The sequence below is a fragment of the Aulonocara sp. 'chitande type north' Nkhata Bay genome, linkage group LG20, assembly GCF_057382095.1.
Source record: "Aulonocara sp. 'chitande type north' Nkhata Bay isolate Kocher_YH1m ecotype deep benthic linkage group LG20, A_spYH_male_GT1.1, whole genome shotgun sequence".
Taxonomy (NCBI): Eukaryota; Metazoa; Chordata; class Actinopteri; order Cichliformes; family Cichlidae; genus Aulonocara; species Aulonocara sp. 'chitande type north' Nkhata Bay.
Window position 1 is genome coordinate 25464739 of NC_141363.1, and position 71910 is coordinate 25536648.

At 39.5% G+C, this 71910-nt stretch overlaps 3 protein-coding genes across 13 annotated transcripts; 2 read left to right on the forward strand and 1 right to left on the reverse strand.

Moving 5' to 3' along the window:
• Positions 1 to 14440: 14440 nt before the first annotated feature.
• pfdn4 (prefoldin subunit 4) lies at positions 14441 to 18904 on the reverse strand. The gene is made up of 4 exons (XM_086277071.1): positions 18816 to 18904; positions 17328 to 17435; positions 15925 to 16065; positions 14441 to 14650 (listed from the first exon to the last, which is right to left on the reverse strand). The coding sequence occupies exons 1-4, from the start codon at positions 18840 to 18842 to the stop codon at positions 14519 to 14521; spliced, it is 408 nt and encodes a 135-aa protein (XP_086133197.1). The 5' UTR covers positions 18843 to 18904; the 3' UTR covers positions 14441 to 14518.
• Positions 18905 to 20325: 1421 nt separating this feature from the next.
• Positions 20326 to 35639, forward strand: bcas1 (brain enriched myelin associated protein 1). Of its 7 annotated transcripts, XM_086277852.1 has the most exons (16): positions 20326 to 20536; positions 20691 to 20750; positions 20956 to 21040; positions 22675 to 23153; positions 28109 to 28288; positions 29231 to 29290; positions 29569 to 29604; positions 29876 to 30091; positions 30213 to 30299; positions 32119 to 32160; positions 32299 to 32364; positions 32651 to 32689; positions 33328 to 33452; positions 33540 to 33618; positions 33979 to 34197; positions 34598 to 35639. In XM_086277852.1, exons 2-16 carry the CDS (start codon positions 20709 to 20711, stop codon positions 34676 to 34678), a joined length of 1836 nt encoding a protein of 611 aa, XP_086133978.1. In that variant the 5' UTR covers positions 20326 to 20536; positions 20691 to 20708; the 3' UTR covers positions 34679 to 35639. The 7 variants fall into 7 exon arrangements, with proteins under 7 accessions (XP_086133978.1, XP_086133974.1, XP_086133972.1 ...); XM_086277846.1 differs by lacking the exon at positions 33540 to 33618 and having other exon boundaries at positions 20329 to 20536; positions 33328 to 33450; XM_086277848.1 differs by lacking the exons at positions 30213 to 30299; positions 33540 to 33618 and having other exon boundaries at positions 20328 to 20536; positions 33328 to 33450.
• A 5270-nt stretch (positions 35640 to 40909) lies between these two features.
• znf217 (zinc finger protein 217) lies at positions 40910 to 47680 on the forward strand. Of its 5 annotated transcripts, none has more exons than XM_086277644.1 (5): positions 40910 to 41047; positions 42899 to 44248; positions 44420 to 44527; positions 44622 to 45968; positions 46094 to 47680. In XM_086277644.1, the coding sequence occupies exons 2-5, from the start codon at positions 42940 to 42942 to the stop codon at positions 46204 to 46206; spliced, it is 2877 nt and encodes a 958-aa protein (XP_086133770.1). In that variant the 5' UTR covers positions 40910 to 41047; positions 42899 to 42939; the 3' UTR covers positions 46207 to 47680. The 5 variants fall into 5 exon arrangements, with proteins under 5 accessions (XP_086133770.1, XP_086133769.1, XP_086133766.1 ...); XM_086277643.1 differs by having other exon boundaries at positions 40978 to 41187; XM_086277640.1 differs by having other exon boundaries at positions 40978 to 41173.
• Positions 47681 to 71910: the final 24230 nt, after the last annotated feature.

The following is a 71910-nucleotide window of genomic DNA, read 5'->3' on the forward strand; positions in this document are numbered from 1 at the left end:
AGCTCGTGATACTGGGCGCTCTCTCAGGCCTTCAAACTCTCCAAGGTGCAAGATCAAATCTGTAATGAGCCAGATTTTAGTTTTTATGTTCTCGGATGAGAGAACAGCTTGAAGATGATTTGTTTCATTGTTTCATGTTAGAAAATAAGGGCGGCATGGTGATGAAGTGTTTAGCTATGTCACCCCACAAAAAGAAGGATCTGGGTTTGAATCTCTGTGTAGCATCTGCATGTTCTCACTGTGCTCTATGAATTCCTCCAACAGCCCAGAGACACAAGTGTTAAGTTAGCTGATGGCTGTAATTGGTTGTAGGTGTGAACACGAACCTGTCCAGGTGTATCTTTCCCTTTTCCCAGAATGGGACAAGCAGTTAAGACATGTTGCTGTCTGTTTTATTTGTTGTTGTAATTTCTTGTAAAAAAAAAAAAATTATAAAACATCTTTTTCTTTTACTTAGTTATTTTTCAGTGTTTTAATTCTCATGTTAAATAGTTTTATTCATTTCATTTAAACTTTCCTGTTGTCAGCTGTAAGTCACGTATAAGGGACGAAGGATAACAATGATAAGATTTCCTCATTTCTGTTTAAGTATTGATAAAACAGACTGTCACACACTGTTCACCCTGTAATGACTATAACCTGCTCAGATTAAATGTGCGGAATGATATGGATGGATATAAGCTTCTTTAATTTTAAATTTTTTTTTATTTAGTCATATATTTTTGTTAAAAAATATATTTTTACAATACAATACAATTTAATTTATATAGCACATTTAAAAACCCAAAGGAACACCAAAGAGCTTCACAGTAATATGGAGAGTCAACATAAGTCAATAACAGAGTACAAATGAGGCACTAGCACAGACAGGATAGAGGCACTAACAGACCAGGAGAGTTCGATAAACACAAAATATGCTAAGAAGACAAAAACAGCAGTAAAATTAATAAAAAAAATAATAAATTTTATAAAATCTAATAAAAGATTTAAAAGTTTTAAAATTTAAAAGATTTAAAAGGGTATTAATTGGTCAGGAAAGCCAAGTCAAATAGATATGATTTTAATCTTGATTTAAAGGATTGGATAGAGTCCAATGCTCGAATAGAAGCAGGGAGGCTATTCCAAAGGTTGGGTGCAGCTGAAACAAAGGCACGATCGCCTCTGGTCTTCAGTCTAAACTTAGGTTGGGCCAGGAGTAATTGACCTGATGATCTTAACGCACGACAAGGAGTGTACAAATTGAGGAGGTCAGTGAGGTAGCTGGGCGCAATGTTATTCAGGATTTTAAAAGTGAGTAGCAAGATTTCAAACTCAATTTAAACTCAGTGTAGATCAACAAGAGCCGGAGTAATAGGGTCAAATTTTCTAGTTCCAGTAAGAAGGCGAGCCGCCGCATTCTGAACGAGTTGCAGCCATCGAAGAGAGAAGGCTTGGAGACCACAGTAGAGAGAATTACAATAATCTAACCTGGAGGTCACAAAAGCGTGGATAAGTTTTTCCAGGTCCCTGTGTGGTATATAATGCTTAGCTTTAGAAATCTGGCGCAGTTGAAAAAAAACAGATTTAACTACAGATGATACTTGCTTATCGAGCTTAAAGGAGCTATCCAAATAGACACCCAGGTTACGCAGAGAGAGAGTTAGCTAGGGGCCCCAGCAGGGCAACAAGCTGGTCTCGAGGAATATGGCTATCGAACACCATAACTTCAGTTTTTTTCTCATTTAAAACGAGAGAATTTTCTAACAGCCAATCTTTAACCTCTCTCAGGCAATCGTACAGGGAGTTCAGTGATGCTGACAAATCATCAGTCAGTTGACGATAGATTTGAATGTCATCAGCGTAAATGTGATAAGAAATATTGTATTTTTCAAATATGGAGCCCAAGGGTAGCACATACAAAGAGAATAATAAAGGGCCCAATACAGACCCCTGGGGCACACCACAGCAGAGAGGGGCAACAGAGGAAGAGTATCCTCCCATCACAACAGAGAAGGATCTATCTGTGAGGTACGAATTAAACCAGTTAAGGGCAGAACCCTTGATGCCTACAACATGCTCTAGCCTCCTCAAGAGTATATTATGATCAACCATGTCAAAGGCTGAAGACAGATCCAATAAAACTAAAACGGCAGGGCGACCAGAGTCAGCAAATACAAGAAGATCATCATAGACTCTTAGCAGTGCCGTTTCAGTTTTACGGTGCTTGTATAGAAGGTTCTCAATCAATTAACCTAACAGGGTCAGTCCATATCCTTCTTATAAAACCTACTGTGCAGAAGAAAACAAAAAGAACAATAATATTACCAAATTATTCACACTGTTAATCTTTCAAAATATCTTTGTACTTTTATTTTGAAAAACCAAATCAAATTTCACATTTTTATAGTTATGCATTATTCCATAGTTTAACAATAAAGATTCATTGTGTTTAATTCTCTTTATTGGCTAAATTATGAAACCACTCAAATCATATTTACTTCTGTCCACTGAAAAAATGTGCACAGTTTGAAGTGATTAATAACCCATAATAGTCTGTAAACGTGCTTCCTATATTTTGTGTTGTTAATGACTGAACAAGTACACCAACTCTGTCTGTGAAGGTTCTCAGTCATCCAGGTCATCGTAGTCTAAGGAGCTTGGAAAGAAAAGGGTCTGGACTTCTTTAAGTTGCTTTAAGATGTTTCACCTCTCATCCGAGAAGCTTCTTCAGTTCTAAGGTCAAATGGTGGAGAGTCCCAGATTTAAACCCAGTGGGAGTATCCCCCCAAAGAGGGACAAAAGGACCCCCTGATGATCTGCACTTTACTTGAGATGTATTTTTCTGAGTACTTTTTACTTTTACTCCCTACATTTTTAAGAAAATTTCTGTACTTTTCACTCCTTACATTTTCAAAACAGGCTCGTTAATTTTGGTTTAGTGCATTTGGAGGGAGTTATTATTTCAGCACTGTGAGCCTTCAAACATCAAACCGATTTGAGCCTAAAAAGGAACACATCAAAATCAGGGATTAAAAATGGGTTGGTGTTTTGGGTGACTGGATATGTTTATTAGCTGCGGTACTTCAGCATCTAGCTAGCCCTACTGAAGAGGAGCGAGCATAAAGGGAGTCATATTATTAAGTGACGGGTGTTTCAAATGTAGCGTTTCTATCAGCATAACAAACATCAACAAACACACAAACTGTTCGTGTGCAGTTTGTCTCACAGTGTGTTGCTAGCTAAAGGACCAGCTGCTGTATTTTATAGGGAGAAACGAGAGAGAGCTAACTTCACTCAGAGATGGAGAAAGATAAGAAAAAGGACATGAGAGGAAGAAGAGAGGTTAGATGTAAAGTTAAGGACTGCTCAGTGGGATCTGATAAACTGGAAGTGTAAAGCTTACATGTAAGTTCTCGTGTTTTTAAATTAAATACTGGGTATGTACACGTGACATGTTTTTTCTTATTTTGCAAAACAAACTGATGTAGACTAACTGTTTTTTAAAGGTTGCATGAAAATCCTCTGCAGGTTAGTGCAGGATAAACAGGTTAGTTTGCTGTACTGTGGCTGTGGTTCATGGTCAGTTAGGTTACACAGATCCCTTTGAGCTTGAGATCTGTGGTCTATTTTAAAAAACAGCTAAAAACCCATCTATTACTTACTTTACTTACATCAAGGGTAGCAGAGATTCATCTGAATTTTTAGCTGATGATGCTGAGATTCATTGACTAAATTCCACCTTTATACCAATTTTATAATTTCTAGAAAAACGACACCATAAACAGTGTAGTGTCAGTGTAGAGGATGAAATCAGCCAGGCATCTGCTCACATCTGGTTGAATTCAATTGTGTAATTGAACAAAGAGCAGCAGGTCAGCTGATCACAGCCTGTACACTAAGAAAACCTACTGGAGCTCACAATAGAAATTATTATGAGTTATGATTCATTTCCCCACACTGAGCCATTACAACCAATTTTAGGTTTCCCACCTGCTGAATCCACTTTGACCTCTGACATTTAGAGGAAAAGTCGCCCTCTATAATGTAGGCAACAGAAAATAAATTCTCTTTTTTCTTTAGATTCAAGCTGAATATAATTAGAATTTTAAAAAAACAACAACTTACTTTTACTTGAGTAAGAAGGTGAATAAGTTCTTCTATTTAAGTACAGACTGTCTGTACTTTTGCCACCTCTGCTCTTAGTTAACTCTGTTAGTATCCACAAAAATGCTCCAGGCCCACAAGTACCCTACATCCAGGACAATTGTGAGATGAAATGACACAATCCAGATTGTTTTTGTTTTTAACCACTGAGCTTCATCCAATTCAACCACTTACACTAAGGCTAGAGTTAATTGTGCTCCAGTATTATGCATCCCTTTTTGATGGTATTCTCCTCTGAGCTGGTCGAGTGGCCTAATTGAATGTATTCAATAGACAATTTATTGGCGGGATGACATTAGCTTACTGGCACACATCAGCATTACATTTGCCAGTTGGAGCTGACTGATGTGTTGAAACCGAAAGTGAAGTGAAAATACAGCACAGCACCTACCGAGGTGTTAATAGCAGAGATTCAGCAGCAGGATCAAGGTGAACAACACCCACAAACATCACAGTGTCAAGTTTTATAATGGAATTTATAAACCAGATGAATGAGGGTTCAGTCTGTGGGGACTTATAATGGAATTCTATGACACAGATGAACATAATGCTGAAACTTTTATTGCTTGTCTACAATGAACACACTTATTTCTTTTATAATAAAGTGATTCATTCTTCTTTTTCCTTCTTTTATTTTAAATAATTAAGCTATGTTTATATTTCAAAAAAACAAGAAAAGATGAACACCAGAGCGATTCCAGAAATCAGAAATGTCACCCTAAAGCGAGGTTATAAGAATATTTTCTGCTGCTGTTGTACCATAAATTGAAACTAATTAGGTGACAGTGGAGCTGAGTCAGTGCAAAACTAATATGACTGAAGGATCGCTGGTTTAAACGTGTACTTGGGGAAAATGTTCCTGGAGTATATTTGAAGCACTCATCTTTCTTCAGTAAACGTCATTAGAGTAATATTGTGCAAGACACGGAGGCCGCAATCGGTCTGCTGAAGCTGTCCAGTGGTGCATCAGCTCAGCGTAAGGTGGGGTGATCCGCCCACACTTTTATTCTTTGCTTAAGTGGTTCCTATCTAACACTCACACTCAATTTTATTTTTATTTTCATTTTTTTTGTAGAAGGTCTAAACCATGGGTCTCAAACTCAAATGAGCCGCGGGCCAATTCTGGCACTGTCATCTCATTGGAGGGCTACTTTAGTGTTCAAGTAGTGCAAAAAAGAAAGAAAGAAAGAAAATCCCCACTAATATTTCCTAAAATGTAGTGTTTTGTTGTTTTATTTAATTAAAAATATTGTATAACAAGAACGCATTTATTTTCCTCACTCTTATCTGAAGCCGTTCATTGAACTACCAAATAAACAAATTGGTACGCCGTGGCAGCACTTTTGCTATAATTTTGCTTGTATTTAACAAAATAAAAATGCAGACATAAGCATACACATTAGCTTTTGACTGTAAGTGAAAATGGTTTTCGTTCCAAATAAATCAGTCACCGAACTAATACAGCCAATCCCTCAACATGTTTGTCCTCTCTTGTTACCTCGGCCAGGTCCGCGGCTCCGAAACGTGGTAAGGAGACCTCTGGCTAATACTTCGGGTTTCGTGTCGGGCGTCAACTTTGCTAGAGACAGACAGAGAGAGGCTCTGAAAGGCTGCTCCAATGGAACTTATTGTTTAGGAGGAAAATACGAACACAGTGTAAAGTCGAGTCTTAACAGCTTACTTACAACTGGGCTCGTCAGGCACTCTTTTTGGCTGCAGTGGCTTTTATTATATTTACATGCATCCATCTCCCGTTTCTGGTCGGTAGCACCTCATACTTTTCGACTTTTCTCCATCCACACACACACAGCGGGAGGGGCAGTCCCACACCTTCCCTGCAGCACGGACTACACCGCCCATGAGGCTACAGTCTTAAAGGGCCATGCCTGTAACACTCTGCTCATATTGCCTTCATATTAAATCATTTTTCGAATAATATTTTTTTTTTAATATTTATTCACATCAATATGCGGGCCGCAAGTAAAGGTGACGTGGGCCACAAATGGCCCGCGGGCCGCGAGTTTGAGACCCCTGGTCTAAACCCTTCTGATTAGTAGATGACCTGCTCCACCTCCTGGGCTACAGGCACCTCTAATGGTGACAGTTTCAGTAAACACAGTCGCTCTGGTTCTCCAAGTGGACTATTTACATACATGCACCCAAAAGCTTGGCCAAATATTAAGAGTCAATACTAAGGCTAAGTCCACATGTATATGGGTACTTTGAAAAAAAAGAGAATTTCTGCTTTATCTTTGAAAGACACATCTGTCCACATGAAAATGTAAAAGATACCATGCTCTCTCAACTGCATACTAAAAACACCTCGCGGTTTTAAAGAAGGCCCAACCGCGTCTCCATGTTCCTGAGAATCCTCAGAAAAACGGACCTGAGAAAGGAGCTGCTGACCGTCTTCAACCGTTATATGACATATGGCATCTCTGTATAGTTCTCCAGCTGCACCACAGCACACAAAAAGGCACTTCAGAAGGTCATTAATATGGCCCAAAAAAATAATTGGACATCTTCTTCCCTCCCTGAAAGACCTGCACAGCACTCGCTGTCTCAAGAAGGCAGGCAGAATCCTACGGGATTGTAAACACCCAGGACAACCGGGTGTTTAAGCTGCTGCCGTCTGGCAGCAGCTGGTTCAGGCTGCTGCGGTCCTGATAGACTCCAAATAGACTCAAGGATAGCTTTACAACAGGGTAATAGCCCTAATCAATGCAAACAGCTGACCTGGACTTTTTTTGTTGGTAACAAGAATAACAATAATAATACTAATAACAATGTGCAATAATAATGTGCAATAAACATACACTCATTCTGCCTTTTATTACTTAAGTTACTGTGTTGTGTTATACAGTTTACCAATTTTATTGTACTATGTATGACTGTCCAATGACAATAAAGATTTTATCTATCTTAAAGAAAGAGTCTGTGTTATATTTGTAAGTGTATAGAAATGTTGGCTAATCAGAAGCCTAAAAACAAAAACACTGCATCCTATCTGATATTTTAAAAAGGACATAAAGGTGCACACCTTTGACATAGCAACACAAAATCTTCACTTTCCCTGTCTGCATGTCAAATGCAGAATTCGAGTCTCTGAAAGCATTCACCTTGGAGGGACTTTTTTCAAAAGCTCCATTTTCAGTGACCCAAAATGCCTTTTATATGTGGACAAAAGACCTAAAGCATATAGAGAAAGCTAAATTGACAATAACAACTCAAAACCCACAATCTTGTCCTTGGTCCAAAGATTCTGCATTTTCATACGCTGGTATCCAGACATTAGAGTAAATGTAAAAAGGAGTACAAAAGGAAATTTACTTGATCTTCCGGGAACCTCGAATACCTGAATAAACTATATAAACAACAGTACCTCTTGTACTTGGTCAATGTGAACCACAGGGGTAGACAAACGCACTGATCCAGATTGTCTAGCCCTTAACAAACACGACTTCCACTGTGACTAAAATGGTTAAAAGAAATCATCCACCCTTCCACAGAGAACACGCCACATATCACACAATGACGATGCAAAAATAACTGTTACCGCTGTGAAATGGGAAGCCCCTACCAATCAGAGTGAAACATATATTGATTGACATATGAGGGTCTGGTAAATACAAAAGAAAGATGCAACCAGAGCCTCGAACATCCAGTGGCAACCAACTGTCAGCTAAATGTGACAAACAAATCCCAGCTGTTATAGTGCAAGAGGTGGGGTATATTAGACACGTTGCTGCATATAACTCAAAATAGTTCTATAAAATCCCTTTAAGAGACAAAACTATAGTAGGTTTTAAACAGTCTGTTCTTTCTTTACATGCCGTGAAGCGTGCATATGTCCGTTTCTTCAAGGTCTTTGCTGTGTAACTGACAAAAATTTTAGGTAATGATATTCATTGATATATTTGGAGTCATTCTACTGTCTTTCATATGGTAAGTTATTGGTCTATTTTTCCATGGTGGATATGGAAATGTATTTCTGAAGTAATATTCTCTGCATATTAGGGGCTTCTGATTAAAGCAGCTAACTGATGGAAAGTTACAGCCTTAGACTCCCACAGATTTTTAGGCATTCTAGGTGGAGGCTTGGTAATACACGGGGTGAAAGTTTTAATTTCCAATTCAGCAATTCATAAATGAAAGATAAACAAATCTTTAAATAAACCACTGGATGTTGGCTCTGAGACACCAATTTGTTTTCGAAGCACTTATAAGTTCTGATTGCTGCACCGATGCCCCCCCCACACACACACACAAATTCTCACTGAGGGATCAGTCCACACACAGACTTGTCTTCATCATTCAGATGATTCATAAGCCGCCGCAGTGGAATTGCGCCTTTATTGTCTCGGCTGATCATCTTGACAGACAGTAATGAAATGAATGACAGAAGATATCCCAACATAGTGCTCAGCCTCCACACATAATGCGGTCCAGAGTCCCTGTCCACAGGAAGTGAAGGAATTCATTACCATCAAATTAATTAGTCTTAAAAGTCTCACAAAAACTTAGCGTGCCGTCTACAGTTTGAGCTGTGTGCCCTATCGCTGCCTCCTAAATGATCTGTGACATTTGTTGACACAGGTGCATACCTGGATTGTGCTTCTCGCAGCCCCCGACACGAGGTCTCTTCACTGCACTCAATCTCGCTTTGTGCTTTTTAGGCCTTCCCTCTTAATCCCCATGATATAGCTTACTTGACATTCTCTCATAATGCATTTCACTGCAGCTGTCAAGGCTAAGGACTCTTATATCCTGTCCCATCATTCAGAAATTCAGTTGGGCTTTCCAATCTACTTGACTGAAACACAACAAAGGCAGAACGGTGTAAGACTAAGGCTGCAACTTGTTACTGTTTTCACTTTGCTTGGTAATTGTTCTGATTGATCAGTTAACTATTTGGCATATAAATTGACCACCGCTATTTCTTTATGCTTCACTGATGTATTCAAATATCCAAACAGTCCAAAATCAACCATATTTGAGTAATAATATAAGAGCAAAGCATTAAACCTCTAAATTAGCTGTGATTAATCTGCAATCGACTGAGAAATCATCTCAAATCCAACCGAGGAACAAATCACTGCAGGCGTGTGTAATGGTGGTTTGCGTGAGATAAACTCTCCTACTTACAGAAATCTTTATCTCATCTAATGAACCTATAAAGAAATTATAATAATTATTGCTATTCTTTAGGGTTCACAGCAGAACCATTGTACTTCCTTCTAATCCCATCATACGTAAATTGCCTCCGACTTGGCCGGGGGGGCAGCAAGCAGCAAATTTGAATGAATGAATTGAACTAAACAGCAGGAATATTTAATAACAGCAGGTTCTGAAAAATGGCCGTGATAATGCGGCAAAACTGAAGTCTTTTTTTTTTTCTTAAAGAAATGACACCAATGCTAGCATTCTGCTGAGGCGTGCCTATTGGTCAATCAAGGATAACATACTGTAGTGACACCACCTTTCTAAATGAAATTACAACAGAAACTTATCTGTGTACAAACAGAGGTGTGGACTACTGTACTACTAAAGTTATTCTGAATGAGAGACAATTTTGTTGTTGCTTTTATAGCCTCATATCAATCCAAGGCTTGTGATTTCCACACATTCAAAGCGAATGTAACTCTTGCTGTTGTATTCAAACTGTCCTCAATTTCCAGAAACCAGTATCTGTGAAAACAGTTCACCGTGCCATTCATAAATCCAGGTTAAAGCTCTATGGTGGAAAGAAGAAGCAATATGTGAACATAATCCAGAAACACCAGCATCTTCTCTGGGCCAAATCTCATTTAGTGCAAGTGGAAAACTGACAAATCTATATTTGAAATTCTTTTTGGAAAACAAGGACACTGCATCCTCTGGACTACAGAGGAGTGGGACCATCTGGCTTGTTATCAGCACTGAGTTTAAAAGCCTGCATCTCTGATGGTATGGCGATGCATTTGTGTCCACAGAACTGGCAGCTTGCATATCTGAAAAGGCACCATCGGTGTTGAAATATACAGGTTTTAGGCCAACATCTGCTCCCATCCAGACAGCATCTTTCCAAGGCGATGATAAACCACGTACTGCAGCTATTATAACTGTGTGGCTTTGTAGTAGAAGAGTCCGGTGCTGAACTGGCCTGCCTGCAGTCCCGACCTCTAACTAATTGAAAACATTTGGAGCATCATGAAACGAAAAAAATGACAAAGGAGCCTCAGGACTGTTGAGGTGCTAGAAACCTGTATTAGACAAGAATATGACAACGTTCCTCCCCGAAAGTCGTGCAGCTGGTCGCATCAGTTTCTAGACATTTACAGACTGCTGTTAAAAGAAGAGGGGATGCATCTGCTAACTTGGGCCCTATCCCAACTTTTTTAGAAGCTGATATTAAATTCAAAATAACCTTTTTTGGTGTTTTAATGATACACTTTGTCAGTTTAAACATGAACTATTGTGACTAAAATCATTTGAGATATGCAATTCATTGCATTCCGTTTTTAATTGACATTTTAGAGTAGCCCAGTTTTCTTGCAAAAATGATGTCGAATCTATGATATGAAATTTAAGTTCTCATATTTTTGTGAATTTTTGCCATTGTTACCAAGATATACACTGTTTTCATATTGACTATATTGCCTATGTTTCTGTCCTCAGTCAGTGCTTCTTTACAATACGGCCAAACCATCCATCCATCTTCTTCCGCTTTATCCGGGGCCGGGTCGCGGGGGCAGCAGCCTAAGCAGAGAAGCCCAGACCTCCCTCTCCCCAGCCACCTCCTCCAGCTTATCCGGGGGAACACCAAGGTGTTCCCAGGCCAGCCGAGAGATATAATCTCTCCAGCGTGTCCTGGGTCTGCCCCGGAGCCTCCTCCCGGTGGGACATGCCCAGAACACCTCACCCAGGAGGCGCATCCTTGTCAGATGCCCGAACCACCTCAGCTGGCTCCTTTCGATGTGGAGGAGCAGCGACTCTACTCTGAGCCCCTCCCAGATGGCTGAACTTCTCACCCATACGGCGAAACCACGACACCTTTCTAGGCCTCGTCCAAGTCCGCCACCAGCGTCTACACTTCCAGGATCTTCTCCTAATTCGTACCATCATTTTCAAGTAAGGACTCGGTGTTGGGGTTATATTAGTAGTCGTCTATACAGTTTTGCAGTTGAGTTTGCAAGTTTTGGACACTTTGCTTTTTAATTACTTGCATCCTAGCTTCCAATAGAAATGACTGCATTGAGCTGCTTGTTTATTTTTCTATCTTACCTTTTGGCCATTTAATCTATCATTAACATAATAACACTGTTCTATCCCAGTTAGAAATGTTCATTATACAGGTGCTGCTGTCCCACTCTTTTCTAACCAAAAAAAAAATCCAAACCTAAACTTTTACACAGGTGCTCACATTGCTAGGTCATCATAAAATCCTCAGTTTTACACGTATAGCCTTTCACCTACTTAAAAAAAAAAAACATATACAATCAATTTATTCTGCATGTCTTTTATCCTGTCTTCCTTCTCTCACCCCAACCGGTCGCAGCAGATGGCCCCGCCCCTCCCTGAGCCTGGTTCTGCCAGAGGTTTCTTCCTGTTAAAAGGGAGTTTTTCCTTCCCACTGTTGCCAAAGTGCTTGATCATAGGGGGTCATATGATTGTTGGGTTTTTCTCTGCATGTATTATTGTAGGGTCTACCTTACAATATAAAGCGCCTTGAGGCGACTGTTGTTGTGATTTGGCCCTATATAAATAAAATTGAATTTAACTATTCCTTTAGCACTCCTCCAACAAACTTACTGTGAACGTCTCAAAACCCGAGCCCGTTTAGAGACCCTATGACCACCCAAAATGATCAAAACGCCCTCTACAAAGACGACATCCTTGTATCACCTCTGCAAACCTAATACTCCCCCCCCCCCCAATCAGGTCTGGCCAAGCATTCTGGTTTCCTGCCATCTTACTCCCTTTCCTTTCACCATTTGCTGTGAATTGTCGCAGAGAAAATAATTCCAGTCTATTAAAAGAGAGGAAAAAAAGCAGACCCGTATGCTAATAACAACAGCAAAATAACAACACGATGTACTGCAGGGTTTTTAATTTTGCAAATTCATGTAATATTGTGTTATTGAACCGCCTGCCATTTGACAAGCAGCACGCTGCATTGTGCTTTCGAGAGGGGCTGGATTGCTCCCCCTTGTAATGAATAAAAGCTGGCTGAGACAGAACAGCTGTAAGTGATGAAGAATGGCTGTAGCTGCTATGGATTTTTCAAACCGTCTGGGTTGACTCTCCTGACATTTAGGCTAACATACAGAGACAGTGAGCAAACACAATTTTTCACTGTAGCACCAGCGCAGAAAATGATATAAAGTGTGCACAAACTCTTCATGGAAAAACAAGGGATACCCGCTCAAACAACTATTTCTTTTTTTTATTTAGAAAGCAGCCAAATCAAACTGTCGTATATGTAATGCATGCAATTGATTTTTATGGGAAAATGATGTCCCAGGTGCATACTGCTGTTTTTGTTTTGGTTTATTTTACGTTTCATTCATAATTCTTCTGCAGGAGACATGACGTGAGCATGTTTGGACGTATATTTGCAATGCGCAGCTATATTGAGGGATCTCAGAAAGCTCATCTCAATCCTACTTATAGATACGAGCTCACTGAAATTACTGGGGAACTAGAGACACCCACTGGTATGTTTTTGCTGTTACTTTAAATCAAAGGAAGCAGAGCCTACTACATATATGTACCTTATTTAAAGTCACAACTTCAGATCATTTTCCTCCAAATAAAGGAATTAAGATGACAGTGTTTGGTGAATTAAACAACAGACTTCATCCTATTGAAATTGTGTCCAAACACTAATGAATCTAAAGATTCTGGCAGACTATACCCGACCTTGATTGAATATTCACTCCAAATCATGCCACTTTAAAAGCTATCAATCCAGCAGCGCGGTTGATAAATATCAACGTGTGCGTCATTTGAGAGGAAGCGAGGGAATGAGCGGACAGGTAAAAACGAACAGATGCGGGGGGCGAAGGGGCAGAGACTGAGTAAACAAGGCCATGAGGGAAATAACTCAAGTCATTTCCATGCAGGTTCCTCTGAGCCTGAGGTTTAACAAGCTGTGCATAAAGACAAGCTTGTGTGGGCAGTGTTCCTCTTAATCATAGCTATGAATGTTCAGCAGGAACCCTACAGGGAGGGGAAACTTGTTAATTGAGATCTCGATTCTCCTGAGGTGTCTCCTATAACTCCAAGCTCTCCATTTCTTTTCTTTTTTTTCCATCCCAGACATTTTATTAGCTCACGCAGGCCACACTTGAGGGCACAATTTAATGAGGTTTGTGCATTGTTGATATTTGTGAGAGCCACCAACCATCCAGAACACTGTACATGCTGGATTAAAATGGAGGAAAGACATTAAAGACAACATAATTCATCTTTTAATTCTGCTGAATTGTTACAGATCAATGAAGTGCATTTCAGTTTGAACTGGGTACTAGATTATACTACCCCCGCCCCCCTCCTCCAACAACAAATACACTCACTCTCGTGCAGTCTTCTTGTTCTGATAATGTAATCAGCATTTTCAACATACACCCAAAAATCAAACTTCTGTGTTACCTAGTGAGTGGCTAGTTCCTTTTACCTTTTTAAAAATGACGCCCCACTGAACTGTGTTTTGTGGATGTGGTGGCAGATTTCTTGCATGTTGTTTTAAATTGCATCTAAACCGTATGGCTACTTATTAAAGCAGAGACCTCTATAGTCACACACTCGTTCAGCCTGCGACTACGGGTCTCAGCAAAGCGTCATTTGCTGAAAACGCGCTTTTTTTTATCGTTTCAAACTCGAAAACTCTCAGACAGAATGAATTAATGATTGATGAGAATGACGTCAAAACTTTGCAAAGAGTACAAATCAGTGTACTCTAAATTATTGATTGACGAGTACACCAGTGTGTCACAAACATTTTGTCCTACCTTTGACATTAGTAAAAAAATGACAAATCCTTTTGCTGCATTTCAGACTCTGTAAAAAGAACAAAGAGCTTTGTAATATTTTAATTTCTAGCAAATTTGTAATCAGTTCAGTGAAAAAAAAATTGATTATGCGACCACTTGAAATTCATTAGAAATGAAGTACATTTATTCATTTGCGCAAAACATTTGTTTGATGACCTTGTGATCATGTTTGACAACACAAAACTGCAGACACATTGGTAGCATCTTTCATTCATGCCAATAAACGTAAGAAATCTTTTTTTTTTTTTTTGGGGGGGGGGGGGGGGGGGTGTTGTGAAGCCGATACAGGAGGTCTGTGGAAAAGTCCAAACTGGGGCAACTGTCAAAGTCCATTTCACTGCTCAGCTTTCATCTGCCTCCAGGTTAATGTTGTTACCAAACTTGGCATAAAGCTGCACCTTCAGATCACTCAACACTTGCTGTATCGCTGACACTTGTTTCTCAAGGTCTTGGACCTCTTGCTCCAGTGTTTCCTGATTACAGAACACAGAAACTCCAATTACAGAACAGCCAGTTCAATTTCCCCACAGCAGGCAAGCAACAGACACAAGACATTTCCCAAACCGATTTCACCAAATGACTCTATTTATGTCATCAAAAGCACATTCCAAACACTAAAAGAGATCATTTTAGGTAAGAAATCATCTAAAATGACTGATATAAATCCACATTAAAATATAATCTGCCGATATAATGACTGAGCTGTCTTCGACACATTTGTCATTCAAGGTTTGCAGCAGACTCCTTTCAATCAATCAGTTCAGGGCTGTGCAGTATGTCCTATTGTGATAAAGTCACAGCAACACAAGGACAAATGGAGACATAATGGAAATTACAGAAGGGAGAAGGTTTAATCTGAAGTCCCTGTTGGTTAACGTCTCTCATGTAGCAGCCACAGAGCACTGCCATTGCTACACGTCTTTCCAAAAGGTGCGTCAGGAAGCTCTCAAACCTAAATTTGAAACTTAGACTTGTACTTTTTGTAAAATGGGAATTTTTGAAAGGGAACTGAATTATGAATACTTGTCAGGCACAGATAACAATGACTGCTTTTTGGACATAACAGCAGGACTGCTAGAAATCCTTTACCCAGTGGAGCATTTCTAAAAATACTCTCAATTAACAAATGCTTTTATTTTAAATTATGTATTATCAGATAAATGTATAAGTCTAAATCAGGTCTGAGTGATGAAAAGACTCAAAATCCTTATTGATTTATGAAGAAATTCTTGGTCTTAAGAGATTTTGGAATTAATACATTAGATTTTGCAAACAAGATATTCATATCTGCAAAACACATGACACAGTTTTGATGAATTGTGATTCATAGCTAGTAAGCAGTAGGTATAAATGAACAGGCATTTAGCACTGTTTGTCCACGCACTTCTGAAAGTAATTATAAACTACACAACAGGCACATTTGTCAAACTGTGCTCAGTGAGTCTGTTTAGATGAGTTCTGAATGTTGTGCATGCAACGATATTTTCAACTCTGCACAACAACACATTCGAGAAAGCAAAAAGCATGCAAAATTCACTTTTCCCTCAACTTTTTGGGACTGCACTGGCCTCCAGTACTGATAAGCTGACTTACAAAGGAATGACACGACAAGGACAAATCTTTGTGTTTACAGAAAGGAATGTCTTTGAAACAAACCGTGATCGATAAAAGCCGTTGAAATTTGAAAAGAAGCTCACAAGACAGTGATTTAGAAAAGGTATTGAGAAACCGTCTGCGTTACACTTACCTTTGCGGATTCCAGCATCTCTTGCGTTTCGTCCTGGGAGTGATTTATAAAGACGTCGCCGATTTGATAAGGGATAAATAGAGAGTTGTCGTCAAACAGCATTAGGTCATCACTGGCATCCTGAAGGTTCTGAAGAGTTTTCTGCACGAAGACATTCACAGTCAGTCAGTTTGAGGTGGTTGCAAATAAACCTCTGTAGTTTAGGCGTCATTTAGCATCACAGTTCAAGATCGGTTTGTGTAATGCATCATTCAAACAACAAAACTGGATGAACTGTAAATGTTAAATTATCTTGATGTTGCGAATTGGGGGGGGGGGTATACACAGCAAATTAGCAGCTCACAGCTGACCACAGCTGATGAGGGGCTGAGAATATGGTGCAAGCCAAACTTTTCACATACATTTCTCTCTAGAATACAAATGTGAAGGATTTGAGGTTTATTCTGCGTTTCTTCAATACTGTAATGATTTACTGAAGTCAAAAGGAATTTGACAACTGCAGGCAAACAACTCATCTACTAATGTTTCTACAAAATCCTGAATGAATCCTTTATTCTGGAATGCCTGAAAGACATCTCGCAAGATTTAAATCTCACAAGAAGAACAACATTAATGCATTACCCTTCAGATCTAGGATGGAGGGACTAACAGCATCTGCAGCTATCTGACAAAGAGCTGCGCATAAAGGTGAAGCTGTCAATTCCCTGGCCAACTGGTTCTTAAACTGACCTATAACAAGATCAGGTACAAGCAACAGAAATGAGCTTCCTCATAACAGCATCTGGTTTCAGCTTTAGAGATTGAGGATGAGGAGCTCAGTTACTCAGGAGGAACTTGGTACAGCTGCTGCTCTGCTGATCATTAGGAGCCAGTTCTGGCATCTGATTAGGATGCCCTCTGCACACCACCTCGGAGAGGCATTTCAGGCATATCCAACTGGGAGGAGATCCCAGGACATGAAAACATCGATTGAGTCGGTTCTGGGGTAATTTTAAAGTAAGATCATTAGAAACATCTCCATGGATATTCGTCAATCATTCACCAGCAACACAATGTTTAGCTTCCATAATGACAACTAATTAAAGTCACTTTTCCAGCAACTAGGCTAGAAAGTGAAACCAGTGCACAAGTGACAAAGGAATGAGTCTACTTTGTGTTGAATTCAAACACAAGCCCATTCAAATAAAAAGCTAAATAGTCAGACTTCTCCTCCAGTCATTAGCCCAGTTCAATCTTCCTGATCAGAGTGCCAGTTGTCATTTTGAATTTAATGTAATAATTTTATCTAGATATAAAAACTCACATCTGGGTGTAATTTGACTTTTGTAAATTTAATTGAACGCTAAATCCTTGCTCGGATATAAGACTATAAAACATGTCTTCCCAGCCCCGGTAACACTCACCCTCTTTTCCAATATCTCATTCTTCAGCTCCGTCATCCGATTCGTGTTCCTGGCAAATTTATTGATCTTCTGCTGGTCTTCAAACGTTACATTCACATCTTCAACTGCCTGCAAACAAGGAGAAATGACTTGAGGTTGCAGTTCATTTTAGCCTGTTAAACATGACAATCCTAGATGCGCTGACAGAATTTAACTTATTCTGCTATGAGTTATAAGTATTGATCAGCAGCAACTTTTCCAAAGATTAAATCACAAGCATTACAAAGACATGCTGTGTTAACTGAAAAAACAAAAAAAAGACCCACCACCTTATGAATGGAGAAGCATTTAGTAAGATTAAAGCAAGCCTTATAAATAAAGAATGTGTGGTGGTATTGTTTTAAATCAAGCGTAAGGAATAAAACCAAAGAGCTGTATTCAGTTTCATTTAGAGTGACCAAGTGGCCTACTTTATGCAGGATTGCACAATGTTTTTATTTTTCACCTCCTGTCCTACATTTCGAATTGGCTCCAATTCACCACAGCACAGGTCTGGCTTTTGGCTGACTATATAACGAAATCTACCACAAATAAAAGTTATGTGGTGTGTTTTTGCTGGCACTAGACTGCAATTTCCCTTTTGAGAGAGTAGAATCAATAAATAAACTATGCATTTTTCATTTGAACCTCAAATACATGTAATCTGGTTGATTTGTCCAGTGCTAAAATTAATTTATTCAGCGCATCCCTCCTCAACACAAAGATTATTAGGAGGGGAACAGCAGATGAAACACCAGAACAAATATTAAACAAGTACTGCCAACCAAGACCATTGCATTAAAAAAATAAAAAGCAACAGCTGGAAAATTGGTTGTAAAGGTGCATATAGATTTGTACCCGTCAGTCACATCCTCTGCAACCCGCATAGCTTTATCAGACTGCCCTCTTAGCATTAGCGTAACCCACATTGTCCAACACATGAAAACTATTTGCTCCACATTTGGCTTGTTGTGATATGGTCATCCTACTGTGCTGTTGGCCCCTCAGAAACATTTAAATATAAACTGAGTGAGACTGAGCAGGGTATTGGTCATTTATTGGGGACATATACTGCTTTAGCTTGTCGTTTCTTAGACAGTTAACTACAGGCCGATTTTTATTTTGTTTGCTAGCATGCTAGCTTGGGTGTCCCATCACCTGCAGCGGCCACTGCCCTGATCTGGATATTGAGCTCATTGTTTCACCACATAGTTGTTAAGCTCGCACGAACAACAGCTGCAAAATTACAACGTATGTCGAGCTAGTGTTTTAACCCAAGGAGATATCGCTTTACGGTAGCTACACGAGGGTGTGACGGCGCTTTCAAATATCACCGCCGTGAGAAAGCTCGGCGTCTTACTCGCACACATACACGATGCCACCTTCTTTCTGCATCCCCTGTTAAAACAGCGATAGAGTAACGCATATGCAAGACAAAAAAGTGGATTTTTGTTTAAAAATATTGCTTACCACGGATGATTTCATAGTCGCTGCCATCTTTGCTTCTTCGACTGTTCACCCGCAGCGTCGCTCAGCGGGATAAATATCCCGACACTGCCACCTATCAGCAGGCCTGATCTGGAGTTTGACCCCCACAAGTTGGCCAAAAAATGTGTTTACTTCTCTCAAACTGTTTGTTTAGTTCTTTCCCTTCTTTTTGAGTTTTCGTGTGATTGATTTGTTTATTTAGTTGAGTTCATGTTCTGGTAACTATAGTTAGATATGTCGCAAGATGCTTTCCCTTACATTTACATCTAGAAGCTGAAATTTGACTTATTTAAAAAATAATTCAGCCATTTTTTTGTTCTGTTGTAGGTAATTATCTCAATAAATGTGCAATCGTGCTTTACACTGGTTGTGTAAAGCACTTTGGGGTCCTTAGGGACTAGAAAAGCGCTATACAAATACAGGCCATTTACCATTTCAATACGCCAAACAAGTTATTATGCCAACCGGAACTGCTGTTCTGTAAATATTTGCACACAGTACTGCACCCAAGTTCAAATATTTAATGAATACATCTGTAATGGGAGAAGACTAGAAATTCATATTTGTCTAGACCGAATTACAATGCACCACCTGTAGTTTTAAGCATCACTGGCATTTTAGTCTGAGTGAAAAACAAATCATAAATATGCAGGTTTTTCTGTCTCAAAGTCAGCAGTCTTTATCTAACTTTGTAGGAGCCACTAGCATACCTAGTAGGCTGTTATGCGTTGGTGCACCATGAAGAGTTTTCTTGAGGCCCCTCAGCTGCAGGCCTTGCATGAAGTCACCAAACAGGGGAATCCAACTCCCACCTCAGCATGCAGTCTATAGGATACAGTCGAGCCATTGTTTTCATGGATTCCAAGGCTTGCCATAATAAAGTCAATAAATAGTGCACATGTTATAGTCTTTTTTAGTTTGTTTCTTAAGCATGCTTGTTTGTGATAAAACGCTTTCACATACTTTGGTTGACATTTTCCAGGAGTCAAATGACTTCTAGAAGTTAAATCCAATAAACAAAAGCCTTTGTCAGCATTATCATGGCCTAGTTACAAAAAAAAAACAAAAAACATAAAGATGAGTTCATCTTCAATACCATATTGACATACACTGGTAAACAATAGTATCTAACTTGTTACCCGCCTTGATGACCTCTTTTCTTTTTTTATCACATAATACCAAAACAACATAATGGGTATGTTAAAGCACATCTGTGTGATTAGATTTATTTTTTATCAATCAACTGCATCTTTAAAAACTAAATCAGTAAGAAAAAATGCTTAAAGTGTTATCTTCAAATTAACCAGTGCCAACATAGTTATTTTGGGTTTTGTCAGTGTGGATGCTTGCCAGACCAGTATCCTTAATATACATCCTGTTAGGTCCCCGCCAGATTGGTCAACAAACTGTTTGGACCGCCTTATCACAGCAGGCTTGGACAGATTCACACCTCATTATGATCTCGTCAGGGTATGTTCAGGATGCCACATGGAGATTACTGTGAGTTGATCAAAGTACCAATACAGCGCACTTTCTTTTTTTTCCAGAGGAAATCCAGCTGCCAACTTGAAAACAGACCCACCCATTTTGACACACACATAAAGTGTCCAGTTAACAAAAGTCTATATACATAGTTGGGCAAAAGGAGGAAGTCCATCTCAGACAGACACGCCGTATCCTTAAGAAGGAAGTCAAGTAACAAGGTAAGACATTTCACTGAAAGCAGTATTAAAATGTTTAAATGGCTTTGCAAAAGTCTTAATAGATGTTAACCATTATTTGCAGATTGTCTTTGCTTATCAGTACAACATAACAATATGACATTTCTATTTCATTTAATTCTATTGCAACCTGCAGATCTTAACTGGGAAAAAGATGGGAAACGAGCAGTCAGTAAACATAGAAGAGCTATCCAAGGTAAAACAATGCAAATTACATGGCAGACATTACAGGCTAAAAGTTGCACGTGCCATTTTCTATATTTGTTGACATCAGTCACAAGATGCACACTTTTCCAAAACTCTAGCATGCACAGGTGACAGGTGAAAAAAACTCTGCTTCTCTTTAAAGATAACCCATCTAGACTAGAAAGCACAATGCTGACGTTGTTATTTACTCACAGAATGGGACAATTCCTGAAAAGCATGAGAATGGAACCGTGAATGGCATCTCTATAGAAGTCACGTCTGGCGGACTGGAGATTAATGGTACATGAGTTTTATTTTATTTTTAATTTCTCTTAGGATAAATAACATCCAAGCAATCTGTGATGATGTTCTGCCTGATCTACAGTGGTGGTGCCACTGTAAAGCATGAGCAAATCAATGCTCAACACTGGCAAATTAAATTCTTACTTAAGAATGAATTTTATTAATGTCAGACTGTTGTGTTTTACTGTATCACGCTTTATGCTGATATACTTTAAGGTTCTCCTTCAATGAAAAAAAGCAAATTAATTTTACAAATTTATTAGTGGTGATTAATCCTTTAATCCTTTTAATACTCTGCAAACACAGTGACTCCCAGTTGCACGGTGTCTGAGTAAACCACAGGTGTTTTCTCAGGAATTAACAAGGAGCAAGTATTTGACTTGTCAAGGTGTGGTGGTTTGTGTCTTCACTATAAAAATAAAATACTGTGGGATTCCCATGGCTCTTGACTGTTGATTCCTGAGATAACGTTCTCACACTGACTTGCCCGTGTTTACTAGCTCGTGGAAATTTTGCTGAATTTTATGGCAACTGTTGAAATTCTCTTTAAGCTAGAAGTAAAAATCACTCTATGGGCTAATACTAAACAAAATGACACTTATGTTTAAAAATAAATTCCATAAAACCCAGAAATGTTCATTTTGACCCTTTTAAGCTGACTCATTAGGGGGATGTTTGTTAAGGTGGAAGTTCATAGAAAAGGTCCAGAATCAGAATCAGGAAATCGCTTTGTAATAGACATTTAATTAAGGTGTAATAAGGTGTGTCATTCAAGCTGCAAAATATTAAATAAATATTTCAAAGCTAAAAAAAAAACTATGTGCAGTATTTACAAGATTCAACAAATGATGTTGCCAGGTCCAGATGTCGCAGGGAGGAACTGATACATTTTAACAGGAATGATGTGCTTTGACGTTCCATGTTGCATTGCTGTGGTATTAGCCTTTGGTGAATGTGCTCCTATTACTGCCTAGCACATCATGGACGCAAAGTGAAGCATTATCTATGAGTTCACATGACTTTGACATTTTTCGCCAAGCTCCACAATTTCCAGATTTATGGGCCTTGAGGATCACTTTGTTGAGTTTGTCGGTGTCCATAAAGGTGCTTAATGTAGTTTCCTTTAGTTAAAAGTAACAAAACACTTTCCCCAAATTAACTAAAGCTATGACGTGATGCACTTGTTAAGACTTTGGGTTTAAAATCTCTATATATTGTGTTGAAGAGATATCAACTGAAATGGAACTAGAGCTGGGCTGCACTTTCATGCAATGCCAATTTGTACCACTAGGTGGTATAGTAAGTCCATGTAATCTTTATTTAAACAGACAAGTAATTTATTGTTGTTTACAATGGCAGCCTGGCAAAATGCAAAATATCCAAAGAAAGAAAGAAAGAAAGAAAGAAAGGAAAAGCACCACCACACATCTGAAAACATCTGAACACACCCAGTGGTAAAATGTTGCTGCCTGGTCTTTAAGCATATATGTCCAACTGTTATTTTATAGTAATTTTTTTCCTGAAAAAAAAAAAGAAATTTAGCCTGGGTTTAACAATAGTTTCAGTCCTTTGTTTCAATGTTTTTCCTGTATGTGGCATTTTGCTTATTTTGCCACTTTTTTATTTTTCAGGTAAAAGTGAAACTACAGTCTGCCAAAATGGCAAGGCCCACTCTTTAAACTCTGCCATAAAATCAACTGATGTGATCGTCAAATCAGAGTGTCAACCTGATATTGCCCAAGCTGTTTCTGAAGTTCCTGACACCAAAATTCAAGCCGTTTCTGAAGCCTCTGACACCAAAATTCAAGCCGTTTCTGAAGCCTCTGACACCAAAATCCAAGCCGTTTCTGAAGCCTCTGACACCAAAATCCAAGCCGTTTCTGAAGCCTCTGACACCAAAATCCAAGCCGTTTCTGAAGACCCTGACACCAACACCCAGAAGGAAGAGGTCAAGAAAAGCAAAGGAGAAAGAGGTCGTCGTCATTTTGGCAAATTGTTCAAAAAGAAAACAGAACCTAAAGCTGAAGCTGAGACTGTTGAAGAGAAAGAAAAAGAGACACAGAGTGAAGATCAAGTGGATGTAAGTGTTCCTCCCACTGAGCCACAGCAGGTGAGGGCACTTTTCATGTTTATTCTCATCAGATGAGTCTAGTTGTTTTTTTCTATTTGCCAACAAAACTGTGAAGAGACAAGCAGAGCAAGTCAGGTTACTTTGCATAGCACATTTTACACACAAGGGCAATTCAAAAGGATTTTCTAATGTACGGATGAATGGCCACTGGAATCTATGATGTATGAACTGCAATGAAAGTATGCAAAAACACAAATAAACTCATAGTAGAATTTTAAAGGTAATGGTAATGTTGCCATATCAATTAAAAGCAATGGGAAAAGGAAAAGTCTTTAGCTAAGTTTTAAAAACTGATCAATTATGGTAAATTATGATAATGCTCATGTTGTGCAATAGACCTCCATTGATTCTGAAAAACAACAACAATAATGTAAATACATATAGCAGATACAATGCTTGCCCTTAATTAAAAAAAATAAAATGGAACCACACACCTTCCTTTATTAGAGCGAGCACACACACTGTGTTGTGTTTCTGAATTATGTTATTTTATCATTCTGCAGCTAACATTAACTAAAACAGAGTAAGCAGGAGTGCATATGCCCAAGGGTATAACCCTTTTTAAAAAAATAAATAAATAAAACAAGATAAATATGTCACACGTTGTTTGTCTTTGACAAAGATTAGTGGGCGTGGGCCTCTGCAGCACTGACGCCGACGCCCACGACAGGAAATTCAGAGAGCACAAAGATGTGCCGCTCACATTGTTAGTTTTGATCTTATCATGGGATTTCCTGAAAATGTCTAAAAAGGGGGGGGCACACTTTTTTATGTTGTGCTGTTTTTGTCAATTATCAGTTGACCAGATAGCCAGAAGACACTTGGCATAATCAAAATTCCCTGATGTCGACTTTTAGCTGTGCAAAGAAAATTATTTTATTTTGTCAGCCTGCCAAACACTCCAAATCATTTTAGCAATGTAATGTAGTCCAACACACCAAGCATTCTATGCATTTAACTATGTTTTTCCTTTTTGTTTTTTTTGTTTTTTTAGCTTTGTTTACAATGGGCAACATAATGTAGAATAGCGCTTATTTCAAAAAACAAACAACTAAATAAGCAAGTAAATAAATACAAATGTAAGCATGTTACACTACATGACTAATTTTTCTGATTACTCGTGATCAACCACACAATTATCATGAGTGCCCTGGGAAATAAACACAAGTTGTATGTTGGTTTACATAATTTAATACAAGTGGAGCGGAAGCTGGCGTTATAACTCACATTGACCATCAAGACGGAAATGAATGAACATTAAAAAATTGAATTAGCAACATAAAAGCAGATATTTCAACACAAATGGGTGATGGTGACTTTACAGCCACAACTGTGGAGGATACACTGAGTGAACATGCCATTAGCAAAGCTGAGGAGCTTGTTAGAGACCCTTTAAAAGATTAAACATCAACGTTCAGAGCAGAGAGGGTTGAGAAATCTGACTCAAAAGATGATACTGTTGTAGAGGGACAGACGAGAGAGAAAACTCTGGCAAAGGAGTTCACTTCCACCACTCCAAAAGCTGCAGCAAGTTGTGTTGAAGCAGTTTTGGCAGTTGCCTCTGACTGCGCAGTAATTGCGTCAGAGCTGGGAGTAGGTGAAGCAATTACTGAAGACAACAGTAAAGGAGCTGCAGACAAGTCAGCTGATGTAGTGCTGATTGAAACTGCTGAACCCGAATCTAATGCTGTCACTCCTGAGACCGGGGAAGCAAATGACATTACCTCCCTAGACAAAGAGGCTGTGACTGGAGTGACGGAAACAATCTCTGAGGTTGTTCATGAGAACCCAAACTCCGCAGCCGTAAATGAAGACATGCCTGTAAAAGAAGCCGCTGTCCGTTTTCAGAATGGAAATCTAGTTAAGGTGGATCTGGCCCATGAGGAGGTCACTCCTGATGATGCACCACAGCTGAAGATGTGCTACAAATAAGTGAGCAAGACAATATTAGCCTTATAACTACTAATGAGTCTGGAGAAATGTTCGGTAGTTGTCCCAAAGAAGAAATTAATGTTGTAGAAGCCTGAAGCTACTATAAAATCTCCAGCAACTGAAGTCAATCCACATTGTATTCTAGAGATTATTATAGTAGACATCGAAGTTGAAGAACATGTGATAACTGAGATAGAAACAGAATCAACAATTTGAACCACGCTTCAGGAGCCTGCAGTGGATAACAACAGCACCGTCAAAGAAGAGGACATTGTGGCAACAGCTTTTGTGCTTCTCTCTGGAGAACATGAAGAGCGTCTTTCCCATTCAGAACAAGCTTTTTCAGATCAAGCTTAAACAGTGGCAGACAGTGTTGAGGAGAATACTTCAGTCCAAGGTTTATCTACTGAAGGAGAGGTAGAGGTTGCAAGTTCTGAAAAAGCTGTAGAAGAAAGTGACATAGAAAAGGTTAAGAATCTAAAGATAATGAAAGCCATGACACACCTGAACAAACCCTTGTAATCTTAGAGGAAGCAGGACGAGAACCCAAGCCCTTTGTAAAGAAGATGGTAACAGTGAGGGTTAGGGTTTGTTTTTTTTTCAGAAATCCTACAAATAATTTAAACAAACTTGAAGAACTAACAACTGAAGGACACCGCAGAAGATTTAGAGCCTTATGTTTTAGTCTAAGAAGAATACTGAGGAGAATACTGCCCTGGAGAATGCTGATCAAGGATAGATGTTGTCATGTGTGATTTATATGTGAGCCTTGGGATTAAATCCTAAAAAGATAATCCAACCTTGTTTTTGTTTTATTTCTCCAAATAGCCTGGGAAAGATAGTAGAGAACAAATAAAAATGAGTCACTATTTCTCATCCTTGAGACAACTGAAAATGAACATTTCACCTCTGAAGATTCTTAAACTGCCATCTGATGAGCCTGTGGCAAAGTGTGGCGATGCACTCCCAGGCCAGAAGTTAAATACACCTCTAGGTGGAGAGTGATACTGAAGAGACGCATGAGAGGCGGTGCAAACCGGATAGATTCAACATGTGATGTACAGAATTTCCTTAAGGCGTCTCAGTCACAAGCTCAAACATTGAACATTTACCTCTTAGGTTTCAGTCACCTATAGCTGTTGAGAAAAACAACAAGCCTGGTGACTGAAAGATAATTTCACCAGTCCTCCGTATTATTGACACCCACGAGTCTTCAAACAAACAAATAAATTATGAATGAGCAGTGATCAATAAGCAGACACGGAAATATTAATTTGAAGTTTCCTTTTCTCATTCATTCATTATTTCAGTCATACTGTGTTTAATGACAAATAATACTTAAAGGGACATATTGTGCTCATTCTGTGCTTTATGTTCTTAGAGATTTTATTCAATTCAATTCAGTTTTAATGGTATAGTGCCAAATAACAACACTTACTCAAAGTGCTTTATATTGTACAGAGAAAACCCAACAAATGAGACGACCCCTTATGGGAAACATCCACTTGATAGAAGTGGGAAGGAAAAACTTGCTTTTAACAAGGAGAAACCTCCTGCAGAACCAGGCTCAGGGAGGGGCAGCCATCTGTTGTGACCGGTTAGGGGTTACAGAGAGAAGACGGGACAAAAGAAACTCCCTGACAGAGAGCCAGTTTGACAATTAAGATAATAAAGAAGAGAATAAAAAATGATTAAATGCAAAGTGGTGTATAAATATAAAGAGAGTGAAAAGAAATGAGTGAAGATTATCTAACATGTCTAGTCTTCTTACACACAAAGTCTTGGTTTTTTACACTTTCACACATACATATGTATATATATATATATATATATATATATATATATGACTGCTGGATTCAGTCATTTAATCTGAAGCTGGTTCCTTCATTTACATTTTAAACAAATATCCCTCTATTTACCTGTTCTGTATATAATACAGGAATGATTAATAGCAGCCACAATACATTTACGGTTACATAAAATTTAGCAGTACTTGCCACAGGGTCCACACAATCCTGATGGTCATCAAAAACATCTTCAGCTTTACCAGAACTAATTATCATCTGCTTAGATATATAACATAGATACAGATTTATTTGTAATTCTTCATTCTGTACATTTTGGTAACTGTTCAGTTATGTGTGGGCAACATTCATTAAGCAAATGCATTCACAGGGCTAGGATGAACTGAACGTTATATACAGTATATGAAAATCAAGAGAACTGGTATTTAGAATAAATCTTTTTAAAAAGCAAATATATGTTAGTAATCACTGCATGGGTTCATACAAAGTCTTGTTCAGACTGCCACATTCGTTTAAGGACGAGATAGGCTGCATGTAGGCATACATACACTTTGATCATTATAGTGCTGAAAATAAGGGCCCTCGTGTTCCTCACTTCATCCGCTACTTAGAGCAAACGTTTATGCTCTCTTTCCTCTGATTTAAACCTTCTTTCTTCTGATTGGCTGCCCCTCGTAAGTAGAAAGTGGGTCTGGCTACTGTGAGCTGATCTGTGTGACCTGTCTATGTTGCTGGTCTCATTAACTGAAACTTTGGCAACATTTATTTTGGTGCTTGTAACAGAAAATATGGAAAAGCAAAATAGGCCACCTCTACAGTTTCTAATGGGATAATAAATTGGGCCAAAATAATGTATCAAGATTGCTGGAAGAAAAGGCAAAAAATGTATAAATGAATTGACATTGGTTCAGTTCACATATTTTATAGACACACACCATACGGGCATAGCTAGGTATTTGGTTTTCCTGACATTTCTCGAGAAATAACTCTCACACATTGTTGAATATCAATGACTGAGGGGTGGGACACACACATTAATAAAAGGGTGATTGTTGACAATGCCCCGAGTAGGCAGAGGCATGGTTGGAATTGTGCTCCCATCTCAATACTGCGATTAAGACACTCACTGCTTACATATCAGCTCCGCTCTGCTCTAACATAATTCTCAAAGGCGAATTCTTTTGTCATGGTGTACAGGAGACGGCTAACCTAAACCACGAGCCTGAATCATTAAAGGAGCCAGAGAGGGTGACTCCAGTCTCCAGTCCCAAGGAAGAAAACGTCCCTGAAACTGACAACGGAGACAGTGAGCCCGTGGAAAGCAAAGAGGAGAGTAACCCAGAAGAGAATCCAGTTATGAACTTCTTCAAAACCCTAGTAAGTGGCATCATTTGGCAATTTAAGGTGACTTTTTATGCTCCTGCTATTCCTGTTTATCATGTCAAATTAGACTATTTGGGGGAAAAGGGAAAGAACATATGTGCTTTTTTTATCTGCTTCTTTTTCTGAAGAGAAACAGGCAAAAAAATTAAAAATAAATAAAATGAGGTTAATGCGTCTTCCAGTTGTGCCCCAGTCAAAGTGAGATGTGTGGTCATTTTTCCAATCATTTAGCAGTAATAAGTAGTAATACATTGAAAATGTTTCATTAGTTTGTGTGTATTTTTGATTTTTTTTGTTCTATGTAGTGATGTGGGAAGGCGGTATAACTGTATATGACATTAAGTGTAACCGTAGCGAAATCTGCCATCATGACAGTGCCAGATGGAAAAGTTGCAACAAGCAGCTATTGTATTTCCTCTTCATCATGCTGTCTTTTGGATTCATGCCGTTTTAAAGAGTTGCCATTGCCCTAGCCCCATGCTAATCAAGTCTTTGAACATGCGGGAATGTGGTGGCCTATTGTTCATCCCATAGTGTGAGCTCACAAGGGAGGCCTGTGCGGTTGGAAGTCGAGATTTGTGAAGATAGAGCGAGGGCAGGCCTACGCCATCTCCGGAGCACAATGGCTGTCACAATGGCAGCGCATGTACTGTATGTGCTCTGTCAGGGGCCTCTGTGGGCCTCAGTTAGCTTACCATAAAGGCCTATGTCTGCATTCATGAAAGGCTTCTGTTTTATCCAAATAATTATTTTTCTGTCTCATCAACTGTATCCCCTGGCATTTTGCTTTTCACACTGCTTAACCGCCACATACATAGTGCTCCACAATGCTTACACAGTTCACATTTAAAGATTACGATTTTTTTCTCTTGTGTTTTTATGTGGATCACGGCACAAAAAATAAAGACGGTTCATTTTTATTCCTCTGTTGCACAGGTGACCCCTACTAAAACGTCCAAAAAGGAAACGGCTACTCCCGATGCCGCTAAAGACAAGGTGAACAGAGGTTCATTTTAACCTATCACTCTCTGCTGCTTTTATCAAACCATATCTCTGATTATCTAATACAGACAGCTATACAATGAGCTGTCACACCCTCATCTGTTCTGTTTCTGTTGCTTGAACTAAGGATGTTCCTGAATTTAAAAAGTAACATTTATTTTTAAAAGGTGATTTATTTTTGCAGAATTTGTGCATAAAGCTTTTTTTTTGCATCCTTTGTTTGCTTCAGTTTAACCTTTTTTATAAGTGCTTTCTTTTCTGTTGCAAAATAGTCCCAGAAGGAGACCCAACCAGCGGCAACCACTACTGTGAGCATATAACCCATAAGTTTTGATTCCCATAACCATTGCACTTCACGTTAAATGTATATATTTACTGCACATGGTGAGTTTATTTAATTTCCGGATATGATGCCTTATTTGCTCATTTTACATAGCAATGCATTTTTATTGGGTGAAACTGGAAGGAAATACAGTTGCTGATGTCATATCTGACAAAACTGCTACATCAAAAATGTCTTTGCAGTTTAAGAGGGCTGTGTAAACCATTGCTTTAACAGCCCCTCTCTTTCTTCAATAGGTTGCACAAATATCTGAACCGCCTGCAGCACCCAAAGGAATGTCTGTCCCACCACCCCCACCTCCAGAGCCACCGAAAGTGGAAATCAAAGGAGAGCCAACTGCCAAACCTGTAAAGGCCTCTGCGAAAGAAGAACCTAAAGCTGCTGGAAAGGAGCCTGTGTCCTCGAAAGGAAAATCAGCCAAAGATACTCTGAGCAAATTTTTCCGCCAGAAGGTAAACAAACAGCTTTAACTGCAGATTACAAGATCCAATCACTATTTTAAGGAATAGCTATTCATATAGACACTCACTGCATGTTCAATGAGAACACAGTGTGAAACATACTGTATGTCAGTTTGAGGTATTGCTAGGAGTCAAGACCTCCAAAAGCAATGGCGCTTCAGCAAGTGGAGCCAAAGCCCCGGGCAAGACTGCAGCAGTGGTACAGTAAATGATCATATTCTCAAACTGACCATGGCTCATCAGTTACTAACCGAACAAGAGCTCATTTGTCCAGAGGCACCAGAAATTTGCAATTTACTGTTTCCTAATCGGAGCTATAGTTTTGTGAAGTAGCATTAGTCCTGTGCTGAAACCTTTTCTCTTGGGAGAATCAGGTTTTCTTATTTGTTGAGAATAAGATAAGAAGAATGACGTCGTCCTTACGTTTTTGCATAATACATAAAGACAAAAATAAAAGATCATAGCTTCAGCATAAGGAGCAGAAGCAGGGACAAAGGGCTAACAAGGCTCATCAGCACCCACCAGCACCACAAATGCTCACCCACAACACTGCATCTCCTTTCTTTTAACCGCACTGACTGTTAAGTCACATTTGCATCACTGTGAGCTCAACGAGAAGCCATTACATTTAGCTGCTGCCCAGAGAAGGTGTTATAGGGCATAACTACAACAGATTTCTTTTTTTAATTTTAGTTTCCGTAGAGCCAAAATAAACAACATGTGTATTTTAAAATAAAAAAGGCTTTAATTTACAAGATCAAATTGTTATGTTGTTACATTTTTGAGCATCCATGTTTTTTTTTTTCTTTTTTCTTGCTGGATTTTGTCCCATATTTAAACACAGATCAACCAATTCAACCCAACACCTTTCATTTACATACTGAAGAATTACAAGCTGCCAAGACAGCAATAAACAAAAAATAAATAAATAAAAAGTTAAAATGAACAGACAAACAACATGAAGAGGGTAAAATTTCCAACATACATGCGCTAACAGTAAGTGGAGGAAAAAATTAACTGCTATCTGAAATAATTAAAAAGACAAAATTTCATGAAAAAGAATCACATTTACAACAATCAAACTAAACATAAGTGAGTAAAATAGATTACAACACACACACACACACAAAACAACAACAAACTTCTACTTAGTAAAATAAACTAAAACAAGTAATATCCCTGATGAATATTTTAAGATTCTCCCAGATTCGATCAAAGTGGTTTGGAGTACACAATCTATAAACTGGTTTTGTCCTGCACTTTGGACTCATGCCAGAGGAGCTGTGGGGCTGTGCCATGGGCGTAACTATGTGCTGAACATTGGGGGGGTCAAGATCTCTGTCTAAATAAATAAATAAATCTGGGTAAATTCCCAGATGATTAAACATGCAACTATTTTGCTGGTAATAATGGAAATGAGTAAAGAGAATCAACAGCCTATTTATGCAAGATAATTCATAATTTTATTGGGGGAGTTATATTGGCTGGGTCTGATTATTGGGGGGGGGTCATAACCTCCCTAACCCCCCTGGAAATTACACCTCTGGGTTGTGCTGACATTACAGTGTGGAGCTCTTTCTGACTCTTCTAATGCATTTGAACTTCCTTAACCAGTTGATACAAGTCACCATTCATTGTCATGTTAACATAGTGAGTAGTCCATAAATACAACTTTTCATCTGTTTTGAGGTTCTGAAGTCCTTTTGCATTTCGCTGTCCTGCAGACAATCAGTCATGTGCAACAGTCAGCTGTAGGAGCAGAGGTACAGCCAGGTGTAAACTTACATGTGAACTCGAGCCTGTTTAATCTTCCCAGCTGCATTCAGGGAATGTTACATTAATGTATTAAGATGTGAACATGAATCTTCCGCACACAAGCCTTGCTGGAGACGACTGGATAATTACAAACCATCTTGCCTGAGTTATATAACAAACATGCTTTATGGTTAATTACAGGGTTTGAAATGTTCATCGCAATTTGCATCTGTGCAGAATAAAATAACAGTTTTGCTCTACAGGAGACACCAGTGGATGTGCCAGCGCCTGTTGTAGAAGTGCAGGTAAATGAAAGGCAACTTCTCACTCTTGGGGCTTTGTACTCTTTTAGGGAGTGGAATGGTCTTTTGAGCCTCTGATTACACCACGTACCCTCTTCCAAAGCTGTTTTTGTATGTAAAGATTCATTTCTATTTGCTTAGATTCAAAATGAGGTTGAACCTCAGGAGGCAGCAGCAGTGGGGGAAGAGCCTGTTGTAGAAGTGCAGGTAAATGAGCAAGAAGTGCTTAGGAATATTAATTCCTGATTTTCTTCACTCTGCAGGCACCTCTGCAATAATGTTGCCACACTTATATGGTACCATAACATTTCCCACATTTACTCTTTGTAATTCATCCATTTTTTTAAATAATTGTATCGCATCACATCCCAAACTGTACAGATTAAACAACCCCCATTATGGCACAAAATGAGTACGATATAAGATTTAATGACTATCACTATTTACGCTCTTCCAATTCAGGATATAACAAATAACTCTCCCTTTTCTGTAGATAAAGGAAGAGGTACCACAACCAGTGGTAGAAACTGAGGTAAATTAGTGGTGTTTAATGTTCTGGGAAAGCTTTTTTTTCTTTTCTTATGTTTCTTTTAATAGTTAGGGGAGATGAGTGGCTATAAAATAACCATATGAGTCACATTGATAATCACACTATGTGTGAGGCCAAAGTACCAAGATGGCTGACTGAGCTTTAGCAGAAAGACTACAAGTATGAGGAAGCAGCCTTGCAGCCTTGCACTGTTCAACCGTGACACAATCAACCCAGATATCTGGGGTTATGTGACTCTTCTTTTCTTACTTTCTTGAAGAATTAAAGTTTTCCCAAAATGTTTAACTAGCTGTTTCTTTAAAAGTGGACATCTTTGAAATGTAAAGTGAATATTGGTGGGCTTTGCCTTTTTCCTCTTTCTTCCTCTTTACAGATTTTGGCTTTTGCGCTTGACAATGTGGGCTTCCTCACTAGTTCTTATCTTGATCTGATTATACGCTGTCTCTCTACTCTGATCACAGATATCTTTTTACTGCTTTACCTCCTCTTTCATGTCACAGATGGAAGCTCCTACTCTCACTCTGTCACCTAAATCGATGAGCATCCCTTTGATTTTTTTCCCTTTTTTTTTTAGTAAATATTCATGATACATATTTTTCTTTTTCCTGCTTTGGTTAAAGACGGTGGATTCCTCAAAAGCTGGCACCCAGGAGGCTGCTGCAAAACCAGAGCCGCCGCCACCTGCTCAGGAAGAAAAGAAAAGCGCCTCAAAATCCCCATTCCTTTCTTTCTTCAAGCCCCAAGTAAGAACCTATTCCCATAAACATTTATAAGATCTCTGAAAAGAAACAACTCTGAAATACATTAGGTATGAATTGTGGTGAAATTACAGAATGGTAAGTAACAGGACCACAAAAGTCCAGGCAGCCTCCACAAGTGGAGCTCGGCTCCTCAGGAAAACTACTGGACTGGTAAATACATGAAAATACGTTGCCTCTTGCAAACAGATGCATTATTAACCAGAGTAATTTCATCAATTACGTCTGGTATTAAAACATGCTCTAAACAACTTCTTTGCCAGAAGCATTTTTCTCCATTTGCTGTTATCTTTGAGCATATGTCACCGTCCCTCGTGATGTTGCGCATGATGTCGTATCCTAACAGCAGATGTACATTTTAATCCCACTTCATGTGCCACCTCAAAGTCCATCTGCACTTAACGAGTGAAGTGTATGAGCCACCACACCGGTGGCTCATACACTTCACTGAATCTAACCCTGAATCTCAAGCCTGTCAAGGACTAAAATAATTGAATGCTTCATTACTTTTAGGCTGCTGAGCCCAAGAAGGTGACCCCAACCCCACCTGCAGCAGCGGAGGCAGCTCAAGCAGTGAAAGCCAAGGAGGAACCTAAAGTGGCAGCCAAGTCTTCAGAGCAAGCTGCAGATAACAAACCAGCCTCTGTGCCTTCCCAAGCTGGCGATGATGCAGCCAGTGTGCCCAAAAAACTGGAAAAGAGGAACTCCATTCAGCTATTCTTTAAAAATCTGGTAAGAAGAACATTACTTTCCCCAGATATTAACATTAGAAACATGCACAATATCCTTATCACTGCATAGTGCAAAGTATTTTTGTATTATCCCCACTAGATGGCAGCAGACACTTAAGGTGTAGGCTCCACATTACTGAAAACCAAGCGGACTGATATAACACATCTGGAAATGCAGTTTAGTTATAGGACAGTTACCGTTACTTAAATGTAACAAATTTAGTCAGAGTCCAATTTAATACATTTGATGCCTGTGAAAGAAATTAATAAAGTTTTTGTTTAACTAAAAAAACAATTAAAGCTTATAAAAGACAAAAATTAAATAAAAATAGATATTGAACGAGTTGCATTTTCTAAAGACACTGCAACAAAATGTACCATTTTCTCCCTGCAAACTGTAGACTCAGAAACGTCCTTCTACAGACGCCGGAGTCCAGACAGAGCCACTGACCGCTGCTCAAGGAGCTGAGAAAGCCAAATGAGACCAGAAGCAACCCTTACGTTTTCCTGTACAGTCTCCTTCCCTCCTTCTCACTTGTACTCAGTCCTTCTTTTTCTCTCTTATCACCTTCTTGAATCCCCTGAGTTACTTTGATTACTTTGTTTTTTAATTGTTACTGCTTAAAAGTCACAATAGCAAAGGTAAGGTTTTGGAAGAATAAAGGAAAGTGGACAGAACAGTTAGCAGGGAGTTGAACTTGTGGAGATTTAAAATGGTCAGAGGTTGTTTGGACATATTTTTTGTCACATAAATGTGACATTTTCTACAGACGTTTAAAATGACTTTTCTCTGTTTTGCAATCTAACATACTGGGCTTATGCAATATATAGTGCCATGCTTTGCCTTGAACAACTATTTTGTGTTAAATCGATAAAACTCAATGTCATATAGGTTCTATTTTTACACTTCACACCAGAGAATTCACGCAGTTAAGGTAATGCAGTGGTTAACATGAAGGACGTAGATATGAGTCATAGAAATGCTCTTAATGGAGCTGGTCTAAGGAGTATTAAAGTTTATATAGCAGAGTGTGCTTGCAGATTTTTGAACTCTATGCAAGTTATATGTGGACTAAAACAAAAAGGTACATGCCAGAACAGCTATCTTTTAGCTTATATGGGACATCACAATCTCTACTGATCTTTGGGGAACTGATTGTAAATACTAAACAAATGCTTAAAAATGCATCCGAGGTATTGAAACTGTGTCTTTGTGCAAATGTGTCCTTGTGGTATGCTCTGCATTACTCATAAATCACAACCGAGAAGCTTTTATTTTGATTTTAGCACTTTGTGTCGTGTCAACTAACAAAAGTTTTCCGGTGTAAGTAAACTGTGTCAGGCGTATGTGCAATTAATGTGACGCTGTAGTTTGTCGTTATGTAGTGTGTATGTGAAACTTGAGCTATCCTGAAGACAATAAATGCAAATAAATATACCACATGCCTGTTTTGCTTCAGAGTTTTCATTTTTAATGTAAGCTATAAAAGCATGAGGAGTGTTATCAAGAATAATTGGATGTTCCAGCAATTTAAAAAACAAAGAAGAAGATGACCAGGCAAGTCTGGCCAAAAAATAAATAAATAAAAGATGCCTCTATTCATGAGCAATGTCATAGCAACCATTTTTATGCATATAAGAGTGCAGCAAAGGTGTAGCGTATCCCGCTACACCCAATCTGGGTGTTAAGCCAAATACTGTAAGTCTGACTCATGTTCATAAAGATCTCTGACAAATCAAAGGAAAAACCTGATCCAATGACCCCTTTGGTGAGAGGATCTGGTGGTTGCATGGCAACATTTTTATATAGGGCAGAGACAGTGCAAATCATTATAAGATTATGGGGAGCCATCTTAACCCTTTATTATGATTAAATGCTTCTGTTGGGAGTGGCCTCTCCCAAGATGGCACCTCGAGCCACAAGTATGTACAAGAATTCAAATCGCATTCTGTGGCCTTCGCAGTCAACAGATCGTTTTCCATTTGAATGAGTGGTCTAACATGCTAGACAGCTGGCTAACGCGCTGCCATGGTCAAAAAAACAAGTTAGGGAGTGTGTTTTGGAAATGGTTTTCCTTTTTTGTTTGTTTTTCCTTTAATTTGTCACACACTTGTATATATTTGTAATGCCAACAAATAAATGTTTGTTGACTGGAGAAAAAGCAAATTAACCAGAGTAGAGGTCATATTTTTTATTTTAGACAGACAGATGGCTGTTGGACATTACTGCTGAATTTTAGTGTCTGTGAGGCGTACCTTGGAGATAAAAAATGTAAAATAAGATCTAAGGAATTTGATATTTCAGGTAAAGGAAGACCTCAAATCATCTTCTCCTTTTATGATGTAATTTCTATGATTGATGGCGTAGTGTGCAGTCTCTGGAAGGATGTGTTTTAGATAGAAGTGTCTGAGAACCACTATTCACCCACCATTAAGTGATGAGTCGCAGCCCCCGAAGGCATAACTCACACTGCTCCTTTGTTATCAATGAGGCACACTATTCTTGTATTACTGTCTATAATAGGTGTGATCATTTTAAATTGTGCATCAAAGTAATTGCCACGGCACTGAGGGAGAAAAAGTGAGGTACTGCTGCTTGCACAGCTTAAGACATGTGCTCCATTGTCTCTCCTTTCCCTGGAGGAATGTCTCAATTAAGATACACTGTGACGACTTTGCCAGCAGTTTTGTTTATGTGTGAAGAGCTCATTTTCATTAGCAAACAGAGTATAGTGTTGATGAATCTGGGAGTGAGGAATTCTGACTGAGTTTTAATGAGACGGAAGTGAAGGAGAAAGCAAAACTACTCACACATCTCGCTTAGATTACTAAAACTAATTGGAAGAGTGACTAAAAAGATGCCCTTACACAACACTTTAACTGGAAATCACGAGCAACTTTTTGGCCTTTGCTAACAGTTCCAGATGTTTTAAACTTCCGTGTGCAGTTATTTAGAAATCTGCTCAGCCTTTTCTGTATTTAGTGACTTGTCAAATAACAGTGAAGACGATGATAACAGCTGCATGCCCCTACACGCAGCGTTCCAGGAGTGAGAGTTAAGGGAACTCTTTTTCCATACAGTTGGGAAAGTGATTGTGCGTCACAAGGACTAGTCGCTCCCTTTTTTTCTTTTTCTTTTTTGCACAATCACATACGATAATGACCTAAAAAGACTTATTAATAAAGAGATAGTTCCCATATGGATTTAACAATGCATGGACTGTACACAGTGCAGCAGATTTTCTCAGCCACCATGTTGCTGCAGTTCATCCTAGGACAATGCATGTGACTGTGTGAATGCACTGAGCTCAGAGGGGGTGAAACAGGGGAATAGTGGGAGGAGAGGCCTGATAGGAGACCTCCTGTCAGCACTAATGTGCATCATGGCAGTGCTTGCTAGTAATATGGAATATGAGAGGTTAAAACTATTCTGGGTACTAATGAAAAGAAAAAAGAAAACCGTCATAACCGGTTCTGATCCCTTCACAAACTGATGGAATTTTTTTTTTTTTTTACCTATAAGGAAAAAGCAAGCTAAATATCTCAATGTGTTCCCCCTGCAGTGCTTACGGGGACAACACATGCATGTGCGTGTCTGTTAGGGAAGTTTTGTAACGCGGATGCTACCAACTGTGTCTTTACATTTTTTGTTTGTTTGTTTTAGTCTTTTGAGCGGAAAATTAGATTATACTGCTGTAGGGATGCAAATGAGTGACGTAATCATGATCTGCCTTCAACTGATAGATAAGTGTTCATCTTAAGAACAAGTATACAGGCATACATTTAGACAAAAACACTTTAGCTTCTGTTTTTACACTTGGATACATCAAACTTTGTTCTAAGTTGGTAGAATCTGAGCACATTGTTACAGCTTTGGGATCATTTTGAGAGTAGAGATAATAAAAGATGCATGTTACATGTTATTATGTGTGCTTAACTTGCTAGAATCTTGGGAATGTGCGCAAATACCACAGCTGTTGTATGTCCAGGCTGCTAAGCTGGTTTTGCTTAGTTTTGTAAACAGAACAAATCAGTTTCAGTTTTAGGTGTGGTGCTCATAACGTATAATTTTATAGAAGAGATCAAGCATTGCAGTCTGAATGACAAGAGACTGCCATCATTATAACTAATAACAAGAGAGTGTTACGTTTGCAAATACATACGTCACTACTACCATAATTTAAAAAGATAAAATTCTTTGCTTTTTTTTATCATTTGTATATATTTTTCCTGCACAGTTAATCAACAAATAATGTATATCCTTTGTGTCTTTTATATGTGTAACTGTCATTTATGCACTTCACTGAGAGGTCATAGTGAAACAAAGAAAGGTCAGGAAAAAAAAAGTCGTCAAAAGAGGTCACGCAGACAGCGGGGCACTAGCAGCAGGACAAAGAGACACTTCCTTCACCCAGTTTCTACAGTTTCTACACAGAAAAGACGGGTACTGTTTTCAGTATGAACTGTGAGAATTTCTGTTTGGCCACTGATACTTCTATGATCAACAGAACACAACAGCTGGTAGAACTGAATAAACGTTCGGAGTGATAAAGAAGCTTACGTATTATCAGTGTCTTTCAGAAGCGACACCAGGATTATGAAAGAACTCAGGCTGTGAATCTGAAGGAGAACAATGCGGTCAGCTGCTCCTGACACGTCAAGACAAAAAACAAGCCATCACAGCCTTCCCCGAGTCGCTGATCCAATTCCTGTTAGGATGTCTGCCCGCAGAATACATTATAATTCTCTAAAGTACTGAGCTTTTTTCTTACAGATACCCCTTCTTTAATTAGATTTAACTGCTTTTAGCTAAATGTTTTAATAAAGAAACTATCTGAGATAATGACTTCAAAAAAATATATTAGCATAATGTCAAACAATAGCACAGAGTTAATTAAATCAGTTAAAAGTAAACAATGCTCGGCCACTTGTTGCTGTCATTGCCACTACAGATGATGAATGCTATTTAAATTATCATAGTAAATCAATGATAAAAGTTGCAGCCAGCTAAAGATATATTTGTAGGATTAGACACAAACAACCACTGCCTTAAGATAAAAGGCATTTCCCGTGATGGGCTACAACATCTTTTGGCAATTTCATCATCCTGAGGAATGATACTGCTGCTTCAGACTGATAGCTTTTCACAGAGGCTTTGTGGTTGCTGAACAATAGGAAATGACCGGGAGGCCTCGATGTGTCACATGTGGTGCCTTTGATTAACATACTAGCCTTGTTTGCAACAGGATCTCGGGGGAAGGCACGAGTACCTATAACTGAATCGTAGCACTGCGAGGGGAGAAAGTGTTTTTAGTTTAGGGTAAGCTGCCTATGTAAATGAGTCTTACTAAAGAAAAAAATATGTGTTTTTTAAATCAGTGAGCTGAGTTATTTATTAAGACAAAATAGAAATAAAAAAAGTTCATTGGTATCCTTGGAATGAGTGCAATTATCAAATCCACTGTTCAAACCAAATATTTTTATTAAGCATGTTTGCTAGGCTGGAAAACCACATGTATATTTCATTATGAGAACAATATTGGTTCAACCTGTTTGGTGACAGCAAATGCTTGACAACAGCTTGAAATATAGGCAAAAGAGCAGGCTGCTTACAGCCAATCCTTGGCTCATGTAAGAGCCATAGCTTAAGCAAATCGAGCACTCCAGTCTTTGTTCACTGTTTTTCAACTGGGAGTGGTTACTGATAAAGTTTTGTTTTCTTCCAGACATAGCTGCCATTCTGGGGGGGGGGGGGGGGGGGGGGGGGGGGGGGGATATTCAACTGACTGAAGTCAGTTGAATATCTTCATTGACTGATTAAGTACCCATCAGTGTCTCTGCTTTTAAGAGTGGAGGAGGGGTTGATTTTACATAGGAGGGTGTGGAGGCTACTGTAGGTGAAGGTCTTTATCTCACAAGCACCAGTCTATTAATCTTAGGTGATTACACAATCCAACAGTAAATGTGTGCTGATTCTCTATTATTATTAACAGCAATATAGTATGTAACTAAAAGTTAAGGTTTTTCCTTCCATTTTTCTGTAAGATCAAATGTGTTTACACGCACCATCTCATGGCTTTGTCAGAGGTATGTTTTGGGTGGCAACAACTCATATGGGATATAAAAGTGGGCTGTGCGCCTTGGTACGTTTTTGTGTCACCATATAGGAAGAACTTGAAATTTCTCATGACTCAACCAACCTGCTTCTGCAAAAAGAAAAAAAAAAGCCTCATGTAACTGTGAAAAGTTTGAGGCACCCCTCCCCCAGCTCCACATGGTAGCTGGTGCATGACGTGCTGACTGGCTGCACTTTTAGGTAACTTCTTAAAATGTAGCGTACACATCAAAGAGTGTTATATGGCGTCTATTCAGCGCACTCACTCTTACTCCGTGGAAGTTTAAAGCATCGTTAGAGAGATGATTGAACCGCTCGAAAAGCAAAGCGTGACAACAGACTTCACTGTAAGCGAATACGACTCTAATATTGGCCGTTTGAAGCACAAATGAAGCAGCTTACACATCTAATAGTGAAAACATTGGGAATAAAAATAAAAAATAAAAACCTCACATGTGATAACGTGTAAGAAGCTCATTGTGGGCTAGAACAGTCAAATAAAATATGCCCCCATGCTTTATTGGCGTGTATGAGATAAGATGATTATCTGCACTAATCCCTCTCTGTTATACGTGACCACGTGATTGCCCTTTTTTTTGGGGGGGGAGCTGCCGTGCACGCGCCCCATCTTCCCCTTGAGAAAAAGTTGAGAGCGCGCGCCCCGGATTTCAACAGCTGCAGCAGGGAGGACTCGCCAAGTCGAACAAATATGATTCAAATTCAAACAATTGAATAGGTGAGCTGTCCACCAGCGGCAACGCGTTGTGTGAAATGAAGAAGCAAACTCGAGCAAACACCCGAATTCCCTGAATTCAGTCGCTCGTAGTATCAGTATCAATATTAATCCGGAAATTCTGAGTTGGTAGGTATTGTTTGGTGAGTTTCTACAGTTTGCTCGAAGTCGAGGCAACAGAAAGTGTTGTTTGCTAACGTTGCTGTCGTTAAGAATGACCGAGGCTATGGGAGTAAAACTAGTTAGCGTTTTGTTATGCCACTCTCTCAATCTGGGTGAACTTTTGAAAGTGGCGTTGGAAAACAAACCGTAGGGGACAGCGTAAGTAGACACACACATTAAAAAAAAAAGTCAGGTCGATAATGTTCTTTTTGTACCACAGTGTTGTCATGAAATAACGTCGTCGCCACTCGAGACGGGTTTGTGTCTGGATGTATTGATTTAAAATTCAGTCTTCCTCAGTCACAGACGCGGACAGGGCTGATAATTGATCTGAGTGTTTCCAAAATGAGTAACGAAGCCCTCGTGCTCGGCTTATGATGCACATATAGAAACGTAATAGCCAGTCTGTTAAATGCACCGACTTTTATTGACGTTAGCTGGAAGTTCTCAACTGTTAACTTCGAGCATCGCCTCCGAGGTAAAATTACGTTCAAACCGGAGCTTTGCTTTCTTGAATAAGAAGGTGGCTAACGTTAACGCTTGCCTCCCGAAGCATGTGTGTACTTCAGAAAACCACACAGGATCATTAAGAGTTTCCTGTGCTCACCTGGTCTAAAGCAAACGTACCACACAGCAAACTAATTCCAGATAAATTGGTTATGAATAGCGTTGATGTATAAAAACTATATATATATATGTGTGTGCATGTATTATATAAAACTGAAAATAAAACCATTTATCATTGGTTTGAATGACTTGAAACCTACAGTTGGGACTTCCCCTTTATCCACTCATTTGTGGGTTTTTTGTTTTGTAGCCATATACTGAAAACTTGATTTAAAGGTAACAGTTAAAAATGTGTGAAAAGGGGGAGGGTCTTTGATGCTACAGTAGACAGCTATAGGTATTGCTGGTGCCACAGCCTTGATTAGCATTTTGCATGGGCCTTGAGCATTTTGTCCTTGCTGAACCAGTTACTCCACTTCTCCACCAATCAAAGCGCTAAGCAGTTCGAGCCTTCCCCAATATAAGCAGTTCAGTATACAAGCTGAAACCACTACACAGAGAAAAACCACAGTGTCTTTTGTCACTGATGCCTGGAGAAAAGGATATGCTGGGATTTGTGAGTAAAGGTTTTAGAGTTTTCAAAAATAGTTTAACAACTTGAAATTCTTAGACTTTTGCTGGGATGTTGCTTTTTATGTTGTTGACTATAAGTTAATCTATGTCTGTAGATTGTATTTTAACACTACATGTTTAGTATGATTAGTTAAAGTAGTTGTCGTGTTTAGTTAGAAACAAAAGAGAAGCAAAGGTTTGTTATATTTAGGGGGAAAAATGGAAAAAAAAACCAATGACCTTACTTAATCATCTTACTTTCTAGAAGTATATATTCTAAGTTAATGTTAGTCATATTAAGCTTAGACACAGAGGCATAAATTCTAAATTAATTTAAATAATGTTTGCGAGCACAAAAAAAGACTGTTTTGTCATTGGCCTGCACATAGAGGAAATGACTTGTCTGTGTAGTTGATTGCTAAAAAAGATACATTTCCTGTTTCAGTGTAAGGAAAGGCAATTCTCTGGTGTTTTTTCAAACAGATTTTATGATAACTTAGGTGTTTCAGTTACCTGATCCTGTTTTGATTTTTGAGCAAAGCCTAAAAAAAACACTTTTCCCATTCTTTCCAGGCTCCTAATAATCTGGACCGCTTGTAAAAGATTAGGAGAAAATGCCGACTCATTCATTGCTGCCGTTTGTAAATAGCCCAGATGGACTCGCCCAAGATTTTCTTATTAGTAAAGATGCAAGCATCCCAGGGTTGGGCTCTAGCATGACGCCACACACTACTTACCCAGAAAAGACTGAGTTGCAAAATGAAGAAAGTGCACCGCTGTACTGTATGTTCTGCGAGGAGACTTTCGCTCATCAGGATGAGCTTGGCCCCCACGTGTTAACACAGCACCCCACCACATTCTCCGAGCCAACTGTGCTTCGGGTTGAAGCAGAATTCAGGATCCCAGGAGAGAGACCCCGGGCCAAACAAAGCAGCCTTCCTGCCGAAAAAGACGAGGTTCACAGCTGTATCCTGTGTGGTCACTTATCCCAAGATGGCAGCGAGCTTGAGGCCCACATGAGAAAGCACAAGGACTACTTTACTTATTGTTGCAATTTTTGTGGGCGTCGGTTTAGAGAGCACTGGTTCCTCAAGAACCACATGAAGATGCATGTAAAAGCAGGAGCAAAGAACAAGACCCAGCAAGACCCAGAGAGCCCAATCACAATTAATGGTATCATCCAAGAGCCTCCATCAGAGCCTGTAGGCACCGCATACAAAATGTGCATGGTTTGTGGGTTTTTCTTCCCTGACCATGATAGTTTGGTTGAACACAGTAAAATGCATAATCGAGAGGCACAGCCTGGAAAAGATAAAAGCAAGGATAAGATGGGTGATACTAATGAACCCACTGCCAACCAGGATTCATTTCTTCAGTTCCTAAACCTTCAGCCTCGCCCCGCAGGAAAGGATGTGGAACCTGTGAGATCATCAAAATGGATTCCCCAGCTAGATCCTGTCAACACATATCAGGCCTGGCAGCTTGCTACGAAAGGCAAGATCGCAGTTGGGCCTAATAATACAAAAGATGTTGGCCAGGAAAACAGCACGGACAATGACGAATCTGGCTCTGACAAGGATGAGTTGAATAATATTTGGACTGAGGGCCAAGGAGACAAGGCCGTGAAAGAAGTTGGGAGAGAGCTCCGGTCTCAGCAACAGGCCCCTGTTAAAAGCCCAGACCCACAGCGAAGGTCTCCAGTTCAGAAAGATAAGGACAAACAAAGGCCAACGACTTGTGAGGAATGTCAAAGAAATTTCAGGACCTACCACCAGCTGGTTCTCCACTCCAGGGTCCACAAGCGTGAGAGAGGAGGTGAAGAAAGTCCAACCTCTTCTGTTGATGGCAAGCTTTCAAGAGCAGGCTCACTGGAAAATACAGAGGAAGGGTCTGAGGAGGGCATGGAGGAAAACTTGGGTTCAGGTAAGTCTGTTTTTCTGTATACACTCAGATTATCTTATCTGTGGTGTAGTAATTGTTTGTTACCAAGGGCTCCCTCTGCTGAGGGGACGGATAATAACACATGCCTTTTGTGGCCATTGTTCTGTCCTTTGTGTGTTGTGTTAATATTTAGATTTTTGTTTGTTTTCAAAGGTGAAGATGGATTTGACCGATCCAATGGCAGATCAAAAGACTGCAGTTACTGTGGCAAAACCTTCAGATCCAGCTACTACCTCACCGTTCATTTGAGGACTCACACAGGTAAATTCACGACAAATGATTATAAATTATCCTAAAAATAAACTGACCTTAAACTCTGACTTATGTTATGTTTATGCAAAACTATTTGTTCCAGGTGAGAAACCATTTAAGTGTGCTTACTGCGAGTACGCTGCGGCCCAGAAAACTTCGCTGAAATATCACCTGGATCGACGCCACAAGGATAAGCCCTACATCGAGATCCCCAGCAGACCTGTGCCTTTAGTGCCCTCACCCAGTGATGGAAAAAATGAAAACAATGCTGAAAATCCTGTGCCAAAGAAATCCTGTGTCCCTCCAGCCAGGCCGTGCATCGATGAAACACCAGAAAGCGGACTGGATAGTGTCGATGGCAAGCTTGGCAAGCCACTTGTCCAAGTAAATGCTGTGCCTGCCTGCTCTCCGGAAGATGATGCGCTCGCCAATTGCTCTGTGCCTGTTAACCTGAAGAAAAAAAGGGAGGAGGTTCAAGAAGAGAACTGTGAGGCCCCATTAAATCTGTCCATAAAAGTCTCTGTCTCTACACCTGTCAGTGTTGAACCAAGAAATGGTATTGTTCCAATTGCCTGCCCATTTTGTGCTTATAAAACCATCTACCCAGAAGTTCTGATTATGCATAAAAAGCTCTCTCACAAAGACAAGTCAAACAGCACCAAAAAGAATGGGTTTGGAGGCAATTTAAGTGAAAGTCGTCATACGGGTTGCCCGCCTGCCCTCAATGGGAAAGATGTTTCCTCAGTTCTGATCACTGAGAGGATCTTCCCTCGCCGAACCAAATCTCCACCTCCCCAACCTGCAAAACCTCAAGAAAAAACACCTGTTAACCTACCGCACGTTCCTAAGCCATCCCCTGTCCATGCACCCATAAAAGATGTCCAGGAGACCCAGCGTTACAGGCAGAGCACCGACTCACATCCCAGTCAGGAATCCTCCAGGTATACAGAGCTAATGAGAAAAAACAGCACAACCAACAAATATATCATGGACAGAGTGGGCATCGGCGATCGGAGCTACCCAGTACGAAGCGGTGTCCTTTGGCACACAGATGTCGCCAGGCTCTGCCTATCCAGCCGATTTGGAAGCCTCCCCCAGATGGACTTTGGCGAGCCATCCAGCAAGCGATTAAAGTTTTCTGTGCCTACAAACAGGGATGCTGAGGCTGGCGAGAAGGCTGCTTTTAGAGGGCCACCAGCAGATGGATCTAACAGGATGTTTACTAAAAGAACTGTGAAACCCACACAGCAAGGGTCATGTCCACCCACAGCTTCTGAGGTTTCTGTTTTGGGTCCGGCAAAGAATGCACCTACGACTATTGGAGGCAGTTTGGAGTCTGAGTGGAGCATGATGAACCTTCTCCGCTCCTATCCACCCCATGACCTGGCATCTTTCTATCACACCAACCCAGCAAACCCCAGTCATGTAGGACTAGTCAACCCAGGAGCAGGTAAGCATTAGACTTGCAGTTTCAGTAGAGTGACATATAAATTTCTTTGGATATTTGGCTATTTTGTATCTGCATATTCTGATACTTTGAAGAGTTAAAGTTTTTTTGTTTGTTTGTTTTCTCAGGGGGCAGAAGTGTGCTGTTCCAACATCTGCCCAGTCTACCCAGCCTGCAAAGAAGAGATGTTTCAGGCCCATTCCCCAGTCAACGCTGTGGGGCCACTGACAAAAGCGCCTAAAATAAAAAGAAACAAAGAAAAGGTTGAAAACTTTCATTTAAAATAAACCTGACGAGAATTTTTGAAAATGACATTGAACTTCATATAGTTGAATCAAATCATTTTTTTGTCCTTCTCGATGTAAACAGTGCTGCTGCCTTATTTTGGACAATTTCTAGAAACGTTGTTTAATGTACATATTTAGAAAGAGAGGTAGTTTATGCTCACAGTGTGCTTATCCTCTGTTAATTTAATGTTTCTTTTTCAACAGAAAAACATTTGTGTTATATGGACGTTTCAGGGCTACAGTTTCAGCAGAAGTTCTTTTTTGAATGCAAAGATGCAGATAACCTTTGGGGTTTTCTTGTATATAGTCCACTGGTGTGCACTGTAATATTTCTTTTTGAGACTGTTGATAAATCTGTACATGACCCACACTAATATTCCAGAGTCTGTCTTAGCTGTAAAAGTTGTGTGTGTGTGGGATGGCAAAATCTCTCTACATAAACTGTGTTAAGCTAAAACCTAAGAAAAACCTGTGTGGGGAAAAAAAAATGCTGCTCTGTGTAATTGCTGCACTGCACTGGATGGTGGGGAGTTTCTGTCGGATAACTTGATGGCTTCGGCCCAGTTGTTTACAAACAGGCCACAGCAGCGAGCTCTGCTGTGTGTTTCAAGTTCTACCTCAAGTTGTGCTCTGAAGGCTTATTTTTGTAAAGCCTTTGAAGCTATCATGTTAGCTGAGCCTATATACCTACTTCGAACAGAGACTGGTGTTTTGAGTTGTAGTAATAGTAGTAGTACATGGACAAGTGACCCGTGACGTTTGACATCTATAAAACACCACAGGAAGCTCAAGCTCATTTGGTGACACTGGACTACTACTGCTGCTACTGTTTTTTTTAACCTATACCACAATTTGGGCTGTACATTAATTTTGATGAACCCGCTATCTACAAGTATTGTTATTTTCCTTCTTGAAAAGCAAAAAGGTGCTTAAGTGGTGCCTCACATCCGTCAGCTGTAAAATGTACCTGATTATGTGTAATTGTCTGGGTTTGTGTGAAATAGTCATTCAGTGTTATTTGGTTACTGCACATTTAGCCGCTCGCATGTTCGGGAGTTTGCTTTTGCTATGCAAAGTCTTGAAAGTGTTTCTTTTGTCAAGGGGCAGCAGTCACTGCCAACTGGATGTCAAGGAGCGTTTAAGGTGTCGTGATTGTGCAGTTTTAGGGGAGACAAAAAATGCAAAAGCAGCGATGTTGATTGCTCCAATTAACTTAATGCTAAAGAGGGAAGAAAGACTAAAGACTCAGGTTAATTCAATTTTACATGCTGGGTAGTGTTTGGTATAATTTTGAAAAACCTTTTTTAAATTATTTCTTTTTTTTTTTTGTTTGGTGTTCACATTATTGGTGTGTTTATATATTGTTAAGTATTGTTTTGAAATTTTTGATGGCACGTTTCAACAATAAAGTGAGAGGCGAAGAACGAAAGTATATAGGTGTTGTATTTAAGCTGAACCATAATGAACCTAGGATCACCTTTCTTAACCTCCTGAGACCCGTTTTTCTAATCTCTCCTAGCTATTTAGGATTAGTTGGACCTGATTAGACTTGTCCCCATAGAGGACAATGGTTTTATATTACAGCATAACATGGCATGGTCGCAATTGATTAAAAAATATAAAAACGCAGAATATAAAGTAAGGTGCAAAGCAAAATGTAATGTTGCCATATGAGGACACAAAGTTAAGAAATAAAGTCATACTTGGTTACAGTGTAGCACATTGTTCACGGACTCAAGGCACCAGTTATACAGCTATGTTCATAACATCTGGGGGATGTAGGGTAAGGACCTCCAGCTATATTATAAAATATATATATGCTTATATATACATATATTTAGCAATATACCGAAACCAAGAGATGCAGTGGTTCACGGTCATAACAATAATCTGCTTTCTTTAACTTGCACCTGGGGTTCTAGCTTCCTTTAATGACATCTTTAATACCTGATTACACAGACACAGAGAAAGATAAATTCGGTAATATCTGTTCTAATTAAATCATCAGTGGACTGTAATATTCCAATAACTCGATTACCATTTCAGGCTATTAGTCCTCCAGAATCTCCAAATATAGGCAACAAGTATTGGTTTTCTTATGTTATATTACAACATAAGAAAATAATTTTTTGTTGGAGTATTTGTGATTAGTAAACTGTGTTTAGTTTTTGCATTTGACAGCAGATTATGTAGGCTATACTCGACTTTTCAATCAATTACTCCAATCGACCACTAGAGAGCAGTATTTACAAAGTCAAGATTATAGACTCGTTAGATTCAGGTTTCACAGCCTTAAAACGTCCAGACCTTTGTAGTGCATTTACCTTTTATAAAACTTCACACCTTGACCACACTGAGAATAGAATTAATAAAATCATACTGTCAGTTACATACTGCTATAAACCCTAATACTAATTCACTTTAAATGTTTACATAAAAAAATAAATAAAAACACATGCACTCCTCTGTTTAGCTGTAAACCTGTAGTGAGAAGAATGTCACGCTTGGGGATACACCTGTAATTGATGATGTCACACAGGTGTTGCACATTAGTTATCAAACACAACACATCTGCCATGACATCATTGATTGTAATTGAATGACTCAAACAGCAGTGCACCCAGATTATATTCCCCGAACATCAAGTCCTTAAGAAAAGAAAACTGCTTCAGAGAAGTTGGTTAATAGCTTCTACATCTGCAGAGACATCAGCGCACTATTGTTTCACATCTATAAAAGCAGAAGACTGACAAAACCTATCGCTGCTTTTCATTCTGTAAACAACAAATTGCAAAGGACAATCTTCAGCACATTGAACACTTTAAACTTTGATTTTTTTTTTTTTTTTTGCCCCCCTCCTCCCCTTTTGAGTAGACCACATCTGTTTGCTGTCTGTTCCCCTGGGCCAGCACTGTGTAATCTATTGCATTAGCTCACATTAGTGCATATCGCCCATGGGCCTTGGTAATCACAAACGCAAAATGAGCATTTCACTTAGCATCACCCTCATATTCCCTCACACTGTGGCAAACTTAGTGCAAACGCTTGGCAGAGAACGCAAGTCGACAACAGCTTATGACATCCATCCCGTTACACTCGATCCCCGTGTCCAGAATGCTGCGAGGGCTTTCATGTCAAAAGCTCCTTTAATAGGCAAAGATACATGTTGAATTTTCCTTCTCTTTACTTCCTCTTCTGTATTGTTTCTTTGTGATTTGGAGCCCTCGAGAAACGTCATTTCTGAGTGTTCCTGCCAGAATTTTTGTCTTTACCATAACATATGTGTTCGTGTTTTGCAGGCCTTTCATGATACTGCACCCTTTGTATGGTCTACATTAAAGATGCAATGATGCAGTGTCATGAAAGAAGGTCTAAAGGCCTAAAATAATGTTGCTTTAATTTAGGAGAGTAACAGAGATCAAGGACACAATGCTTCACTCAGGTTAGTTACAGAAAACAGATTTCAGTGAAGTTATTAGAACACAGGCTTTTATTTAATCCACAAACGCTGCGATTTTTCCAGTTATGCACAGACCCAAGAAAATACCCACGTTTCAGGCAAATTCACCCGGGATTGCTCTGGTTCATAATTCTTTGGCATAAAACACCTGATGTCTTCACGGCTTCTTATCAAGTTTTTTTCATCACATTAGCTTTTGTGTGATAAGGATTCCCACAGCAGCCATTTTATTGCACAAGTCAACACACAAATGGCATTTTATGCTTGCATTGCTCCTCATTCATCTGTTCAGAGTGTTTGGTTTTACAAGAGGTGATGTTTAAGACTTGGATACGTTCATCTGTGACTGACTATGTGCCGAGCAATTCAAACCCTTTTCTCTCCAGTTTTCTCTCTAGACTATCAAATTTCCTACCTCCCTCCATTCTTGCAAAGTAAACTTCATGTTTTTATCCCCCTTAAGTGCTCTCTCCTCTTATTTTCACTCCTTTCATCACTCATAATTGTTGCCTCCAGATTGTCAACTTGCATGAATTAGCAATTGGGCCAACAAAGCAGATATGGTCAATTGTTGAGTATCCTGTCAGAATTTCAGGCTGAAAGTCTGCTTTCGCTGTGATCGCTCATCATCGTCACCCCATTCCTCTGAGGAAGAGGAGCAATGTAATGGTTCCCACAAAAACAGCCCCTGGCCTAAGGAAAGGGATTTGGGTGTCTAGAGACAACAGGGGCCATATGGAGCGGGCTGAGATAGCAAGGCACATGTACAGAATAATGGATGATGTGTCATGTTTCATGTTGCAGGGAAGCCATCAAGAGAGTTGGGTTTGGGAAATCAAAAGGCTCACGTACAGGAAAAGCGACTGTTGGACCATTTAGCATTTTTGTTCTATTTCCAATGCCTGTGGTCTGCTGATGTTATTTATAACTAAAATAATAATCGTGATTTTTTTGGGGGGGCTATATGTAGCCCTGTATGCAATATTAAAGCAGATGACCTTACGAGTATAATGAGCCAACCACCTGTTTACTAAAACTAAGAAATATACTCTCTGAAGCAGCGATTCAATTAAGACTAGATTTGTAAAACAGATGAAACCAAATTTGTACACATTGTATTTATCCTGCTTAGTGGGTGGCAATATCAGACAGGCACTTAATGCTGACAGGAATATTTAATCAAATCATGGTCTCCTGAGGATACATCACATATACTTTAGTGATCCCTTTACTTTTCATCTAGCGCCACCAGGAGGCTGATGAGCAGTATTTTGGTTCGGTCTGGACAAAATACCTGCAAATTTGACAAGACCACCAATCTGGGAGCACAGACTGTATATAAATGATGGATGCAATTACTGTGGCAGCACCTTTTGATTGTTTTAAAGTTTAAACATTATGTGTCATGTTGCTATTTTAAAGCCAGGCAAACAGGAGCCACAAGTGATCATATTTGGGGCCCCAAAAGCCTCTAATATGATTTCAGGTAGCTAATGTTAACTTAGCACTGCTCCAATAAGGTGCATCGGTAAACTGAATGATTTCACCATACAGAGACACATACCTAGTAAAAATAAGAGAATTAAAATTTCACTGACCAAATCTGAATGTTCTTGACGAGCTGTTAGTATAATCTATCACACAAAAAACCATGTTATTTGTCAAATACATGACACAGAGATCATACCACAACAAGGGTCAAGCTATCATTTTTATTGGTGGAAGTGAAGCTAGCAGACAGCTGTCTGTTACAGCAGTTTGCATCCTCAACCACCTGTTAGTCAAAGTAGCCACGCCCCTAACGTTAACGCTGTAAGTTGTATAATTTACTGGCAGGTGCATAACCTCAGTGAGTTACTATAAAATATAATTTATTACTATAAACAGTGTTTACAGTAACTTTTATTTCATTTTATTTTGCAAGAATAGAAATCTTGATGTAACTTTATTCAAGGTAAAGTTACTGTAGGTGAAATTACAGTAAGATTAATGTTACTGTAAATGAAACTGCACCTTTTTTTACTATAATTACTGTAAAGTTACAGTAACTTATAGGCATCCATTACTGGCTAATTACTGTATTTTCATTTATGTTGTTATAGTTTTATAATAGATTTTTTGTAGTTAGCAATAGAAGTGTTTCTTTTTTATGTGCATCTCCACCTGTAGGAAAAGACGCTGAAGTTAAGCACTATAAGCCAGCGGTCCCCAACCTTTTTTGCGCTACGGGTCCGTGAGTGGTTTGGTATTGGCCCACGAGAGTTGAGGCTCGGGTGTGAAATTTATGGTTTTTATCATTATTTTTTTTATTGTTTTTATCATTAACTTGGTTTCCCTAGGTGTTTTCCCGTGTGTTATGAATAAATCTTTTTTTTTTTGGTACCGGTACTGGTTTTATTTTGTTGTATTTATCCACGACACCATAAAGGCCGGTCCGTGAAAATATTGTCGGACATAAACCGGTCCGTGGTGCAAAAAAGGTTAGGGAACGCTGCTATAAGCCATATTTCAAATGAAATAAATGAATAAAAACAGTTGTTGAACATTTGAATGCAAGGGCCTACAGAGATTAACCTGCTATTTTGAGCCTTCAGGGACATTCAAAGTTTTTGACCTTTCTGGGAACACATCAGGTGATTTAGTCAAATGTAGTCAAACTTAAGATATTCATTATATATATGTATATATATTCTTTCTTTTGCTTGCCATATGAACTGTTTCCTTCCATGCAAGCAAAGCCTGTAAATGTAATTGGTCAACAAAGCCCAGACTACAGCCAGGCTGCTAACAGAAACCAGAAATCTTGCAGAATCAAAAATCCCGCCCCTTCCCCTGAATTCTGTCTCTCCTTTCATAGGTATCTATTTATAGAGATTCATAGCCTTATTATCAGATATTCTTTATGTTTGGTGCTAATGAGTGAAATTCATTAATTAACACGAATAGGAATCCAAGATGTTGAACACGTCTGCTAAAATTAAAAATATTACCATTGTTCCTGGGATTAAATATAGTTTCACAGATCCAGCTGCTCGGCTGTAGATCCTTCAGTGTTGTTTTAGTTTCATTTCATTGGAAATAACTCTAATAGTGAGGACAAAGTGAATATACAAAAGAGGAAAGGAAAAGAAATCCTCCACTGTTGTGTAGATAAAAACTCCTTTGTCCAAGCTCCACCGCTACGGGGGCACTGTATACTTAGATCCTCCCTCCCCTCTTATCTGCTCTACCTGCATGTGGAATAAGCAGAGCACCTCATCTCTGTTTTTCTCCCAGTGTCAGAACTACACTTAAGTGCTGTTTCCGATACCCATGAGTAAGCCCCATAAAAGCTGCCCCATCGCCACAGCGTTATTGTTTCTTGCGGATGATTGATTGATGGATGAGGGCTGACACTTCAATGAAGCCATTTCCACTGGCATCTCTATCCGATGATGTGCAGCGTATATTTTCCATCCACGCCTCATTGCTCGCCTGTGTCATTCCTGGAACTTCATTTACACCATGTTCCCTGAAGGACCTTTTTTAGCCCCATCTCCCTTTTTCTCTCTCTGGCTCCTCTTTTTATCTCTTTCTTTTTCTATGCCATAAAATAATGCTATTTCTTGTACACTCTGGAGGGGCTTGGAATCATTTGCGGGGAATGATAAAACCAAAGGCATGAAGGGGTTATTTACAGGAAGTGTAACACTGACAGGGTCCCACTGTTCTGCTTTTTTCACTGTCAGATGCCAAGTCCATGCTGAGGCAGGGCAGGGATATGATATACATTTCAGGCGCACTCGACCTACACTGTCTGCACACACGATCATTTACTGTTATCTCCACAAGCAAAATAGGCACTTCCAGCTTTGCACATTGTAACAGGATGATGTCCAAAGCTACCCAAAATACATGTTAAAGTATAGTTTGATGGCAACGTGATTGAGGTGCCTTCTCTGAGACAATTTCCTGTTTTTGCTCATATGGGGAGCAGATGGTAAGCAGGCATCAGAGCGGCAGGCTTTCTGGGATGACAGCCATGAGATTCCCCCTCAGGTGCCATTGGAGCCCCTTTAGAAGGGGAGAGTGATTGGTAGGACATGGCACCCCTAAGCAAGTGTTTTTTTTCTTTCCTCCCTCGAGTTTCCTGATTTTACAGTTCTCATCAACAAGCCACAGTGCCGGAAATAGATGTACAATGTCACCTATGACATTGTCTAATTTAGGAGCCTACATCACATATGGAGAACTTTATATTTAGCACCAACAACAATGTGTTTCCAAGACTTCACCATTATTTCTTAGATGCAAAATGCCAGTTTTAATTCTGGATTTCTGTCTGCCCATGTTGTACAATATGTAGTGGGGCTCTATTTAACACCTCTTACCATTTTCACATTAAAGATATGGTCCCTGTGTGGGGTTTAGTTGTGAGAAAATAGGAGATTTTTGTTTATTAAATTTTGACAACACAGTAGCCTTAACCAGGTGACAATAATACAAACAAAAACCTTAATCGCTGACCCCTAACTCTCATGGCTCTGTTATGCTGTGAGGTGCATGGTTTTGTATCACCGCCAATCGATACAAAGTTGCTCCCACCAATTGCTTTCATACTGTGACGAAACATTTCTGATGGGAGCAGTCTCTTCATAGTGTACGAGGTGACGCTAAGCAGCTTAATGTCAACAGATCTCACTCTAATTGAAGACCTATGTGAAATTTATACAGACATCTTCACCACCATCCCTGAAAACAGCAGATGAGGAAATCTCATTTGGAAAAAAAAATAGTATCCCATCTCTATAGATGAGTTGTAAGAGACTTGTGGAATCTTTGGCAAGATGAATTCAAGCTGTTCTGGCGGCACGTCACCAGCACACAGCTTTCCAGTTTTTTCCTTTAATTTGTCACTCAGCACTATAATGTTCAGCAAAATTCTGGGTTATAATTCAAACTTATTTCAAAATATTCTAACCAGATCTTTGAACATCTATATATGAATGACACACCTTCATGTAACTAAAAGATAATTGGATACAACGTATAAAATTGTATGACTTCAGTTGCATATAGGCAAAACTGCTATATGATAGGATCACACAAAGCTGTGCTGTTTGAGATCATATGGCTGTTAGCCATGCATGTTAGATTAATGGGTAATTCTAAATAGGCCATGCATGTGAGGTAGATAAAATGCTTGAAGTGTATAGAATAAAGTGCTATGTGGTTAAAATGTGACTTTTAGTTTCAAGTGAGCGGCCTGTACGACTACAAAGGCGCTGTATAAATGCGAGTCTAGAACACAGATAACCATATTAAGCTTCATAAACTTAGCATTGTTATCTGTGCAGGATTTTTTTCCCACAAATGCTGAAATGATCCTTATTTCAGCTTCACCGTGGATATATGTGCCCCAAAAGTACACAAAGCTTCATGTTCCCCGTGATAGTTTTTCTAGCTATCCCGTTAGTACAAATACTAACGTATAAAAATCTGATGAAAAACATAATAATGAATGCCTCATAAGATGAGTTGCTGTTATAGTGATAAATACTCCATACTACAGAACAGCATGTTGTGATACATGATATGAATTGGTTACATACTGCGTGATATTAGATGCTATTATGTGACAAACAGTTTAGAACTGCCTGTAGGCTATATTAAGATGTTAATGTGTTATTTCTTGTCACCGTTTTGTTCAAAAAACATCTTTTGAAGTGTCTTCCTTTCAGCACCTTGAGATCAAAACCTTCCCTGTTGTAGACTACGGGGGGGGGGGGGGGGGGGGGGGGGGACAATAACGGACACAATGCACAGTTGAACATATGATGCATTCACTGTAGCTGTTTCTGTCTGTGTGCGTCTGTGTGTGTACTTGACCTTGGCGGCTACAGGACATTTTGGTTCATCAGGAAAGATGATTGTTTCCTTTAAAAGATATTAGGAGGACTGTGTCTAAAGGAAACTGACATGCCTCCCTGCATCCCTGATGGTTTCCACTTCGTTTCTTTTATAGTCACTCAGTAGGTAAGGGAATAGTGTCCCACCTCAGTATTTATACATTAAGCAAGGTCTCCTTGTCCAGAAACAAGAGATGAGCAGTGATTGGGCCCAGAGAATAATTTCTTCTGTGTCTACACTGGGGATCAACCTTAATCAATAATCACCTTGGAGGGAAGTGATGCTCTAGTTTAAGGTGAATTGACCTCAGTGGTGATGAGTCTGTAGACAGTGGTCATCCGTTACCACAATACTGGACCCTAATATCTGCAAATGGGGAGGGTGGGAGTCCTGGAGCAGGGCAGATCTTTATTGTCTGTGCAGGAATTAGTGTGGGATCACGAACATTTGGTGTCCCACCCATCCAGAACTGTCACCACTCCGGTAAACCCATCTCAGAGTTGTCGCTTTCACCACATGTCATGGTAAGAAAGAAGAGGGCAAATGGTTTTGCTTTCAAAAAGATAAAAGGAGAATGAGTCTGGACAATGTGGCCTTTATTTAAATCCTTTTAAGACATTATATGTTTGAGGTACATGTACTTAAAAAAAAAGAAAAACATGTAAACTAATGAACATCTCCGTGTGGGAAAGGAAGAGCGAGGAAGTTACGTATCCATTCCAAAAAGCAATAGCCCTCATCCTCTAATGCAATGTGACATTGAATACTACACACAGAGAAACAAGTAACCCCAAATTGGGTTATTCCTCCTACCTGCCAGTAATCCAGTTGATAAGCACTATACATGTAGATTTCTGGGGAGCAGAGAAATCAGATTACCCTGAGCTGAACTGGGATTTTCAGTCTAAATTGGCTGTTCTTCCTCGGGTCTCTCATTCTAACAGGATGAATGAGGGGAAATAAATGATTTGACTTTGCACCAGATAAATTATCTGTTCAGGAGCACACAGCAAAGTAAAGAAAAGGATGCTCGGGTTATTGAGCTTACAAAAATGAACCATGTTCATACATTTAAAACAATAACACAAGTTTAAAAATACAAAATAGTTGCATGACTTCTTGATATTTAGGGATGTAAAGTTATAAAGAAACGACAATTTTGCAAAACAAACGCAGGCAAAGCATCTCAACTTGTAACTGCTTAGTTTTCCATAGGGCACCAGTTGTACATCAACTGAAATTAACTTTTACCTGGGCCTTTATTGGACATGGAAGACTTATTGGTGTCATGGATGACCAGAGGGGTGTTTCTGTGTTTCATAAAGGTGTCTCAGGAAAGCAGGGGGTTATTGTGCAAAATCCCATCTTGAACAGATATAAGGAACCAAAACTAATAAAGACAAATCCTGATAACGTGACAGATAATATGAATTAGCCGCAGCTTACATAGACTGTATGTAAAAGATGGCCACTATGACTTTTTTTTTTTGTGAAGTCTCATTTTGAAGTGATATTAGCCTCTTTATGACCACTTCTGTATTTTTGAGTAACTATAATGTGATAATAGGATGGCTGGCTGTGCTATTGCTAAACTAGCTTGCTAAACTAGCTAAACAAACTTGGTAAGCTAGCTGAAGCCTAACTGACACTAGAATTTCACTCTCCAAAACTCAAACCTCAAAAATTCTTGGATGGTTTCTTTCTACATTTAATGCCACAGCATACTATACTATCTGTTATAACTGTATAAGCATGTACCAAAATGCAGCAACACCACAAGCACACCTGAGAGGTCTAGTTCAGTGACGTGCACACCATGCATCGAGCTAGCTACCACGCCCTGTACAGTTGGTATGTAGAAAGGTAGTTATAGAGACCTTTATTTGTTGTTGTTTCTTTGGTACTCATTCATTGGACAAGTAAAGTCTTTGGGCACTCACTCACTGGCTTTTGGAGCCACCCTTGAGGAACAGCAACTCTTGCATGTTGCTATTTGAATTGTACTAGCAGTCTTCGAAGAAGTCTGTGACCCAGTTTTTTTGGTGAGAATTTTTTTTATTGCTACAAATAGTTACCAGGTGTCGGCGCCTGTGGATTTACCTTCACCTTATCTTAGCATCCCAGGTTTAATCCAAATATAGTCACCGCTAGCTCCAAAACAAATCCCAAAAACAAGACAGCAATATAGAAAACTCAAGGTTGCAAGACGATAGCCCTCAAAAATCACAGTGGCTTTGTTCATCTTTGATTTAAAGTCAGTACAGACCTATTTGAACCTTCATAGCACTGATTGAAAATGAATTCTCCCATGAAAAGAGGATGCATTTTTCCTTTAGCACTTATTTCTTGCTTTTGGTTACGGTGCAGTTAATATTCCGAAAGCACAGTTTAAGCAAGAACATTAGAATTCAAGCATTTATGTGGCCCTTGCATCCGTGCATGTGTGACTTGCATGCAACGCCTCGGCATGATTTATGTCCCGAGCAGCTTTTTCTTGCATTGCAAATAGGTAGAGGCGCAGCGTCTCTTCTGCTGTTTTTGTATTTTCTAACATGACACATGAATCCCCGGTGGCCCTGAGAATCAGACAACCCAGGTGCAACACTAATATCCTCCCAGTATCCAAACATTTCCTTTAAAAGTAACTGGCACATTGGGGCCCATAAATTAGAAGTGAATGCTGCTCAAGATGTCTGGCTTCCAATAAGACCGTACCCAGAGCAATAAACTTTGACATTGCTGCTTGAAAAATGCCTGCCCTTTTTCATTGTCAAGTGTTACAAATTGATGAAATGAGTTCATCGATGTTCCCTGGTCATTATCTCTCCAGTGGCACTTTGTTTTACAGACAGTGGGAAAAGGGACAGTGCAGATTAGAGGCCCAGGCACAGTTTATCAAACAAAATCTAATATCATCCATAAGAGAGGAATCTGGAAATCAATACTTCATTACTAAATTGTTAGTGGGGATGAAGAGTAATTGTGTGAGTTCAGAGATGTGTCTCGGCGGCCGGGGCATAGGAAGTTCAATGTCACCCGGGAAGTGATAAGTAAAGGCACTGATGGGAAGAAACATTTCTGTAATGGGGGGTGCTGTAGGAGGGCAGTGGCCTGAGCACAGAACAGACAATAGACACTGGTTTGCCATTGATTGGCTCAGCTATAAAGATGGAATAGTTTAAAGAGCTGTAGAGAGATAGAGGGGGGAGACAGTGTGAGACAGGAAAAAAGAGTTAAATTGAGCACCACCTCCTGAATTTACCCTTGTCTTGTCACCAGTTTTTGTGCATTGCGTAAAGTCTTCGGCTGTGGTCACTCCGATCAATCGTCCGGTACATTTGCATCCCGACAGAGATAAGTGCAATGATAAAACAGTTCCTCTGCAAAAATGGAAGACCGCTTGATGACACGGCCATTACTGCTGGCTGAAGGTTCGGCGCTGAAATGGCTTTGTGTTAATGAACGCTAATAAATATCTTTGATGAATAATCAAAGCCGTCGCAGTGGATTCTGTAATGTTTACAGTATTGTACATTCATCTGTTAGGTGTGATCTTAGCAGGGCCCTGTAGCTCCTCTTTTGTTCGCCATGTGTAAGGTCACATCAGTGGAATGAGCACATCACCTCTGTGCAGCCTGGCATGGCCTCATCCCTCTAAAAGCTTGTGTCTGGAGTCCCTCTGACCTGTTCCCCTGCCTCACCATGCTCAGCCATGCAAATCGGAGTGCCTTCAATTTCAACATTCATAAGCCAAAACCTGCAGCTTGCGTTTGAAGCCAGAGGGAGCTTAGAGGAAGCACAGCGCTTCCTGACATACAATAGGGGACTTTTATGTTTTGGCAAAAGGACAAAAAGCAAGGCAATGGTAGAGAAAGTCTTTGTTCTGTGCTAAACCAAACTGTTTACCTGTGTGTGTTTACTTCATTTAGAGACACTTGGGGGTAATCTGAAAATGTCACTCAGTCTGTTCACCACTTTGTTCAGACATGGTCCTGAGAGGATGATTTTTGTCCAGCACCACAATGAGGTTGACATTTTTGTTTTGAGTGAAATATCTTGACATCTATTGGATACACTGACATTAAATTTGCTCCATATATTTCAGTTCTATCCATCCATTTTCTTCCATCTATAAAATTCAGGGTTGCAGGAAGGGGTTGGAGCCTATCCCAGTCGTCATAGGACCAGAGGCAGGATACACAACGACAGGTTGCCAGTCTGTCGCACATTGAGACAGACAAGCATTCACGCTCATACCTAAAGTCAATTTAAATATCACCAAATAATCCAAGGTGGGTTCTTTAAAATAGGTGGGTTCCCTATCAGAGAATCTGCAAAGAACCATGCACACTCCACACAGAAAGGCCCCAGGCTAGATCAGTACAGTGTTGCCAACTCCTCAGTAAGGAAAATCACTATTGGTTGTCCTAAAAGTCGCTAAATGACATCATTGTCTAATTTCCATAATTCGTCATGCTAATGTAATTGTAACCTACCTTGTTGGAGAGAGAAATAACATCGTGGAAGAGCCATAAATTGAGTAAAAAATGTCCTAAATGCATTTAGAGTTTATTTAGAACTACAAATTAAATTTCTTTTAGCAATTATTGTTTTTTTTTAATGTCACAATTCCAACCCTGCTCCTTTACCCGGGCTTGGACCGGCAAAAGTGACCCAAAATAGGCACTCTGGTGGAGTTACTTTGTGTGTGTGTGTGTTTATAAGTAGTTTTAAACCTTGTGATCCACAAAACAGCATAAGAGTAAAAGAAGAACTGACTGCGTTACAGTCAGTGCGGGAGCAGCGGCTTCACTCATGCGCGATTCATTTGCAGTTTGGATGCTTAAACATCTTCTGCCCTGATAGCAGCTGGGGGAGGACTATCCTCCGCCCGTGAGCGCTTTGGAACGGGCGAGGTGCCCACAGCAGCACCCGCTGTTTGTTGAGAGTAAAAGCGATACGCGCTTTCACGTCAAAAAGCCGTCATAAATAAGTCTCCAATAACACCAGAAAAAGTCGCCAGATTTGTCGCTAGTGGCTTTTTAGAAAAAAAAGTCGCTAAGGGGGTCTGAAAACTTGCTAAATATAGTGACAAAGTCGCTAAGTTGGCAACACTGGATCAGTAGCTGGGTGCTAACAGCATACCATTGTGTTACCCCAAATATCTGGTACCAAGTATATTTATTCTAGTTACCCCAATTATTGGCTGAAATATTGGCTAGCATATTTGATGAGTCAAACTTGTCCACTTCTTTGTTTCCTGGCAAAAATCTCAGCAAAAATAATGACATTCTCCAATAAGCTAATGCTAATATGCTAATAGGGTTAGCTTACACTATTAGCTATCTTGCACATTGTCACCTTGTATGCTTCCTATTTTAGAAGCCCCAGGGAGCTCTCGGCATAGCTTTAAGAGAGTTTAGTGTTTATCAAAAATGTGGACCAGGAAACCAAAATAATGACCTCAGAGACATCTTTATAACACAAAGGAGAGCGCTTCAGAATCAGGTGACAGTTCTCACGTTTGTCACAACTTCTTCAAAAGATATTTAAAAAATCTGATCGATTATTGATGAGGAGACACTCATTATAGCAGCTTTAGGTCTACAGACTCCTAAAACCTTTATTAAAAATGTAAATAATTATAATAAAGATAGGCTAATAACAATTAATATTGGAACAAAAAGTTTATTGTTGCGCGTCTCATGTGGCGTAGATATCTACCACTGCAGATTCTACAGATGGAGTAGCTTTTCTAATTAACAAAAAACACCGCCTCGCTTACACATCAAAAACTAGTGGTGGGAGTGATATAACAAGCTGTTAGAATCCAGATACTCTCATTTCGTGAGCACATGTTTGACTGTTCAGCAAGTATACTGTTCCATTTTAAAAAAGAGGCTTCCCCCGTTGTTGACAGAGATAATCATTTTTTTATCGTGGTGCTTTGACGTCGGTGAAGTGAGGCTGACAGTCCAGTAACAGGGGCCGTTTGCTAATGATTTTTGAGCAGCCCCCAACTGAGTCCTAAATGTCTGCAATATCCATAAACAACTCTATACTGTCCAATTAGGCAGACAGAGATGTACTGGGCTGTCAGACAGATTTGCATGGCTAAGCACCTGAGATCCAGAGGATGATGAGGGGGATGGTTCACCGGCCAGGGAAAGAATGTGCACAATGGATGACTTTCATTACAGCATTACCGCTTTACATACACACTCATCCAATTACTGCTTGGATTAATTGATCATCGTACTTTTCTTTCCCCAGCACCCTAGTCGGAGCTGGTGTGTTTTTCTCCCTTCTGTACCGACTACACAACCTGCTGCTTTTCTTCCTTTTGCTCTATAGCCCCTGTCCCAGGTTTATAGCCAGGGCTCTTCATAAAAAGTCTGAGGGGACATTTTGAGCAGGGTGGGAGGGTTGAGAGGGGGGGATTGTTAGAGGAAACCGTCACTGGCCACCACTGTGAGGATGGCCATTTGCAGGATCGCATACATTGGGAATAATTAGAATTTATGTGTGCTCGTCAATCCCGCCTCATCCTCTTCCCTGCTGTAGACCCATCAGTGGTCAGAAGGGTTCACCGGAGCATGACTCATCCCTGAGTGCGTTTGATCAGAATGAATTATGCCTTTTAGATTCATTATGGCACTTTATTTCTCCTCTCTGTCCTCCTCCCTTGTCCGTTCAGCACAGGGAATGAAATGTACAAGACAGGGTACATATTTTATTGTATGCATGCTGTCATGCACGCACGGTTAAGGATAAGAAGTAGACAGTGGTGGTTTAAGCTAGCTACCCAGTGCTGCACATTTTACAGAACACTTTTTCCAAAGAGGCAGTGCAGAAAAAGAAAAGCACCAGTATGGACATACTGGAATGTTTATAATATCAGCTCCCAAGCTTGGAACCTTAATGCATGAGAAACATTTGTCAGAGCAAAAAGATTTTCAAAGTGGCATCGCAAAACCACTTTAATATGACAAAAAATCTAATTGAACTCACGCTGTTTAGTGTACAGGACTATGACAAGTGCTAATGGGATCATTTAAGATCATTTAAAATACAAACGAGTCTTTTCTTTCTCTTCATTAATTACTGCTAATTATACGAACAGCTAGCCTTGTCGGGGCAGTGCATTTGGCTGTCTCCGAGTTGTGAACATCAGGTCTGAACAAGAGGATGTCCCATTTCCCTCCTGGATGGCTGGCTGATAATGTGTGGTGATAGTAAGATGAATAAACAACAGCGTGCTAGGATCAGGCTGCATTCATAAGCGAGTCTCGTGTTGTTTTACTGGCCTAACTGTGTTTATCTGAATGATGTTTTTGCTCTTCTTTTGCCTTTTTCTTTTCTTTTTTGTAAAGAATTGTCTAACCTTATTTATCAAAATATGGAGCATGAAGTGCTCCCTTTTTCTTGACTGTGTTCTAGGGAATATTGATAGCACTAAGGGAGAGCACCTGGCTGGTATTCAGTGCAGGAGAAAAGCACTTGTTTCCTAATATGAACATTTTTAGTCCTTGTTTTGAAATGCGCTGCATGAGATAAGGGTTTGTTTTTAAACACACGTTCTGTGAATTACAGCAAAGAAGTGAGAATTATTGGAGATATTTGAGTGAACTAAATATTTTAAGCTGCTTACGGTAATTTATTTTGAAAATCCTTTCTTTCAGTTATGTGCAAATCACAACTGTCCGTTCTCTGAATACGGTTGATGCAGCGATGCGTTGGAGATTTCAGCAGAATAAGTCTGCAATGTCGTTTAGAGTGAGCAGATTGCATCAACTCATTTTTGCATTTTTAATTGTTTTTTTTCTTCTTTTTTCCCCTGCCATGGTCCCATTCCCCTGCAGGGAAAGAGTCCTGTCGAACAGAAAGGTTAGTAATCTTTGTTGCAAGCAAGCTGCTGGATTTCAGATCTGTTAGTGGGTTTTTTTTTATTTTATCCCTGTTAATAATGTAGTTTTCTATCCTAATTTATGTATGCACATAAGCTTTACATAACCAGATGTTGTTGTTGTTGTTTTTTTAAATTGAAACAGTGATATCTGAAATAATTATTGCTACTGAGTGGTCAATCTTTTTTAAATGTTGTTTTCAGCCTCTGTTCAGAGCTTCATCAGTAATCAAGGGTTAATTTCACACCTCAGTGGATTGCCTGCCTTAATCTCTATTCAGTGTAATTAAATCTGTCCAATAAAGTGAGCTCTTTTCCTCTTTGTTCTCTCACATCTCCGCTCTCTTTTTTTTTTTATTGTTTTACACCCATCACATCTCATCATCTGAACTACAGGCCATCCAGCCTCGCTTGACAGGCAGAATCTATCCCTAAAATTAAAACATTCCTGACCGAGATTGTAAGGGGGAAAGCGAGGGAGGCAGGAAAAATGAGCGAAAGGGAGGGAGAGAACAGGGGAGTTTGCTGAGCTTGGGAGAGGAAAAGAAAAGGAAGGGAAAGGGAAGGGAAGCTGACACATCCAGTGTCTATTTTACTTTCTTTTTTCTCATTTCAGCAGAATGGAATGTGAAGATTTGACCCTGTCAATCAGGCCTCTTGACAAGTTTAATCACGATGTGCCCTCTGCAAAATCACGACTAAATAGGAATGCAAATAATAGAGCGCTGGGGCCTCTTATAAATGGTAATCAAGAGGACTAATCAACTGACAGGTCCACAGATCTGGCTTGCTCAAAGAGTCACTCAGATTTCTTTTCCTTTTTTTCAATTTTAAGTGCTTGCACACTTTTAAACGACATTAATAAAGGGAGGAGGGAAAGGGAGAATTAACACCTCCATCTGTCCTATTCTTGTTTTCTTTGTACGCGTATGTACGTAACACCTTATTTATGATTGCTTTATATGCCGCCAACTACTTTTTTTCGTTCAAACTTTTTCCCCCGGTGGAGTAAAAGACAAAAGGTTACATTTAAGCCATGTAAAGGGTATATTTCTTTTCAAGACAGACCAGCCACACATTTCTGAACAATGTAAATGAGCCTTGCCAATCCACTCCTCTGTGATCTGCCACAAAAGTCAAGGGCTCCATGAAGACTTTGAAATGTTGATTCAGTTGAGTATGGTGACTTCCCTTAGCACCTTTAAAAATACAACTGATCTAAGTTTTATGTGCGCTTGAAAGTTGTGAAGGTTGACTCTCTCTCCCCAATTGTCAAAGATGTCAAAGCTAAATATGAAATTCCGTCTTGCCCTGACTGCATCAAAAGTCAGGACTTTTTCTTTTTTTTAAGTCCATATATATGAAAGAGATGGTACAAATCTCACTGCTTTGCTATTTCTACTGGACAAAATAGATCACATGTGAAATCCTCCAAACAAATCACTTATACTGTAGTCTCTTATTTGCATGGCACACGTTAAGATAAAATCCAGTGATATTGTATGTGAAATCCTGCAGATTCTTTATGTTTCTGTATCTGTAAATCATTTATTTAGAGGGAAAAAAACATTCCAAAGGGGGTAAATTGGATTTGCAGCAGCGTAATTATACATGATTTTAGATGGTTTGGTTTGTCACTGGGATTAAAAAGGGTTATATGGCACGTCAGCTGGATCTAACATTTTAAAGACTTACACTCCTCTACTCGCTAATGATGGTTTACAGGCCAATTCTCTGGGGGCAGTCTGAGTGCTTCCAAGATATCACATCTTCACAGGCAATCCACATAACTTAGTCTGGCAATGCCAAAGGGAGGTTTAAAGACGAGCCAAAAGAATGAGTAAGAGACATGTCAGAAAACAACATCATGTATAAATCTCTGAAAACAAAACATTACAATATTAAATCCTCTTTTACCTTCCTTCTCTTCCACTGGCTCATTTCTCTAAATTATGAAATTTAAGCGTTAATGAGAATTTTTCAGGCTGTAAATCCCATGTGTTTGATTTCCCATGTTGCATTCATCCACCGAGGCGCGGCCATATGTGCACCAGAAAGTCGTTTAACAGAGATATCTTGTTTTTTTAAATGCTTATATTTGCTTCGTGTTGGATTAAGCCCAGGTAAATTCAGTCACCTTCCTCACCTACAGAAGAAGATCAGCATCCAAACAATGGAACAGGCAAGACCAGACATCATTAGGCTTCTTAACACCTCACAAGACACAGACAGATTGACATCCAGCCAATTTGGCCATGAGCTGCGATAGCTACTAGTAGTCTGCAACCTCACCATGGACTAATGATGGTCCAAGCCTGTCTTGGCCCTTCACAGGCCCTTTTGATCAGGTAGTAGAAATCCAGTGTTATGTGAAGTTCACTATACATTCAGCAGTATTTACCTGCTTGAATCCTGCCGTGAGTCTGGCAGTTGATCAACATAAGAGTTATTTCCACTGATGTACATCATCTTTACGGTACAGCGCTGGTCACCTGTCATCATCCAATCATTGGAGAATGTGCTAAAATTAACAGAGTGAGAAACAGAGTGATAAACATCCAAACAAGGTGATGGCACATTGCTGATGTGCAATATGCAAACCTTTCCTGCAAAAAATAAATAAATAAATAATGATGTGATGATGCTATCATTAGCAGCCAACTTATCTATACGACCCGTTTTGATTAAAAACAAATGGCACGGATCAATTTGCACAGAACAGACCATCAACTCAGGACTGCAGGCAGCTGCATGGATGGTATGAAGGCAAATATAAGCAGGAATGATGCACAGTATTTATAGCATCCAGATAACACTAGGTTGGAAATTGACAGGCCCACCTAATGATGCTCCTCAAAGTGGCATGGATGCAGACGAGTGGACCTCTTCAAATGGGAGGCCAATCCCTGCTGACACAGGGGATAATAGCCCAGCATTGAGCCCATTGTCTGGGCACCACACACCATGGCATTTGGAACTGAGCAGCCCCTGTTCCTGCGGACAAATGATCCGCACTCTGCCAGGGGATGTCAGCCATCACATCTCTCAGTCAGTCTGTTCGCATGAGAGATGATGGCAGAGGGCACTTTTTCTTAACCCTATTAATTTATGAATAATTAGCATCATTACAGCAGCAAATGGGGAATCTATCTATCTATCTATCTATCTATCTATCTATCTATCTATCTATCTATCTATCTATCTATCTATCTATCTATCTATCTATCTATCTATCTATCTATCTATATTTCTCTTTGGACATTGGCTGCTTTTACACTACTTTTCAGTTTTTGTTTGTTAAGCCACTTTACACTGACCTATGAATTATTCAAGAAAAAAAAAGGCTGATCAACCAGTGTTGTGTCTACATACCAGACAACTTAGCAAAGAACTCCATTTAAATTGTATTCTTAGGCACTTTGTTAGAAGCAGCCTGTCACAAAAACATGTAATTTGTTCCCATTTATTTAGCCGAATCTATGAAAAATGTCAAAGAAAAGACAGTTGACATAAAATAGCATTTTTTGGACCAACAAGGTGATTGCCAAAGAGCTGTTAGTTGAGAACTTGCCATATCTTGGCACAGTGTGCTTGTGTCCTTAAAAAAAAATTGAGGAAACAGGACAAGTGGAGGACAAAAGAAGAAATGACGGTCCTAAAAACGAACTACACCCGAGGAACAGTATCTGAAAGTCACGTCTTTCAGAAATCGGAAAAAAAAAGATCCAAAGACCTGGCACAGGACCTGAGAGATGCATCTGGTCCTTCATTTGATCTACTGTTCTCTAAAGCCTCATCAGAAATTGCCTCACTGGAAGTGTGGCTGTCAAGAAGCCAATCATAGGGAAACAGGAAGAAAAGGTATGTCTAGTCACACAAGTACTGGACTGAAATTCCAGCAGTAGGTCAAATGGAGTGATGGATTTAAATTTTTCATTCAAATTGTCATCAACGTGTATGGATGAGACATACAGCGACTGTAAAAAACAGTGGAGATTCCAACACCACTACCTAAATTTCAATATGACGAAGATCCCAATTACAGTGCCATAAAAGCACACATGGATGGAAAAACACACAGTCATAGATTCTATCAGTCATAGATTGGACTCCCCAGAGTTCGGACCTCAACTTTATTGATGCAGTGAGGGATCATCTTGACAGAGAACGGAAGAAAAGGCAGCCAACATCCAAAGAATAGCTTTAAAATGTCCTTCAACAAGTCTGGAGAACTATTCCTGAAGAAATGACAAGAAAAGCTCGCCTAAGAGAGTTCAGGCTGTGTTGAAGCACATTTTGTAAATTGTAAAATCCACATTAGAGCTGAAAAAGGTGATAAAAGCAGGGTATGCTTTAGGGTGGGCCTACCTTGTGATTCTTAAGTCACAACCAAATGGCTTTTCAGTCAGATTCACTTTGTTCCAGTTTCAAAGAACCAAGATGCCACCAGCAAAAACACCCAGTTTAAGATTTTACAATGAGGCCTCACTAATAGGTGACATCCTTTTTTCTATACAGTCTATGCTACCAACCAATCTGGGAACAGATCCCCTTATATTTCATGTGTAGCAAGCAGATATCTGCTCCACAACCTGGTCATTGCTCACCAATGACGTCTAAAATTACAAAAAACAGGTGACTGCAATCCTCTCGAGGTCATGTTTTTTCTGTTTTTCCAGAAAATACATTAAAAATACAATTTCATTTTTGATTTATAGGGGATTTTGTTTGTTGTAAAATACCATGCTGTGAGTATTAGGTGTGTTACAGCACCACGACTCACCTTACGGCATTCGCCATTTTGATTTCACACATCAAACAAGAAGCAGCAGGGAGTGACGAACAGCAGCCACAACAGTCACCCAGCTGCTTCTTGTACACACATGCAAGTTTCTCGTTTTATTTAACTAACATCTGCTGCAGTTATAGCTGGGAACAGGTGCCACTGACGCAGTACGTCATGTTGAACAAAAAGGGTTTCCCTATAACAAAAACAACGGTATGAGTATGATATTGTTTCATGCTAAATTTGCAAAAAGTATGATAAAAACTTGGGCTTTTTGTGTAGAAGCAGGTGTAGCCAAAATTATTTTTTATTTTTATTAGCCATTATTAGACTATTAGTAGCCAATAGCCATTTATCTCCATTCACTAGTATTCATTGAGGACAAATTTGACGACTCCTGTTCACTTCCAGCCAATTTCAGTACAATGGTGCTAATAAAAAGTACACTCGGTGTAGACAGGCGCCAGTGAAACCAAAACCTGCTCAAGTGTGATTTATCAGCAGAACTCCAACTACAAACAGTACAAGAAGAAATCAAAAAACGTAGGTATCAAAAATCATTGTCATTACATACAGATTCCCCATATTTATAATTGACCACCCAACCAAACAACTCCATTGCTTACCTGTTTCACCTTGGATTGCTTTTATAACTGCAAGCAAACAAAACAAATGTTTAACCTTTGACTTTTAAGGACATTAAATATGTACATAATCAAATGTCTGCTATCTATCTGGAGTAAAAACAAGATAATTTGATAATAACTAGTATTTTATATAGCTTATATATTCTGTGTTATTAGAAATATATATATTGTTGTCAATAAGGAAGTTGGATATATATTAACTGACAACTAATAGAAAAGCAGTGGGATTAAATAAGTGTGCACTTTTCCCATGTTTAATGTATACTTTAGTTTTTTCTCTTTTATTCCTAAACAACTTTCTATATATTGTTTATAAATAAACAATTCTGTGTATTTGTGAATTACAATTATGAAATACATTGAAAAATACAGAATCTATCTATCTATCTATCTATCTATCTATCTATCTATCTATCTATCTATCTATGTATGTCTGGATTTGTGTTATAATTGCAAGTAAACAAAAGAAACACTCAACAGTCATTATAAACCCACCCACAGCTGCCACTGGGACCTCCATTAAGCCCAGTGTTCCTGAGATGCTCTGGTCTTATCTGATTCATCAACAAGACGTTGGCTGGCATGATTTATCTATGCCACTTACTTGTTTTCATTTTGCCCGAGGGCTGCTGCCAGCATCAGGGGCTTCTTTTTACAATGTGACAGCTCCATCTCAAGAGAAAAGACTCCCCATGCAAAAACAGTGCATCAAAACAAATAAGGCCCGAGCCACTTAAGAGAAGTGGCTGCGTTCGGGCCCCATTTTCGCTGCATGTCAACCAAATGATGCAACGGCACGCACAAATCTGCATTACTTCTGTGCTTGTGCCTTTTGTCTGGAAATTACACGTAGGAGCCTAAACACAGAGTTTGAATAGTGTTTCCACTTGAATCTGAAAAGAATTTACCCCAAAATGATTTAAATTGATTTCATTATTGATTATCTGTATTTTTCCACTGTGGGGCTCGATTTACCCACACCCTGTGAATTCTGTACCTCCTAGTTTACATCTCCCTTCCCTTTGCTACTCCCCAAATCTACAGGCAACGGGACGCTCTTGTACATTAAATAAGAACTGTCACCCTGGGCAACTTGCAGCAATGAAGCATTTATTCTGCCTCACATTTCCTGGCACTTGGAATTATTTCCTTCATGCCTGATAACCAAATTACAATATGGCAGGTCTCCCTGGAGCCACAGGATTGTTAGTGCCAGCTCACAACATACTTTCAACTGATGTGGCATTTCATGTACAGCTGCCAATCAAAGCCAGCAGAAGGCTGAGATGTAAATGAGGGCGGGCCCGACGGTGTTCAATTACTGCTCTGAGCTCTGCATAATCCCCCTTCCCACTGACTGACTGACTGACAGCTCCACATTCCTCCTCATCCCCAGCTTTCTCCCCTAATTTCACCACCTTGGTTTTTTCTCACACTGGGACACGGAACCAGACGTTGGAGGGAATTTCTGTCGTTTCCATTTCCATTTAGAATAGCGCCTAAAAATGTATTATCTGACATCTGTAAGGAAAAGGCGTCCGTATTCCGAAAGTAAATTATCGCTAACAACAATTTCCCTAAAATTTGTGACCCAGAGCTCCAAGCTAAGCAAAGTCTCCTATATGTTATGTCAGTGTCTTTCCCTCTGTTGAATATAATTTTCCTTTTCCCATTACAAAACAATGGGAATTTCAACAGCCGAGTGGGCCGAGATACTCTCAGCTGCCTACTCAGCATCAACCTTTGGTAAATACTCAGATTAAAAAGATCCATGAATAGCGGCGGTATCTTTTGCTCTTTCTGTCATAAAGACGCCTTTAGATTCCTCTTAATCCTCGTGTTAAAGGTACGCCAGCCGAATGGCTTAAGCAATGTTCTGCTTGAGACTGAGAAATGATGCCATTAGACCTGCAGGATTCAAAATGCTATGTTTTGTGCAGGAGCGCTTTAATACCGCAATGTATCATCGGACATAATTCCATATAGCTCGCCTGGCTTCATTTAATTTTAAAATATCAAATTGTTTTCCTCCACAGTCACCTGATTTCGCCTGCCATCGTCTTCGTCATTTTCCCCTCTCGTCTGTCTAAAACTGGCACTTTTGTTGCATTCCGAGAGGTTGATAAATCAATCCATCAAAAAATTCTTTGCGGTGAAACTCAATCAAGAAAGGTCATGTCGGCGGGAAAAGAACAGATTAAATTAGCATTGAATTAGACATGGAAAGTGAGCTCTGTCAAAACCATCACTGTGCTCAGCACAATTAGAATATGTTAATTATGCATTTCATTAAGGGGCCTCAGCGCTCTTTGAATGTGAGATGAAATGTCACTGGTGTAGGCAGCCGAAAAATGGAAGATTGCCAGGCACAACTTTCTTTGTGCAATGTGTGACACCTTCATTAACATCAGGGATTGCTAGTCTGATTAGACTTTTTGTATTAGTTTAAGCCTTTAGGCTTTCAAATGCTATGCTGCGTTTTTTTTTCTCCATTTTGATGTGGCAGCTAAGACCCTTCTCTATTTCCAAGCAGATATTGTCTGTGGTTCAATTCTTTGTTGAAATTCTCCAACATAATGCCGTGACATTGGACGTAACATCTCATTGTCTTTGTGTGGATGACGCCATTTACCGCGTCTTTGTTTCACGTAATCTCGGGTCACTTTCAGCAATGCGAAACTTGAAGAGCCAAATTCCCACACAGCGAGCTCATAATTAGGACATTCAGGGAAGCCTCTGAATTAAAGCACTCACGATGTTGACATTAAATTGCGTAGCTGCAGTCCCAATATAAACACTGTGTACGGTTTTAGTTTATATCATCCTGTATGGTCACGCTTTATTCTTTTGATTAACGTAGGTACATGGACGCGGTATTATTTTTAATAAATAGAAAGAAGAGGTGGGCACTTACAGCCCGATACCAATATGGCTCTTCATCATAGCAAAGAAACTCCAGGACAGACTTAT

What these genes read in the sequence shown, in the direction of transcription:
- pfdn4 (XM_086277071.1), bottom strand. Translation starts at nt 18,842, where the DNA reads ATGGCAGCGACTATGAAATCATCCGTG. An exon ending in ATGAGATATTGGAAAAGAGG is followed by an intron (nt 16,066 to 17,327) that starts GTGAGTGTTACC and finishes GTCTTCGTGCAG; the next exon opens with AAAACTCTTCAGAACCTTCA. An exon ending in AGATGCTGGAATCCGCAAAG is followed by an intron (nt 14,651 to 15,924) that starts GTAAGTGTAACG and finishes TTCTGTAATCAG; the next exon opens with GAAACACTGGAGCAAGAGGT.
- bcas1 (XM_086277852.1), top strand. Translation starts at nt 20,709, where the DNA reads ATGGGAAACGAGCAGTCAGTAAACATAGAAGAGCTATCCAAG. An exon ending in ACATAGAAGAGCTATCCAAG is followed by an intron (nt 20,751 to 20,955) that starts GTAAAACAATGC and finishes ATTTACTCACAG; the next exon opens with AATGGGACAATTCCTGAAAA. An exon ending in AACCAGCGGCAACCACTACT is followed by an intron (nt 29,605 to 29,875) that starts GTGAGCATATAA and finishes TTTCTTCAATAG; the next exon opens with GTTGCACAAATATCTGAACC.
- znf217 (XM_086277644.1), top strand. Translation starts at nt 42,940, where the DNA reads ATGCCGACTCATTCATTGCTGCCGTTTGTAAATAGCCCAGATGGACTC. An exon ending in GGAGGAAAACTTGGGTTCAG is followed by an intron (nt 44,249 to 44,419) that starts GTAAGTCTGTTT and finishes TTGTTTTCAAAG; the next exon opens with GTGAAGATGGATTTGACCGA. An exon ending in TCATTTGAGGACTCACACAG is followed by an intron (nt 44,528 to 44,621) that starts GTAAATTCACGA and finishes TATTTGTTCCAG; the next exon opens with GTGAGAAACCATTTAAGTGT.